The sequence below is a fragment of the Triticum urartu genome, chromosome 4A, assembly GCF_056163025.1.
Source record: "Triticum urartu cultivar PI428250 chromosome 4A, HENAU_Tu73, whole genome shotgun sequence".
In the NCBI taxonomy this organism is placed as follows: domain Eukaryota; kingdom Viridiplantae; phylum Streptophyta; class Magnoliopsida; order Poales; family Poaceae; genus Triticum; species Triticum urartu.
This window is the reverse complement of record NC_141876.1, coordinates 116978901-117050989: the sequence shown is the minus strand read 5'-3', so window position 1 is coordinate 117050989 and position 72089 is coordinate 116978901. Positions and strand designations below refer to the sequence as shown.

At 45.1% G+C, this 72089-nt stretch overlaps 2 protein-coding genes across 2 annotated transcripts; one reads left to right on the top strand and one right to left on the bottom strand.

Annotated features, from left to right (window-relative positions):
- The first annotated feature begins 61141 nt into the window (after nt 1-61141).
- Nucleotides 61142-65960, top strand: LOC125551051 (cyclin-T1-3). Its single transcript, XM_048714203.2, has 7 exons — nt 61142-61376; nt 62186-62454; nt 63095-63176; nt 63634-63768; nt 64038-64213; nt 64299-64450; nt 65076-65960. Exons 2-7 carry the CDS (start codon nt 62216-62218, stop codon nt 65711-65713), a joined length of 1422 nt encoding a protein of 473 aa, XP_048570160.1. The 5' UTR covers nt 61142-61376; nt 62186-62215; the 3' UTR covers nt 65714-65960.
- A 13-nt stretch (nt 65961-65973) lies between these two features.
- On the bottom strand, nt 65974-70545 carry LOC125551050 (Tetratricopeptide repeat (TPR)-like superfamily protein). Its single transcript, XM_048714202.2, has one exon. It carries the CDS (start codon nt 70399-70401, stop codon nt 68392-68394), a length of 2010 nt encoding a protein of 669 aa, XP_048570159.2. The 5' UTR covers nt 70402-70545; the 3' UTR covers nt 65974-68391.
- Between the last annotated feature and the right edge of the window lie 1544 nt (nt 70546-72089).

The following is a 72089-nucleotide window of genomic DNA, read 5'->3' as shown; positions in this document are numbered from 1 at the left end:
TACAAAAGCGTGAGTTTAATGTAGGTGATTATGTATTGCTATACAACTCCCGTTTAAGATTTTTTGCATGAAACTTCTCTCTAAATGGGAAGGTCCTTACGTTATCGAGGAGGTCTATCATTCCGGTGCCATAAAAATCAACAACTTCGAAGGCACAAATCCGAAGGTGGTGAACTTTCAAAGAATTAAACATTATATCTCAGGTAATCCTATAAATGTTGAAACCAATGTTATTGAAACCGTAACCCCGGAGGAATACATAATGGACACTTTCCGGAACGTTTTAGACTCCGAAAAGGAATAGGTATGTGGTACGATAAGTAAACCGACTCCAAAACAGTTTTTATGGCAATATTTGTCCGTTTTGGAATATTTAGAAAAATAGAAAAATAAGAAGCAGTCCGGGAAGGACACGAGGCCTCCACGAGGGTGGAGGGCGCGCCCTACCCTACTGGGCGTGCCCCCTACCTCGTGGGCACCTCGTGTGCTTTCTGGACTCCGTTTTCTTACACGTTACGTATTTTGGTCGGTAGAAATTCATTATATAACCTCCTGAAGTTTTTGACTCCCGTATCACGCAAATATCTCTTGTCTTTGTTTCGAGCTGTTTTCTGTCAGGGTTATCAAGGCCAGGCATTATGTCGTCTCCCTCCTCCTCCAACCATGAGGGCAACGATGCTTGGCTAATGAAGATAGAGCTGAAGAGAGAAGAACCCATGGAGATCAACAAGGATGAAGGGATCAAGAAGGCCTTGGAGGACCAAGTTCTGGCAATAGAAGACATCCTTCAACTTGATCACAATCTTCTTACCCCAACTGAGATTGAAGCTTTCAAGATGATCGAGTTAGCTCATATACAAAATAAGTATCTCACACGTGAAAATATTTTGTGGAAGGAGCATATCATCGCACTCAAAGGCATTATCCGCAAGTTAGAAGACCTCCTACGCTCGATGTGCGACTATCCATCATCACCATCAACTTCTTCACCAACAAAGGAGACATAATCACATGGGTATGGGCACTCCCTTTGGCAACTGCCAAGCTTGGGGGAGTGCCCCGGTATCGTATCACCATCACTTTTATCTTTACCGCTTTTCTTAGTTCGATCCTTTTGATAATATCTTGATCTAGTAGAATAAAAGTTTTAGTATGATCTTGTTGTGAGTTTTGCTTTATGATCCTTCTATGTAATCGAGTTCATGAGCTACATAATAAAGATTAGTGTTGAGTCAAGGGCTTGATTATTTTGCCATGATCCCGAGGGAATAAAATAAAAGAGAAAGAAATAAAAAGAATAAAAGAGATCATATCGATCTTATGGAGAGTAATGAGCTCACATATAAAAGGTATGATGAATAAAAGTTGTTGGGAGTTAACAAACATAGTTTTGGTCATCGTTGCAATTAATAGGAAGTAATAAATAAAGAGAGGTCTTCACATATAAATATACTATCTTGGACATCTTTTATGATTGTGAGCACTCATTAAAATATGACATGCTAAAGAGTTGACGTTGGAAAAGGAAGACAACGTAATGGGTTATGTTTTCTTACATCTGAGATAAATTATATTGTCTTGGATCATCCAACATGATTGAGCTTGCCTTTCACCCTCATGCTAGCCAAATTCTTTGCACCAAGTAGAGATACTACTTGTGCTTCCAAACACCCTTAAACCAGTTTTTCCATGAGAGTCCACAATACCTACCTATGGATTGAGTAAGATCCTCCAAGTAAGTTGTCATCGGTGCAAGCAATAAAAATTGCTCTCTAAATATGTATGACTTATTAGTGTGGGAGAAAATAAGCTTTATATGATCGTGTGATATGCAGGAAATAAAAGCGACGGACTACATAATAAAGGTCCATATCACAAGTGGCAATCTAAAGTGACGTTCTTTCGCATTAAGATTTTGTGCATCCAACCATAAAAGCGCATGATAACCCCTGCTTCCCTCTACGAAGGGCCTATCTTTTACCTTTATCTCCTACCTTACATAAGAGTCATGGTGATCTTCACCCTTCCTTTTTACATTTTATCTTTTGGCAAGCACAACATGTTGGAAAGATCCTGATATATATGGCTAATTGGATGTGAGTTTTCATGAACTATTATCGTTGACATTACCCTTGAGGTAAAACGTTGGGAGGCAAAACTATAAGCCCCTATCTTTCTCTATGTCTGATTAAAACTCCATACCCATAAGTATTGCGTGAGTGTTAGCAATTGTGAAAGACTATATGATAGTTGAGTATGTGGACTTGCTGAAAAGCTCTTATATTGTCTCTTTCCTATGTTATGATAAATTGCAATTGCTCCAATGACCGAGATTACAGTTTGTTAGTTTTCAATGAAGTTTATGGTTCATACTTGAAATTGTGATTGAATTATTACCCTAGCATAAGAGATCATATGACAAGAATTATATAAGTTGATGTTCTAAGAATGATCATGATGCCCTCATGTCCGTATTTTATTTTTTTATCGACACCTCTATCTCTAAACATGTGGACATATTTTTCGATTTTGGCTTTCGCTTGAGGACAAGCGAGGTCTAAGCTTGGGGGAGTTGATACGTCCATTTTGCATCATGCTTTTATATCAATATTTATTGCATTAAGGGCTATTATTACACATTATGTCACAATACTTACGCCTATTCTCTCTTATTTTACAAGGTTTACATAAAGAGGGAGAATGCCGACAGCTGGGATTCTGGGCTGGAAAAGGAGCAAATATTATAGACCTATTCTGCACAGCTCCAAAAGTCCTGAAACTTCACGGAAGTCATTTTCAGAATATATAAAAAATATTGAGCGCAAGAAGTTCACCAGGGGGGCCACACCCTGCCCACGAGGGTGGGGGCGCGCCCCCCTATCTCATGGGCCCCCTGGTGGCCCTCCGATGGCCATCTTGTGCTATATGGAGTATTTCGATGAGGAAAAATCAGAAGCCATCTTTCCAGACGAGACTCCGCCGCCACGAGGTGGAACCTTGGCGGAACCAATCTAGGGCTCTGGCGGAGCTGTTCTGCCGGGGAAACTTCCCTCCGGGAGGGGGAAATCATCGCCATCGTCATCACCAATGCTCCTCTCATCGGGAGAGGGCAATCTCCATCAACATCTTCACCAGCACCATCTCCTATCAAAACCCTAGTTCATCTCTTGTATCCAATTCTTGTCTCCAAGTCTGGGATTGGTACCTGTGGGTTGCTAGTAGTGTTAATTACTCCTTGTAGTTGATACTAGTTGGTTTATTTGGTGGAAGATCATATGTTCAGATCCTATATTCATATTAATACCCCTCTGATTATGAACATGAATATGCTTTGTGAGTAGTTACGTTTGTTCCTGAGGACATGGGAGAAGTCTTGCTATCAGTAGTCATGTGAATTTGGTATTCGTTCGATATTTTGATGAGATGTATGTTGTCTCTCCTCTAGTGGTGTTATGTGAATGTCAACTACATGACACTTCACCATTATTTGGGCCTAGAGGAAGGCATTGGGAAGTAATAAGTAGATGATAGGTTGCTAGAGTGACAGAAGCTTAAACCCTAGTTTGTGCGTTGCTTCGTAAGGGGCTGATTTGGATCCATATGTTTCATGCTATGTGTCGTGGTTTTGTCACGGCAGATGTCCTAGAGAAAGGACTTAGTCGTGGAGCCATCGCGACGGGTTAGCTTGAAGGGGTTAAAGCGGACACAAGGACGCAAGAGAGTTTATACTAGTTCGGCCCCTTCGATGAAGGTAAAAGCCTACGTCTAGTTGTGATGGAATTGATGGGGTTTCGATGACTAGGGAGCAAACAAGCTTCGCCTATGTCTCGAGTTGTTGTCTGTCCCCTGAACTGCTGCCGGGTCGTCCCCTTATATACTCGGGTGACGCCCGTCGGTTCACAGATTCCCAATACCGGCTCATAGATGTGTCCGGTTTGGTCTCTACTTATTCCTAACTTACAATACAAGTTACATACCAACGCCGGTTTACGACTACAGGCCTTAAACCGACCATGGGCCTTGAGCTCTCATCTGCCTTCTTGGGCTTTAACATAATTAACTACTGATGAAGTTAACCCGGCCTAGATAGGCCGGTTTACGCCCAGTAGTAATATCCCCAACATTAGGCCCCAGATTGATTTGAACAGGTTCATGTCAATCCTTAGCAAAAAATCTTCACCTTCAACATCTTCTTGTAATTTGTTGAACCGCCGTGATGTCATCTTCTCTGGTTGTTGTAAACCGGGGTGACATCACCTGTTGTAAAGAACCTTATCCATGATACCCCCCTTTTGTTTTTTGTTTAATAGGTCTCCGACAATTAAGGCGACAGCTTCATTTCCAAACCCACGGTCCCTTGATTTTCACGCCTGACTCCTGTCCCTTTCCTTATAAATAGGACCGAAGGGTCATTTCTTTTTCCCCTTCGTGCCCTTCCGCTTCGTCATCCTCGCGTCGTCCAGCTTCGGAGCTCCGCCGCCGTCGACGACCTCTGCTCCAACCTTGGCCGCTGCATCACCCTGACTGTACCAGAGCATCGCGACGACCTTCTGTTTCTTCCTCGGCTCCGGTGAGTTCTTCATCTTTTCCTCCATAGATCCGTTCTAGGGTTTCCAAGTTCTTCAGAGTTCATCGTCTGCTTCGTACTCATATGATAGATCCTAGATGAACCTGTGAGCCTGTGCTCTGTGTAGCGGGTGTTCTTAGCATCCGCCTTTACTCATATGCCTCAAGACCGTAGCTCTACCTGTATCTCTGCCCATTGATTCGGTACTGTTCCTTTTTGAACCTTGAATATTTTCCTTCTTTTCTGAACTTGCTTCAGATCCGTTGCTGTAGAGAAATCTTGTGAAATTTGTTTCTGTATACTTATCTATCTGCAATCTCAACTGTTTCAATGCTTAGATCCGGCGGTTTAACTTTATAGAAAAATTGCCAAACCGGTATATACCATTAGTCCCCTTGTTGAACCGCCTGCTGCTGTTGCTTCATAAAACTCCGGTTTAGATAGAGTTGTCTCCGGTTTAACATTGTACATACCAGTGCACTTTTAATCAATGTATTTTTGAACTGGGATCTTCTACCTTGTAGCTTCCATCATGGCCAAGCAAGTGTATGAGTGCAATTGGGTTCCTTCTCGCGTCATAGAGGCTGAACTGGATGATTTAGTCCTGATTGGCGCTTTAGGCAGCAAAGATACCATCCATTGGAGGGCTCCTGGCAAAGAATGCCCTCCCACACCTCGAGAAGGAGAGGTTGTTGTGTTCGTAGATCACTTAGCCCGGGGCTTTAAGCCGCCCGGTTCTAAATTTTACCGGGATGTTTTAGCCGATTTCCAGCTCCATCCACAAGATACTGGCCCCAACTCTGTTACAAATATGTGTCACTTCCAAGTGCTCTATGAAGCGTTCTTTCAAGAGGAGCCCACAGTGGAATTGTTCAAAGACCTTTTCCATCTAAACCGTCATACTGAGTTTACTGACGGCTCCAATACCGAGTTGGGTGGCGTGGCGATTCAGAAAAGGAAAGAGGTCACATACCCTCACGCCAAACTGCATAGCCACCCCAAAGAATGGAATCAGACATGGTTCTACTGCAAAGACACCTCCCCTACTAGTGAGAATCCCTTGCCTGGCTTTCGACTGGAGCGGCTCAGCAACACACACCCTTTTCCACAAAGATTGACTGCACGGGAGAGAAGTAAATATGCTCCTCAGCTGTCGAAGCTCGGAGCCTTTATGGCCAATGGTTTAACAGGGGTTGATCTTGCTCGCTGTTGGATATCATGGAGCGTACTGCCCCTTAGTCAGGGCTCTGGTTTGATGTGCGAGTATACTGACAGTGTTGATGACCCACTACGACATTCAAAACTCCAGCTCTCCGGTGAAGAAATCACAGAGGCTGTGCATAAGATACTGAATGAACCGGAACACGTCTGCGCTAGAACCGGCCTGCTTCCCTTCTGTGCCACCAACAAACCGCCAGTTGTAAGACTTTGATTTTTCTCTTTGCTGAATCTGTTATTGATATGTCTGGTCATTGTTTTTAATATCAGTGTCTGCATAATCAGGGCGATGATCCGTTTTGGAGCAAAAAACTGCCGCAAGAGAAACCAGAAAAACCAGACAAACCGGAAAGAGCAACCCGGCAAAAGACTAAAGCTGTGAAGAAGACTGCCCACAGGAAAAGAACCACTGCATCTTCTAATCCGACTCCTGATGATGAGGTGGATAATCTGGACTTTGAGGTAGAGCTTGACTCACTTGGTTTATTTTTCATGCATCTTATTGATGATGATATTTGTCAGGATGATGCCGAAGCCAGCCACGCGGATGTTGCAGAGGTAATTATTCTCTCTTCCGATTCAGAAACTTTGCCTTCACAAAAAATCCGTCAGGTAAACCGGAAAGTTAAATTTTCTCATCCTCTTGCTTATTTGGATCCTAAACTTCTTATGAAGACCCAACAACACGAAGCTCGTCGCACCACCCGGCACAGTGGCCAGGTAGTTACCTCCGCCGGTTTACCGAACAGTCCGGTTCGGAAACGCCATTCAGAGGTCTCTAATTTGCTTGTCAGTGCTTGTCCTAAAGCGGGCTTCTTTCGTCAACCTCTTAATCCGTCTGACTTCGATTACCAGGTTACTTCCCACTCATCTTCAGGCGAGTCATCGGCTACTCAGCTCCCACCGCTCAAAACGGTGCTTGGGTAAGCTATACTTATTGTGATGTTTGCAGTACATTGCCTTAGAACATATGTTGTATTTGATTTTTGTTATTCTTCTCAGGGCCAAACCTAGGCCAAGCAAGAAGGCCCGCCTGGACAAAGCGGCCGAAGAAGATGTCATTCTTGAAGCAAACAAGACACCCAATGCTGAAGCAGCTATTCCTGAGGATATTCCCAACGATCCACCGCAGCAAGATGATGATCTTATTGCTAAAGAGAGACCTACTGATACCTCAGGTCCTATCCATCAGCCCACAGGCTCCATCCGGATTGAAAGCTCCACCGGTCCAGCAAAACCTACTAACAAGCCAACAGCTCTAGTGCAAACCGGCGGTACCAAGGATGATGAGGTTGTTATTACTAGCACTGGCCATACTGAGCCAAGCAATCCTGTCGCTTTATCCAAACATTCTGCCAAGGAAGAATTTGCTGCCTTTGGCAAAGGCAAGTGGAATGCTGATCTGACGACTTACACTGCTCTGAACGCTCAAGATATCCATTCCGGCTATCTGAACCGGCTGTATACCAGCCGTGACTATGAAGCCGGTCTGGTTAATATGATGAAAGATAAATATGAGGTAACTTCCATATGCTCCTTCCTGCTTGTATGCTTCCATTCTTGCTGACTCTCCTAGCCCCCAAGGGCCGGTTTGAAATATTCTTTCAAACCGGGACTTAATAATATAAATCTTGATGCTTTGAAATTTGCTGATGTAGCCCCCAAGGGCCGGTTCAACTTAGCGTAGTTAAACCGGTACTTTAAGTAATTGAAACTGCCGCATCAGAATATATATGATCAAATAGCCATTAGCCCCCAAGTGCCAAGTTGAATACTTGTATTGATCTTGGGACTTTGTAAGCAATTGAAAGATGAAGATTGAATATGCATTAGCCCCCAAGTGCTAAGCGCATAACTTGTTATGTGGTTGGTACTTGAATCCTTCTACCGATTTGTTGAAACATATATCTGTATGCATGCAGGCGGAGCTGAAGACGAAAGAAAACCAAGTCATCGATCTTCAAGAAAATCTGAAAACCCAACAGGCTGAAACCTCCAAAGCAAAAGAGGAATTGGCCAGTGCTTTAAGCGCTATGGAACAACTTAAGGAGAACTTCAAGAAGAAACGGGCGGATTGGGCCACTGAAAAGTCCGCTTTGATCAAACGAGCGGAGGATGCCGAGGCTGCACTAAAACCAGTGACGGATGAACTGACCAGTATAAAGCGGCACATTCATGCCATGACCACTGCTATCTTTGGTAAGCCAGCTTGCCTTCTGAATTGGCTCTACCTTCTTATAGAGTCGCCGGTTTATTAACCCTTTATGGTATTTCAGGGACACGCATTGGTCACTTGGGGTCAGATGTGCGGAAGAAATTGAAAGCCGCCTATACATTGGTTGAACAATTGTATACTGGTGCCCAGCGGATCATCTGTACTGCGTCTCATAATAAACCGGCACCCACTTTGATTCAAGATACCCTGATGAAACTGTCAGTGCTTCCTGCCCGGGTTGAAGAGCTGAAGAAATCTGCTGCTCGAACCGGTGCAATCAATGCCTTAATCCAAGCAAAAGCCTGGGTGCCGGATTTTGATCCTATTGAAGCGGCTCAGGGCTATCCCAGCTTGAAGGAAGACGGGTCAGAATTTGGTGAAGTGGATCTACGAGCAATAAACAAGGAGTACGTCCACTAGCTTGTCAGTTGGCTGAGGAAGTAGACTTGTCTCATTATCAAGCGCAATATGACAGTCAGAACAAGCGAATAGCTGCACCAATCCATGAATCGGAAAATCTGATCCCTCCAATCCGTAAGCATACTTACACTCCCGATATTGACCCGTCATTGCTGATCCATGATGAAGCTGTTTTTCAAGCATTAATGGGAATCGACTGGACAACTGTGGATTTCCAGCCACTGAGTAGAGAAACGGAAGCTGAAGCGGCGCAGGATGACCCACAACCATCAGGCCAGGCTGGTGACCAAGCTTGAACCGGAAGCTGGTTTTAAAACTGCCTCTCCTTTGTGAAAAACAATTATATTATTATGGGAACCATGTTGCCTTGTAATAGGCTAGCTAATACCTTTGATGTTGATATGCCTTCGTGCATAACTTGTTCTTCCTGTGGTAATGAACTTTCCAAAACACTTTCTGAAATGAGAAATTCGTCAAGTGCCACCGCGGTTGTACCGTCAGGCGGAATATGATGTCTGTATATATGAAATCAAAACATCCAAAACAAAATTTTAAGTATATGATCAAATTTTTTAGATACATAATACCTGCCATCGTTGAGTGTGAAGTTGGCTTGGCCAATCTTGAAGTGGAGTTTTGCAAACTCACACTGTTGGAGGAGATAACAGCTCCTGTATATATATGACGCTGGTTTACCATGTAAACCGTGCCGGGTTATAATAAACACCGTGTTACTCCATAAGAGGATGTTTAACAACAAGGATCAAACCGGACAAATAGTCTCCGGATTGACGTGAACTGTGTTCCGTCGATTGATTGGTTAAAAAACTTTGTCAGTTTAAAAAAAACACAATGAAAAGCAAAAACCCCCCTTCAAAGAAAAGTGTGAAGCAAAATCCAAAAAAGGTTTATTTAAGCTGATCAAGTGGCATTACCATGGCCAAACACGACCAAGCTCCCGTTAGGTGTAACTATGGTTCTAGTCAGCCAGGTCCCCAAATGAAACCGTGGCATTTATGCCGACCAAATGGCATGGTCATGGTTCGGGTTCGACCAAGCCCCCAAGTGATTCTGTGGCCTTAGGCCGATTAAGAGGCATGACTGGTTCAGACATGACCAAGTCCCCAAGTGATCTGGTGGCTCTCGCCTATCAAGAGGCATGGTATTGGTTCGGACACGACCAATCCTCCAAGTGATATAACACGATGCTTTTAGCAAAGCGAACTCAAGGGGTAAACCGGAGGCCGCTTTAGAGCAACTCCGTGTAACCTCACATGATGTAAAAGAACAGATACCCCGCTTTAGCCGAGGTTCCGGTTTATTATATTTAATCATAATATATACATTGTCGTAATATGTACATAAGTATAGCCAATGGCTCAGGTATAGTAAGGCCGAAGATGAGCTATATTCCACGGCCTGTTAGTCTCCTCCTCTGATGTACGTGAGTCCTTATGCTCTCGAATATCGATCAGATAATACGACCCGTTGTGCAGATTCTTGCTGACCACGAAAGGCCCCTCCCAAGGTGGGGATAGCTTATGCATATCAGTCTGATCTTGGATGAGCCGAAGCACCAAATCTCCTTCCTGAAAGGTTCTGGTTCTGACCCGGCGACTGTGATAACAACGAAGATCCTGCTGGTAAATCGCTGATCGGGCGGCTGCGATGTCACGCTCTTCATCCAACCGGTCCAAAGCATCTTGCCGTGCTGTCTCGTTGTCCGCTTCAACATAAGCCGTGACACGAGGTGAATCATGACGGATATCACTGGGGAGAACCGCCTCCGCTCCATAAACCATGAAGAACGGTGTGTATCCTGTTGATCTATTGGGTGTTGTATTGATGCTCCATAACACAGATGGTAATTCTTCTACCCAACACCCCGGCGTTCTCTGCAAAGGAACCATGAGCCGGGGCTTGATGCCTCTCAAGATCTCTTGATTAGCTCTTTCTGCTTGACCATTGGACAGTGGATGTGCCACTGATGAAACGTCGAGCCGGATGTGCTCCCGTTCACAGAACTCCTTCATAGCACCTTTGGACAAGTTGGTACCATTATCTGTGATAATACTGTGCGGAAAGCCAAACCGGAAAATCACCTTTTTGATGAACTGAACCGCTGTGGCCGCATCACACTTGCTAACAGGTTCTGCCTCCACCCACTTTGTAAACTTGTCAACCACCACCAGGAGGTGGGTCTTCTTATCTTTGGACTTTTTGAAAGGCCCAACCATATCCAGCCCCCAAGTCGCAAACGGCCAAGTAATTGGAATCATTCTCAATTCTTGAGCCGGTACATGAGCACGCCTTGAAAACCTTTGGCAACCATCACATCGTCTGACCAGATCCTCCGCATCAGCATGAGCAGTTAACCAATAAAAACCATGGCGAAACGCTTTAGCCACCAGAGACTTTGAACCGGCTTGAGACCACAATATCCTTCGTGGATCTCACGAAAAATTTCACGGCCTTCTTCCGGAGACACGCAGCGTTGAAAAGCTCCTGATATACTGCAATGATGCAACTCGCTGTTTATGATGGCCATGGACTTGGATCGCCGGATTATCTGCCGGGCTAGAATCTCATCCTCTAGCAACTCACCCCGGTTCTTGTACGCCAGGTAAGGAAGTGTCCAATCTGGAATAACATGAAGAACCACCACCAATTGAGCCTCTGGATCAGGGATATCCAAATCCTCTTCACCAGGGATCTTGACCGACGGGTTGTGCAGCACATCCAGAAAAAACATTGGGTGGGACCGGTTTGCGCTGAGAGCCCAGCCGGCTTAAAGCGTCTGCCGCTTCATTTTTCCGCCGGTCCACGTGGTCCACCTGATAGCCTTTGAAATAACCTGCGACAGTATCCACCTCACGACGATATGCTGCCATGAGTGGGTCCTTGGAGTCCCAAGTGCCAGACACTTGCTGAGCCACAAGGTCCGAGTCACCGAAGCACTTAACTCGACTTAGATTCATCTCCTTAGCCATCCGGAGACCATGGAGCAAGGCTTCATACTCAGCTGCATTGTTAGTACAAGGGAACATTAAACAGAGAACATAACAAAACTTATCACCTCGTGGGGAAGTTAATACGACTCCAGCCCCCGAGCCTTCCAACTGCCTGGATCCATCAAAATGGATGGTCCAATACGTATGATCCGGCTTTTCTTCAGGTGCTTGCATTTCCGTCCAATCATTGATGAAATCAACAAGTGCTTGAGACTTAACCGCTGTCCGAGGCACATACTTCAAACCGTACGGCCCCAGCTCTATGGCCCACTTTGCAATCCGGCCAGTTGCTTCCCGGTTCTAGATGATATCTCCCAAAGGAGCAGAACTGACCACCGTAATTGAGTGCCCTTGGAAATATTGTTTAAGCTTCTGGCTTGCCATTAAAACTCCATACACCAGCTTCTGCCAATGCGGATACCTTTGCTTGGACTCAATGAGCACCTCGCTGATATAATAGACCGGACGTTGAACCGGATGCTCCTTACCTGCCTCCTTTCGCTCCACCACAATAGCTACGCTGACCGCCCGAACATTAGCAGCAACATATAGCAGTAATGGCTCCTTGTCAACGGGAGCGGCGAGCGCAGGCGGATTGGCCAATTGCCGCTTTAAGTCCTCAAATGCTTCATCAGCAGCAGAACTCCAGACAAACTGATCCGTCTTTTTCAACATCTGATACAAAGGGATTGCCTTCTCACCCAGGCGACTGATAAACCGGCTTAGCGCAGCAATCCGGCCTGCCAGGCGCTGAACATCGTTGATACACTTCGGTTTAGCTAGGGAGGTGATAGCCGTGATCTTCTCTGTATTAGCCTCAATTCCCCTGTTGGACACTTGAAAACCCAATAGCTTGCCCGCCAGTACACCAAAGACACACTTGTCCGGATTAAGCATCATCTTGTATGTTCTTAGGTTATCAAAGGTTTCCTTCAAATCATCAATCAGAGTCTCCTTCTCCCTGGATTTAACCACGATATCATCCACGTAAGCACGTACATTACGGCCAATCTGCTTGTGAAGACAATTTTGTACACACCGTTGGTAAGTTGCCTGGGCACTCTTGAGCCCGAAGGGCATAGACACATAGCAGAAGGCTCCAAAGGGAGTTATAAATGTTGTCTTCTCCTGGTCCTTAACTGCCATTTTGATCTGATGATAGCCAGAATACGCATCCAAAAAACTTAAACGCTCACAACCTGCCGTAGCATCTATAATTTGATCAATACGGGGGAGGGCAAAAGGATCTGCTGGACAAGCTTTATTAAGATCTATGTAATCCACACACATGCGCCAGGTGCCATTTTTCTTGAGGGCCAGCACCGGATTGGCAAGCCACTCGGGGTGAAAAACTTCAACAATAAAGCCAGTTGCTAAGAGCCTGGCTACCTCTTCTCCAATCGCCTTGCGTCTTTCTTCGTTAAACCGGTGGAGGAACTGTTTCACCGGTTTATATTTAGGATCCACATTAAGTGTGTGCTCATCGAGTTGCCTCGGTACACCTAGCATGTCGGAGGGCTTCCATGCAAAAATGTCCCGATTCTCACGGATGAACTCGATGAGCGCGCTTTCCTATTTCGGATCCAAGTTGGCACTGATGCTGAACTGCTTGGACGAATCGCCAGGTACGAAGTCAACAAGCTTAGTTTTTGCTGCTGATTTGAACTTCAGGGCCGGATCATGCTCCGTAGTTGGCTTTTTCAACGGAGTCATGTCCGCCGGATCAACATTGTCCTTATAATACTTCAACTCCTCGGTGGCACAAACCGACTCTGCATAAGCCGCATCTCCTTCCTCGCATTCCAAAGCGATTTTGCGGCTTCCGTGAACCGTTATTGTCCCCTTGTGACCCAGCATCTTGAGCTGCAAATACACATAACATGGCTGAGCCATAAACTTGGCGTATGCCGGTCGCCCAAACAGGGCATGATATGGACTTTGGATTTTCACCACTTCAAACGTCAATGTCTCCGACCTGGAATCATGATCATCCCCAAAGGCCACTTCCAGAGCTATCTTACCAACGGGATATGCTGATCTGCCAGGCACTACACCGTGGAATACTGTATTAGACGGTTTGAGATTCTTATCTGTTAGTCCCATACGACGGAAGGTCTCATAGTACAGGATGTTAATGCTGCTCCCTCCATCCATGAGCACCTTGGTGAACTTATAACCTCCCACCTGAGGCGCCACCACCAGAGCCAGCTGACCCGGATTATCGACCTGGGGTGGGTGATCCTCTCTGCTCCATATGATTGGTTTTTCAGACCAACGTAGATAACGGGGTATGGCCGGTTCAACAGAGTTGACTGCCCGCCTCTGAACCTTCCGGTCTCGCTTGTCCAAGCTAGTGGTAAAGACATGGTACTGCCCACTACTCAACTACTTTGGGTTGCTCTGGTAACCTGACTGTTGCTGCTATTGGTTGTAACCACCCTGGTTGTTCTGACTATTTTGACCATTATGTCCGCCCGGATTACCATTAAATCCTGAACCGGAACTTCCTCCACCGTAACCCGGCCCGGACCCTGAGCCACCGCCAGATTCGTGATCATACCGGAAATTATTAGAATTCTTGAACTCCTGCATAATAAAGCAATCCTTCCAAAGGTGGTTTGCTGGCTCCTCTTTCATCCCATGTCTTGGACAGGGCTGGCTTAGCAGATAGTTTAGGCGGTTTGGGTTAGGGTTGGGTGCTCCATTATGATTTTTCGGCCTACCCTTGCGTCGCTGGCCATTGTCCTGTGCGTTGGTATTAGCCACAAAGTCCATGTTACCATCCGCTTTACGCTTGCCTCCTCCGCCATTGCCTACCCAGTGATGCTGCTGACCTTTGGAGCTGCTGTTCTTCTTCCCTTTCCCTGTTTTGTCATCATCAGATTCGGGATCCTTGGTACTATCAGAATCAGCATATTTCACCAAAGCGGCCATGAGGGTCCCCATGTCGGTGTAATGACACTTCATCCGTCCCAATTTCAACTTCAGGGGCCCAAACCGGCAGTTGCCTTCTAGGGTTAATACTGCGGTGTCAGCGTTGATGCGGTCTGAGGAGTGCAACACTTGTGAAACCCGGCGCACCCAATGAGTCGTTGATTCTCCCTCCTCCTGGACGCATGCCGCTAAGTCTACTATCGACATAGGCTGTTTACAGGTATCCTTGAAATTGCTGATAAACCAGGCTCGTAATTGGGCCCATGAACTGATAGAATTAGCTGGCAAGCTTTTTAACCAAGTACGGGCCGTTCCTTCAAGCATCATGGTGAAGTATTTCGCACACGCCGTGTCATCCACATCAAGCATTTCCATGGCCATCTCATAGCTCTCCACCCATGTCTCTGGAGGTTGATCCGCCGTGTAATTTGGTACCTTGCGCGGGCCTTTGAAATCCTTAGGTAGGCGCACGTTGCGTAAAGCGGGGATAAGGCAAGGCACCCCCAAAGAACTAGAAGTAACACCAGGTTCGATCGAGATGGTTGGACGAACCGGCGTGAGCTGCCGAGCCTGATGTTGTGCAGCTAACTCGGCCTCCCTGCGCGCTCGGGCCCGGTTCACCACTTCCTGAGCGTCATCAGCACCACCTGTCGGGTTGTTTCCATGGGGTGCTCCATGTCGTTCATTACTCAACACTGCTGGTTCATCCATATGTATGCTATAGCTCCGGCTTGGACGGGGGGTCGAGTGGATCCGGTCGCGGCTGTACGAGTACGCTTCCTGTTGGGCCAAAGCTGTCCTTAGAAGTTCCTTGACCCGTCGCGTCTCTACTGCCTGCGGCGAATCACCTTCAATTGGAATGGCCTCCAGCCGTGCAGCAGCGGCAACAAGATTGTCCATTGGGTTGGAGTAGTGACCCGGAGGTGTTAAAGCATCCTGACGTATAACGATGTTTTGACGAGGCGGGTCCATCTGACGAGGCTGAACCGGTGCACCAGTCCCAGGGGCTTCTGCCCGGTTCCCCTCCAGTGGATTGCCGGCTCTTGGTCCTGGAGTGTTGAAAAGGTCTCTGGCCTCGAAAACCGGAGGTAAGAAGGATCGGTGCTTCCTCCTCATGACTTCATGCGACGCGCTCTGGTCCAACATAAGCCTATAGGCCTGTGCGTCTAAAGCGGCCCGCTCTGCGGCCATCCTGGTGTCCTCAGCCGCCAGATCCGCCTTGGCCTGGGTGATCTGTTCCGTTATCTTTGCAATCTCCGTGTTGTGAATCTCCTGATCTGGCGAATTAACTTCCGCCATAAGCACAGCCAACGCATCAAATAGTTCTGATAGAACCTGAGCTGGCGGGCGCACAGGGCCTCCTGCCCCGGCAGCCGTCGCCGCTGCTGAACCGGAGATCGTTGCCGCGGCTGTCAAAGAATGAAGCACTGCTTGTGTTCTGGTCATGAATATTCCAACCCGGTTGGGCAGATCAGAGGGGTCCGGAATACTGTCGCCATCGGAACAGCTCCCAATCCGGCCATCTTGTAGCTGATAAAGAGATTCGGTTTCTCCGGTCGAAGATTCGTCACCGGAACAAATGATAGTCGCCCCGCGAAATTCCGATCCGTCCTCATAACTTCCTCCATGGATGACTCCCACGAAGGCACGCTTCATGGCCGGTTTAACCCGGGCGGATTGCGCACGCTGAGCCGTCTCGACGAGGTCGGTGCAGATGTCCGGCTCAGGGCCCGGTCCACCGATCTTGCCAATGAAAACGTGAATGCTACCAAAGGGGACCCGGTACTCGACTCAATTGAGCCGGCCTCGGGGCCCCAGCCTACCTCGTCGATGTAGATCTTGCCGCGACGACTCTTAGTCATCCGGCCTACAACGTAGCCCTCGAGTCCTTCAAAGCGGCCCTCCAAGAACCGGAAACCATCGTGCGATAGCCCCACGGTGGGCGCCAACTGTTGTGGTTTTGTCACGGCAGATGTCCTAGAGAAAGGACTTAGTCGTGGAGCCATCGCGACGGGTTAGCTTGAAGGGGTTAAAGCGGACACAAGGACGCAAGAGAGTTTATACTAGTTCGGCCCCTTCGATGAAGGTAAAAGCCTACGTCTAGTTGTGATGGAATTGATGGGGTTTCGATGACTAGGGAGCAAACAAGCTTCGCCTATGTCTCGAGTTGTTGTCTGTCCCCTGAACCGCTGCCGGGTCGTCCCCTTATATACTCGGGTGACGCCCGTCGGTTCACAGATTCCCAATACCGGCTCATAGATGTGTCCGGTTTGGTCTCTACTTATTCCTAACTTACAATACAAGTTACATACCAACGCCGGTTTACGGCTACAGGCCTTAAACCGACCATGGGCCTTGAGCTCTCATCTGCCTTCTTGGGCTTTAACATAATTAACTACTAATGAAGTTAACCCGGCCCAGATAGGCCGGTTTACGCCCAGATAGGTTTACCTTAATACTTTTGTTGTAGTTGTGGATGCTTGCAATAGAGGTTAATCATAAGTGGGATGCTTGTCCAAGTAAGGACAACAACCAAGCACTGGTCCACCCACATACCAAATTATCAAAGTACCGAACGTGAATCATATGAATGTGATGAAACCTAGCTTGACGATATTCCCATGTGTCCTCGGGAGCGCTTTACATCATATAAGAGTTTTTCCAGGCTTGTCCTTTGCTACAAAAAGGATTGGGCCACCTTGCTGCACTTTATTTACTTTTGTTACTTGTTACTCGTTACAAATTATCCTATCACAAAACTATCTGTTACCTATTATTTCAGTGCTTGCAGAGAATACCTTGCTGAAAACCGCTTATCATTTCCTTCTGCTCCTCGTTGGGTTCGACACTCTTACTTATCGAAAGGACTACGATAGATCCCCTATAATTGTGGGCCATCATGCAAGCAGACTCAAACGACACACACGGACAAATTGCATCGCTGCTGTGTTGGAGTTGTTCTGAAGTACTTAGGCCAACTCCACCGCGCGACCCCAAACAAATGTCCATTTTGTCTGGATTCTGTCCGTTTGGATAGGGCGATGGGGTCGTGTCCGGGCCTGTCCTGGGATGCGGTGGCCGTGCGCCCAGCGCGCGGCTGCATCCCGGCCGCATCCTATCTGCGTACATTTTTCTTTGCAAGTCCTTAACTTCTTTTCATCATTCATTTTCGGTACATGAAAAATACATCATCACATTTTGACTAGTAAAGCAAGACCAAAAAAATAAGAACAACAGGAATACATTTTAGAAGATACCCAACTTCCATAACTGCTCCCTTGAGTTGGGTTAGGGCCTTCTCGATGCACTCATTGTTGATCTGTGGAGGAGGCTCGATCTGGCATCCTCCTTTCTTCTTCAAGCCAGAAGTCGATGTTGCTTCCTCACACCTAGTCTCGTGTCTAGCCTCTAATCTAGCAACAAGTGCACTTGTCTCATCTACAGCCTCTATGCTAGCTAAAAGTGCACAAACATGTACTAAATTTTGCTCTATCAATATATCGATGCACTCTTCTTCCCAATACCAAAACTTGCATCCATGCTACAAAATAAAATTTGTAGTTAGCACAACTAGTCAAAACTAGAGCAGAAACACAAGCTAAAAAGAGCACATACCCCATCGTTTAAGCACTTGATGAACACCCATGTGGGATGTTCCGGCGTTGTAGACACGCGGCGCACGACCATCCTTGGGCAGTGGTCGCACTTAATGAGTGGCAACGGTGCACCGGCAAGCTTTTGGGCAAGCACCGAGCCCGGCCGACCGACATTCATGTATCTGCCAGCGGACCACCGACGGTGCAGATCTGACCGGCTAGAGGAGGAGCCACTGCCTGCATGTGGCCTTGCGGCCCTGCCAGGGCCTTCCGGTGAGGTGCCCGGCCAGTCCATGGCGCGGCCCGGCCTCCCACAGCCGGGCAAGCTCAAGACCGACCGGATCCGCCCCAAATCCGGCCGGTGGGTGCGCAAACCAGGTGGCCGTGGTTGGGTAGCTCGGCGGCACCGAGGGGAAGGGGCTGGGCTAGCGTGCGTCCAAACTGCATGGCTGCAATGGCAGCGGCGGCAGCGGCAGCGAGGGGAAGAGTGGAGGGGGTGCGGCCGGAGGGAGGGAGGGGTGGGTAGAAAAAGGCCCGCCCTGTGCCCCCGATGGGCGGGCCAGGGGAGGACACGCGCAGACGGCCCGCGCGCCCGCATGGTTTCCGTTTCACCCCAAAAGCTGCGCAAACTTGGGCTGCGGATGAGTCGAAAGCGGATACAAAACGGACAAAAGTCCATTTGCTCCCGCGCGCTGGACCGCCTCGTTTGTCCGTTTTACCCCAAACGGACGGGGGCGGACAGGATAGGGTCGCGCGGTGGAGTTGGCCTTAACGCTGCAGGTGGGAGTGGGTTTAAGTGGGATTCACTATCCCATCCCACTTAAACCGCTTCAGCGGGAGGCCACTAGACAGGTAGAAAACTAAGTGGGCTAGCCCTATTAGCCCAGTGGAACCCCACCTTAGCCCGATAGGTTAGTTCTCTCACTGGACAGAGGAGGCACTACAATGCAGACGCACTCCTGCCGCTGCCGCTCGATGGCCGCCGCTGCATCACCTTCTCTTCTGCCTCGCACTCAGCACCTCTCGGCCTCCCCTCCCTCGCAACTTCTTGCTGTCACAATCAAGACTCGCTGATCCCCTCGACCATGGCCGGACGCGATGGTCAGGTCGTCGGCGGCCCCAACCCCGACCCCCAAGTCGCCGGCAGCCCCAAACCCGACCTCCAGCTCGCTGGTAGCCCCAACCCCGCTCCAGGTCGCCGGCTCCCCAACCCCGACTCCTAGCTCGCCTACTGCAGGTAGTCAAACATTCAGATCCTTATCCTTTCCATGTACCATGTAGGATTCAAATGCTGATGGATTTCTCATGGATTCTATTGAAAATTTGCAAGATTCCTGTTTCAGTTTCTGTTAAGAGTCAAGATCAAGTTATTGATGGTTTGCTCATGGATTCAGATGCTTACTTTCCTTCTAAGTTCAGAGTCAAGATCTACTGAAATTAAATCCCCCCCCTCTATTTCAAGTTGTCATTTCTAACCAAAACTTGCATCTATAGTGTTGTTATTAAATGAACTTGAATCTTACTGTATTTTGTTGGATACAAATAGTCTGAAAAAAGATAGAATGAATGTCTCTGCATTTTATACCCCATGGGAAGGCAGATGCTTACAAAATGAACTTGCACAAAAGTGAGGAGCAACTTCTACAAATAGTCTGAAACAAGTTAGGTTTAGCATTCTGGTTTGCAGAGGGCTTTGAATTCAAATGAATTGTTTGTTTCACAACTATATGTAATTTCCATTGCCATAAGTGAGGAGCAATCAGTAGTACAGCAGGTTCTTCCTTTCTTATTCTGTTGTACCTGTTAATAATGTCTGAACTTAACTCATCATATTTAACTTGGTTGTGAAAATTTTCAGATCTTGAGGAGCACAAGGTTACTAATGAGCTCTCGCGTGCCTTCAAAATTGAGAAGGCAATGGCTCGGATCTTGAAGAGCACAAGGGTGCTGCCGAGCTCCTTATGGAACCACCAAAGTGCAAGAAAAGGAAGCGAAGTAGGCAGAGTAGCGGCGAGCTTCATGGGGATCATCATGAAGTCGTCGACATCCAAGAAAAAGAGGAAGGTAAAATTATCACACTACTTTATCATGAAGCCGTCAACGTTCAAGAAATAGACATAAAGTATTTAGGTCTATTTTATTGTTTAGCAATACTTACTAATCCACCTGCACCATTGTTTGGACATTTGGCCGTTGACATGGATAAGCAGGCACCACCATTGAAGAAGAAAGGGCTTAATAAGGTGAATTTGATTGCGAATGATTATCTCTAAATCAAATTGCCCTTCTCAAGATTATTTGTCTACCCTTTTTGTTGGGGAACGTAGTAATTTCAAAAAAATTCCTACGCACACGCAAGATCATGGTGATGCATAGCAACGAGAGGGGAGAGTGTTGTCCACGCACCCTCGTAGACCGAAAGTGGAAGCGTTAGCACAACGCGGTTGATGTAGTCGTACGTCTTCACGATCCGACCGATCAAGTACCGAACGCACGGCACCTCCGAGTTCAGCACACGTTCAACCCGATGACGTCCCTCTAACTCCGATCCAGCTGAGTGTTGAGGGAGAGTTTCATCAGCACGATGGCGTGGTGACGATGATGATGTTCTACCGACGCAGGGCTTCGCCTAAGCACCGCTACAGTATTATCGAGGTGGACTATGGTGGAGGGGGGCACCGCACACGGCTAAAAGATCAAACGATCAATTGTTGTGTCTCTAGGGTGCCCCCTGCCCCCGTATATAATGGAGCAAGGGGGAGGTGAGGCCGGTCTAGAGGGGGCGCGCCAAGAGGAGTCCTACTCCTACCGGGAGTAGGACTCCCTCCCTTTTCCTTGTTGGACTAGGAGTGCAGGGGAAAGAGGTGGAGGAGAAGAAGGAAAGGGGGGCGCCGCCCCCCTCTCCTTGTCCTATTCGGAATACCGGGAGGGGCGTGCGGCCCTTGCCCTGGCCACCTCTCCTATTCTACACTAAGGCCCACTATGGCCCATTAACCCCCGGGGGGTTCCGGTAACCCCGCCGGTACTCCGGTAAAATCCCGATTTCACCCGGAACGCTTCCGATATCCAAACATAGGCTTCCAATATATCAATCTTCATGTCTCGACCATTTCGAGACTCCTAGTCATGTCTGTGGTCACATCCGGGACTCCAAACAACCTTCGGTACATCAAAACATATAAACTCATAATATAACTATCATCGAAACGTTAAGCGTGCGGACCCTACGGGTTCGAGAAATATGTAGACATGACCGAGACATGTCTCGGGTCAATAACCACTAGCAGAACCTGGATGCTCATATTGGCTCCTACATATTCTATGAAGATCTTTATCGGTCAGACCGCATAACAACATACGTTGTTCCTTTTGTCATCGGTATGTTACTTGCCCGAGATTCGATCGTCGGTATCTCAATACCTAGTTCAATCTCGTTACCGGCAAGTCTCTTTACTCATTCCGTAATACATCATCCCGCAACTAACTCATTAGTTGAAATGCTTGCAAGGCTTTAGTGATGTGCATTACCGAGAGGGCCCAGAGATACCTCTCTGACAGACGGAGTGACAAATCCTAATCTCGAAATATGCCAACCCAACAAGTACCTTCGGAGACACCTGTAGAGCACCTTTATACTCACCCAGTTATGTTGTGATGTTTGGTAGCACACAAATTATTCCTCCGGTAAACAGGAGTTGCATAATCTCATAGTCATAGGAACATGTATAAGTCATGAAGAAAGCAATAGCAACATACTAAATGATCGGGTGCTAAGCTAACGGAATGGGTCAGGTCAATCACATCATTCTCCTAATGATGTGATCCCGTTAATCAAATGACAACCCATGTCAATGGCTAGGAAACTTAACCATCTTTGATCAACGAGCTAGTCAAGTAGAGGCATACTAGTGACACTCTGATTGTCTATGTATTCACACATGTATTATGTTTCCGGTTAATATAATTCTAGCATGAATAATAAACATTTATCATGATATAAGGAAAGAAATAATAACTTTATTATTGCCTCTAGGGCATATTTCCTTCAGTCTCCCACTTGCACTAGAGTCAATAATCTAGATTACACAGTAATGATTCTAACACCCATGGAGCCTTGGTGCTGATCATCTTTTGCTCGTGGAAGAGGCTTAGTTAATGGGTCTGCAACATTCAGATCCGTATGTATCTTGAAAATTTCTATGTCTCCCACCTGGACTAAATCCCGAATGGAATTGAAGCCTCTCTTGATGTGCTTGGTTCTCTTGTGAAATCTGGATTCCTTCGCCAAGGCAATTGCACCAGTATTGTCACAAAATATTTTCATTGGACCCAATGCACTAGGTATGACACCTAGATCGGATATGAACTCCTTCATCCAGACTCCTTCATTTGCTGCTTCTGAAGCAGCTATGTACGCCGCTTCACACGTAGATCCTGCCACGACGCTTTGTTTAGAACTGCACCAACTGACAGCTCCACTGTTCAATGTAAACACGTATTCGGTTTGCGATTTAGAATCATCCGGATCAGTGCCAAAGCTTGCATCAACGTAACCATTTACGATGAGCTCTTTGTCATCTCCATAAATGAGAAACATATCCTTAGTCCTTTTCAGGTATTTCAGGATGTTCTTGACCATTGTCCAGTGATCCACTCCTGGATTACTTTGGTACCTCCCTGCTAGACTTATAGCAAGGCACACATCAGGTCTGGTACACAACATTGCATACATGATAGAGCCTATGGCTGAAGCATAGGGAACATATTTCATCTTCTCTCTATCTTTTGCAGTGGTCGGGCATTGAGTCTTACTCAACTTCACACCTTGTAACACAGGCAAGAATCCTTTCTTTGCTTGATCCATTTTGAACTTCTTCAAAACTTTGTCAAGGTATGTGCTTTGTGAAAGTCCAATTAAGCGTCTTGATCTATCTCTATAGATCTTGATGCCCAATATATATGTAGCTTCACCGAGGTCTTTCATTGAAAAACTCTTATTCAAGTATCCCTTTATGCTATCCAGAAATTCTATATCATTTCCAATCAGTAATATGTCATCCACATATAATATCAGAAATGCTACAGAGCTCCCACTCACTTTCTTGTAAATACAGACTTCTCCAAAAGTCTGTATAAAACCAAATGCTTTGATCACACTAGCAAAGCGTTTATTCCAACTCCGAGAGGCTTGCACCAGTCCATAAATGGATCGCTGGAGCTTGCACACTTTGTTAGCTCCCTTTGAATCAACAAAACCTTCTGGTTGCATCATATACAACTCTTCTTCCAGAAACCCATTCAGGAATGCAGTTTTTACATCCATTTGCCAAATTTCATAATCATAAAATGCGGCAATTGCTAACATGATTCAGAGAGACTTAAGCATCGCTACGGGTGAGAAGGTCTCATCGTAGTCAATCCCTTGAACTTGTCGAAAACCTTTCGCAACAAGTTGAGCTTTATAGACAGTAACATTACCGTCAGCGTCAGTCTTCTTCTTGAAGATCCATTTATTCTCAATGGCTTCCCGATCATCCGGCAAGTCAACCAAAGTCCACACTTTGTTCTCATACATGGATCCCATCTCAGATTTCATGGCCTCAAGACATTTTGCGGAATCTGGGCTCACCATCGCTTCTTCATAGTTCATAGGTTCGTCATGGTCTAGTACCATAACCTCCAGAATAGGATTACGGTACCACTCTGGTGCAGATCTTTCTCTGGTTGACCTACGAGGTTCAGTAACAACTTGATCTGAAGTTTCATGATCATCATCATTAACTTCCTCACTAATTGGTGTAGGTGTTGCAGAAACCGGTTTTTGTGATGAACTACTTTCCAATAAGGGAGTAGGTATAGTTACCTCATCAAGTTCTACTTTCCTCCCACTCACTTCTTTCGAGAGAAATTCCTTCTCTAGAAAAACTCTGAATTTAGCAACAAAACTCTTGCCTTCGGATCTATGATAGAAGGTGTACCCAACAGTCTCCTTTGGGTATCATATGAAGACACATTTCTCCGATTTGGGCTCGAGCTTATCAGGTTGAAGTTTTTTCACATAAGCATCACAACCCCAAACTTTAAGAAACGACAACTTTGGTTTCTTGCCAAACCATAGTTCATAAGGCATCGTCTCAACGGATTTTGATGGTGTCCCATTTAACGTGAATGCAGCCGTCTCTAAAGCATAACCCAAAAATGATAGGGGTAAATCAGTAAGAGACATCATAGATCGCACCATATCTAGTAAAGTACGATTACGACGTTCGGACACACCATTACGCTATGGTGTTCTGGGTGGCGTGAGTTGCGAAACTATTCCACATTGTTTCAAATGTAGACAAACTCATAACTCAAATATTCTCCTCCATGATCAGATTGTAGAAACTTTATTTTCTTGTTACGATGATTTTCAACTTCACTCTGAAATTCTTTGAACTTTTCAAATGTTTCAGACTTATGTTTCATTAAGTAGATATACCCATATCTGCTTAAATCATCTATAAAGGTGAGAAAATAACGATATCCTCCACGAGCCTCAACATTCATCGGACCACATACATCTGTATGTATGATTTCCAATAAATCTATTGCTCTCTCCATAATACCGGAGAACGGCGTTTTGGTCATCTTGCCCATGAGGCACGGTTCGCAAGTACCAAGTGATTCATAATCAATTGGTTCCAAAAGTCCATCAGTATGGAGTTTCTTCATGCACTTTACACCGACATGACCTAAACGGCAGTGCCACAAATAAGTTGCACTATCACTATCAACTCTGCATCTTTTGGCTTCAATATTATGAATATGTGTATCACTACTATCGAGATTCAACAAAAATAGACCACTCTTCAAGGGTGCATGACCATAAAAGATATTACTCATATAAATAGAACAACCATTATTCTCTGATTTAAATGAATAACCGTCTTGCATCAAACAAGACCCAGATATAATGTTCATGCTCAACGCTGGCACCAAATAACAATTATTTAGGTCTAATATTAATCCCGAAGGTAGATGTAGAGGTAGCGTGCCGACCACGATCACATCGACTTTGGAACCATTTCCCACGCGCATCGTCACCTCGTCCTTAGCCAATCTTCGCTTAATCCGTAGCCCCTGATTCGAGTTGCAAATATTAGCAACAGAACCAGTATCAAATACCCAGGTGCTACTGCGAGCATTAGTAAGGTACAGATGAATAACATGTATATCACATATACCTTTGTTCACTGATAACCCACAAGTATAGGGGATCGCAACAGCTTTCGAGGGTAGAGTATTCAACCCAAATTTATTGATTCGACACAAGGGGAGCCAAAGAATACAAAGGTTCCTGATTCATTCTACCAGTTCTAGTAGCCACTTTAACAGCATAATCATTCTTCTTAATATTCATCTCATTGAGCAATTCTTTTTAGCTTTAAGTACTTGTTCTACTTGAGTGGTAACCATAGAAGCATGTTTGCTAACAAGTTTAAGTTCACCTCTGATATTAGCCATATAATCACCCAAGTATTTAATCATATCAGCATCTTGTTTTAATTGTCTACCGAAATAAGCATTGAAGTCTTCTTGCTTAAACATAAAATTATCAAACTCATCCAAGCATTGGCTAGCAATTTTAGCAGGAGGGATTTCAGCTTTATCATATCTATAGAGAGAATTTACCTTTACTACCTGTGTCGGGTTATCGGGGTCTGGAGGTTCTTCGATAAATAAGGGATTAAGATCATATGTTTCTTCAATAGGCGGTAAATTAAGACCATGTATTTCTTCAATAGGAGGTAAATTCTTAACATCTTCAGCTTTAATACCTTTTTCTTTCATAGATTTCTTTGCCTCTTGCATATCTTCAGGACTGAGAAATAGAACACCTCTCTTCTTCGGAGTTGGTTTAGGAATAGGATCATTAATTGGAGCAGGAGCTGGCTCAGGAGGTGCCCAATTATTTTCATTTGTCAACATATTATTCAATAAGATTTCAGCTTCATCCGGTGTTCTTTCCCTGAACAGAGAACCAACACAACTATCCAGGTAATCTGTGGAAGCATCGGTTAGTCCATTGTAAAAGATATCAAGTATTTCATTTTTCTTAAGAGGATGATCAGGCAAAGCATTAAGTAACTTGAGAAGCCTCCCCCAAGCTTGTGGGAGACTCTCTTCTTTAATTTGCACAAAGTTGTATATTTCCTTTAAAGCAGCTAGTTTCTTATGAGAACGGAAATATTTTAAGGATATAAAAGTAGTTAGATCTCTCATCATTAGTGAACAGGGTGGCTATATCAGTTAATTTAGTAAGATGTGCCACAACAGTTTCAGATTCACAACCATGAAAAGGATCAAATTCAACCAAAGTAATTATATCAGGATCAACAGAGAATTCATAATCCTTATTAGTAACACAGATAGGTGGAGTAGCAAAAGCAGGGTCAGGTCTCATCCTAGCATTTAGAGATTGCTTATTCCATTTAGATAATAACCTTTTGAGTTCATATCTATCTTTGCAAGCTAAAATAGCTAAAGCAGCTTCTTGATCAAATAAATAACCCTCAGGAATAACAAGTGATTCTTCATCATCACTTTCATCATCATAATCAGATTCAATATTTTTAATCTCTCTAGCCCTAGCAAGTCATTCCTCGAGAAAATCACCAAGTGGCACAGTAGTATCAAGCATAGAAGTAGTTTCATCATAAGTATCATGTATAGCAGAAGTAGCATCATCAATAACATGCGACATATCAGAACGAATAGCAAAAGCAGGTTTAGGTGTCGCAAGCTTACTCATAACAGAAGGTGAATCAAGTGCAGAGCTAGATGGCAGTTCCTTACCTTCCCTCATAGTTGAGGGATAAATCTTGGTTCTTGGATCTTTCAAGTTCTTCATAATGATAAGTAGATATAAATCCCAAGTGACTCAGAGATTAGAGCTATGCTCCCCGGCAATGGTGCCAGAAATTAGTCTTGATAACCCACAAGTATAGGGGATCGCAACAGCTTTTGAGGGTAGAGTATTCAACCCAAATTTATTGATTCGACACAAGGGGAGCCAAAGAATATTCTCAAGTGTTAGCAGCTGAGTTGTCAATTCAACCACACCTGGAAACTTAGTATCTGCAGTAGAGTGTTTAGTAGCAAAGTAATACGATAGTGGTGTAACGGTAACAAAAGATTAATGAAAGCAAAGTAATATTTTTGGTATTATGTAGTGATTGTAACAATAGCAACGGGAAAGTAAATAAGCGTAAACCAGTATATGGAAAGCTCGTAGGCATCGGATCAATGATGGATAATTATGCCGGATGCGGTTCATCATGTAACAGTCATAACATAGGGTGACACAGAACTAGCTCCAATTCATCAATGTAATGTAGGCATGTATTCCGAATATAGTCATACGTGCTTATGGAAAAGAACTTGCATGACATCTTTTGTCCTACCCTCCCATGGCAGCGGGGTCCTAATGGAAACTAAGGGATATTAAGGCCTCCTTTTAATAGAGAACCGGAACAAAGCATTAGCACATAGTGAATACATGAACTCCTCAAACTACGGTCATCACCGGTAAGTATCCCGATTATTATCACTTCGGGGTTAACGGATCATAACACATAATAGGTGACTATAGACTTGCAAGATAGAATCAAGAACTCTCATATATTGATGAAAACATAATAGGTTCAGATCTGAAATCATGGCACTCGGGCCCTAGTGACAAGCATTAAGCATAGCAAAGTCATAGCAACATCAATCTCAGAACATAGTGGATACTAGGGATCAAACCCTAACAAAACTAACTCGATTACATGATAAATCTCATCCAACCCATCACCGTCCAACAAGCCTACAATGGAATTACTCACGCACGGCGGTGAGCATCAGGAAATTGGTGATGGAGGATGGTTGATGATGATGACGGCGACGAATCCCCCTCTCCGGAGCCCCCGAACGGACTCCAGATCAGCCCTCCCGAGAGGTTTTAGGGCTTGGCGGCGGCTCCGTATCGTAAAACGCGATGATTTCTTCTCTCCTATTTTTTTCTCCCTGAAAGCAGTTATATAGAGTTGGAGTTGGAGTCAGGAGATCTCCAAGGGGCCCACGAGGTAGGGGGCGCCCTAGGGGGGCGCCCCCACCCTCGTGGCAAGGGTGTGGGCCCCCTGGTCTTCATCTTTGGCGAGGATTTTTTATTATTTATTGTAAGATACTCCGTGGAGTTTCAGGTCATTCCGAGAACTTCTGTTTTCTGCACATAAAACAACATCATGGCACTGCTGAAAACAGCGTCAGTCTGAGTTAGTTCCATTCAAATCATACAAGTTAGAGTCCAAAACAAGGGCAAAAGTGTTTGGAAAAGTAGATACGACGGAGACATATCATTCACCTTGCCATCCTTCTTATCCGCCAAATACTTGGGGCAGTTCCGCTTCCAGTGACCAGTCTGCTTGCAGTAGAAGCACTCGGTCTCAGGCTTAGGTCCAGACTTGGGTTTCTTCTCCTGAGCAGCAACTTGCTTGTTGTTCTTCTTGAAGTTCCCCTTCTTCTTCCCTTTGCCCTTTTCTTGAAACTGGTGGTCTTATTGACCATCAACACTTGATGCTCCTTTTTGATTTCTACCTCCGCAGCCTTTAGCATTGCGAAGAGCTCGGGAATCGTCTTATCCATCCCTTGCATGTTATAGTTCATCACGAAGCTCTTGTAGCTTGGTGGCAGTGATTGGAGAATTCTGTCAATGGCGCTATCATCCGGAAGATTAACTCCCAGTTGAATCAAGTGATTGCAATACCCAGACATTTTGAGTATATGCTCACTGACAGAACTATTCTCTTCCATCTTGCAGCTGTAGAACTTATTGGAGACTTCATATCTCTCAATTCGGGCATTTCTTGAAATATTAACTTCAACTCCTGGAACATCTCATATGCTCCATGACATTCAAAACGTCGTTCAAGTCCCGGTTCTAAGCCGTAAAGCATGGCACGCTGAACTATCGAGTAGTCATCAACACGTGACTGCCAGGCATTCACAATGTCTGTAGTTGCTGGCGCAGGTGGTACACTATAACACCCTCGATGCGGCTATATCTCCCACGTGTCGAAGCACGACTTAGAGGCATAACCGCATTTAAAGCAATGTCGCAAGTGAGGTAATCTTCACACAACCCATGTAATACATAAGGGAAAGAGATACATAGTTGGCTTACAATCGCCACTTCACACAATACATGAATAAAGCATTACAACATCCAAATACACTCAAGGTCCGACTACGGAACCAAAATAGAAGAAGAACCCCAAATGCAACAGGGTCCCCGATCGACCCCAACTGGGCTCCACTACTGATCAACTAGAACGGAACAACACAAAAGGACAAGATCTTCATTGAGCTCCTCCTTGAGCTTGGTTGCATCATCTGCCCGGTTCAACGGCACCTGCAAGATGGTTTTGGAAGTATCTGTGAGTCACGGGGACTCAGCAATCTCACACCCTCGCGATCAAGACTATTTAAGCTTATAGGAAGGGTAAAAGGTATGAGGTGGAGCTGCAGCAAGCGACTAGCATATATGGTGGCTAACATACGCAAATGAGAGCGAGAAGAGAAGGCAAAGCACGGTCGATAAAAGTATGATCAAGAAGTGATCCTAGAACAACCTACGTCAAGCATAACTCCAACACCGTGTTCACTTCCCGGACCCCGCCGAGAAGAGACCATCACGGTAACACACGCGGTTGATGTATTTTAGTTAAGGTCAACTTCAGGTTTTCTACACCGGACATTAACAAATTCCCATCTGCCCATAACCGCGGGCACGGCTTTCCAAAGTTCAAATCCCTGCAGGGGTGTCCCAACTTAGCCCATGACAAGCTCTCACGGTCAACGAAGGAATAGACCTTCTCCCGAGACATTCCGATCAGACTCGGTATCCCGGTTCTACAAGACACTTTGACAAGTTAAAACCAATCCAGCAACACCGCCCGAATGCGCCGACAAATCCCGATAGGAGCTGCACATATCTCGTTCTCAGGGCACACTCAGATGAGACATCCTACGAGTAAAACCAAACCTCAAGTTGCCCCGAGGTGGCCCCGCAGTTTGCTCGGTTGGACCAACACTCAGAGGAGCACTGGCCCGGGGGGGTTAAAATAATGATGACCCTTGGGCGCGTGACCCCCAAGGGAAAAGAAAAGGCTAGGTGGCGAATGGTAAAACCAATGTTGGGCATTGCTGGAAGAGTTTTATTCAAGGCGAACTGTCAAGGGGTTCCCATTATTACCCAACCGCGTAAGGAACGCAAAATCCGGGAACATAACACCGATATGACGGAAACTAGGGCGGCAAGAGTGGAACAAAACACCAGGCATAAGGCCGAGCCTTCCACCCTTTACCAAGTATATAGATGCATTAATTAAATAAGATATATTGTGATATCCCAACAAGTAAACATGTTCCAACAAGGAACAACAACTCCATGTTCCAACAAGGAACAAACTTCAATCTTCACCTGCAACTAACAACGCTATAAGAGGGGCTGAGCAAAGCGGTAACATAGCCAATCAACGGTTTGCTAGGACAAGGTGGGTTAGAGGCTTGGTTCAACAATATAGGAGGCATGATAAGCAAGTGGTAGGTATCGCAGCATAGGCATAGCAAAAGAGCGAGCATCTAGCAAGCAAAGATAGAAGTGATTTCGAGGGTATGATCATCTTGCCTGAGATCCGCAAGGAAGAAGAACGAGTCCATGAAGAAGACAAACAGGCGTAGTCGAACGGGTCCTCACAAAAGCGACGTTAACGCAAACAACCCGAAGAAGCATCACCGGAAAGAAAGCACACAACATAGTAAACAACCAACACATGAACATGGTATGATATGCGGGATGCGGTATGCTATGCATATGCATGATTTGACAAGGGATGATTGAACCTGGCCTCAACTTGGAAATCCAAGTGTGCCACTGGAAAGGTGAGGTGATTTCGGTTGAAATCGATATAAAGAACACCGCAATCGGAGTTACGGTTTGGAAATGGCAAGCAAATCAAATATGGCACCGGTCTGCGATAATCAGCAAGTAGCCATATAAATGCAACAAGATGAACATGCTACAGCACCCTAACATGGCATCAAAATGCATGGCAGGGATCCATTCATGATGCTTAACAAAAGACTAGCACTGAGCTACGGCCAATTCATCCATTAACAGGTTCAAACAAGCATGGCAAAAGTGCAATTGGTAAACAGATCTCAGACTTAGTGAAATTAACACTTGTCTGGAATTTCAGATCAGGTAGCACACTTTGGAGCAATAAAACTATATGCTACAGGAACTTAACATGGCAAAGCAAGGCATGGCATGGAGCTACTCAAAGAGCTTAACAAAAGTCCCTTAGTGACCTTGAGCCAAAAGGGATCAGAAAATACATTTACAAGCATGTGAACATGGCAAAAGCATAATCAGTTCTCAAACTTAGTGAAAACTGGGACATGCAAAATCAGATATCAAGTAGGCATGTTTACGAGCTCGATGCACTCACTACAGAGAAATTCATGACAATTTAAGCATACACCCATCAAGAATACACATTATATAAGCTAGACATGGCAAGAACAACAACATAGCATGCACGGATCGACTACAACATCCTCGGCAAAATCACTAAGTAGACAATCTGCCCAGATTCACGAAATGACAAAAGTAGAGCTCGATTGACTCAAGCTAGGGTGCTCCATAATTGCAAACAAAGACATGGATGGATAGAGCACTACACGATTAACAAAACATCCTTACTTATCATCCTCAAAAGAGGCACGGATCACTAGGAAACAACATGAACATATGGCATATTGAAATAAACAGATCAAGGACTTAGTGGAAATGCTAAGTCCCTGAAATCAGCATTAACAAGTGCACCACTTTGCAAGCTTGTGCTAGTCACCACACACATCACAAAAATACATGGATGGCACCACTGGAAAGATGGCAAAACCTATAACAAACATATGTAGAGCTCATGGGCATAACATGCACACAATAATCATGGCAAAAATGACAAATATCTAAATGGAGCAGCAGATCTGACAATTATCTCATCTAGCATACTTCCAACAGCATTTCAGGCATCAAGATGAACTCAAATGAAAATGATGCAATGAGATGAAATGATGTGCTCTCTGAGACGAACATTTTGATATGCTATATGCATGAATCGGAGCTACGGATGCAAAGTTACGGAATGATGAACATGGGCATGTGAATCTGGGAATTTCGGGGACTTAGAGAAATTTACCCCGCGGGAAAAGTCAACGGGTGGACGAGGTGGTTCCGGGACGAAGCGACCCGGGGACGGGCGCGGGCGTTTGGTTAGACGACCTGGTGGATCTCGTCCAGGGGCAGATCAACGCCGGCGGCGAGCTCCTCCGGCGAGGGCGCGGATGCCGAGGAGGTCGAGGAGGAGGAGCACGGTCGCCGGGGCACGGCACCAGCGAAGGGCGACGCAGGGCCGGGCGCTCGGGTGGCGCAGCGCGCTCACAGGAGGAAGGCGGCGCAGGAAGGTGGCCATGGCGCGGCGGCGCTGGAGGGCTCCGGCGAGGGCGGAGGAAGTCCGGCGAGGCAATGGCAAGTCGAGGGAGGCCGGGATACACTCGATCCGGTGGAGGACGAGGTCGGGGATCCATCTCCGGCGATGGACGGAGCTTGGGGAGGCACGAGGGTCCTGGTGGCGAGCTCCGGCGAGGTTGACCGGCGGTGGCGCGGCGTACTCCAGCGAGAGGCGCGGGGAAGGTGCTCGGGCGGCGGCGGCCCAAACTGGCCCGGGGCGGGCCCGATCTGGGCTCCCTCGGGCCCGGCGGCGGGGAGGAGGCAGGGGGCGACGTGTCGCCTCCTGGTTGGTCGCGGAAGGCGGCAGGGTGACGTGGCGCGACGGGATTCGCCGGAGTGAGGTGGAGGCGGCGGCTGGACATGACCGGCAGGTGGAAGAAGTGTCCGGCAGCGCGAAGGGAGTGGATCTAGGGTTTCGTCTGCGCGGAAATTTCGGAGGAGAGCACATATTTATAGGTAGAGGGAGCTAGGAGAGTCCAAATGAGGTGCGGTTTTCGGCCACGCGATCGTGATCGAATGACCGAGATGATGGAAGAGGTTTAGGTGGGTTTTGGGCCAAAATGGAGGGGTGTTGGGCTGCAACCCACACGAGGCCTTTTCGGTCCCTCGGTTAACCATTGGAGTATCAAACGAAGTCCAAATGGCACGAAACTTGACAAGCGGTCTACCGGTAGTAAACCAAGGCCACTTGGCAAGTCTCAGTCCAATCCGGAAATGTTTAATCACCACACACAAAAGAAAGGTAGAAAGGGACACCGGATGACATAGGGGCGCCGGATTGCAAAACGGACAACGGGGAAAATGCTCGGATGCATGAGGCGAACATGTATGAAAATGAAATGCACATGATGACATGATATGCAATGCATGACACACAAGCAATGACGAGGCAACAACAGCGAATAACTGGACGACACCTGGCACATCGGTCTCGGGGCGTTACATACACCTAGTGGTGCTTCCAAGACGTAATTCTTCTGTGCAGCAATGAGGATAATCCTCAAGTTACGGACCCAGTCCGTGTAATTGCTACCATCATCTTTCAACTTTGCTTTCTCAGGGAACGCATTAAAATTCAACAGAACAACAGCACGGGCCATCTATCTACAACCAACATAGACAAGCGAGATACTATCAGGTACTAAGTTCATGATAAATTTAAGTTCAATTAATCATACTATTACTTAAGAACTCCCACTTAGATAGACATCCCTCTAATCTTCTAAGTGATCACGTGATCCATATCAACTAAACCATGTCTGATCATCACGTGAGATGGAGTAGTTTCAATGGTGAACATCACTATGTTGATCATATCTACTATATGATTCACGCTCGACCTTTCGGTCTCCGTGTTCCGAGGCCATATCTATTATATGCTAGTCTCGTCAAGTTTAACCTGAGTATTCCACGTGTGCAACTGTTTTGCACCCGTTGTATTTGAATGTAGAGCCTAAAATACCCGATCGTCACATGGTGTCTCAGCACGAAGAACTTTCGCAACAATGCATACTCAGGGAGAACACTTATACTTTGATAATTTAGTGAGGGATCATCTTATAATGCTACCATCAATCAAAGCAAGATAAGATGCATAAAATATAAACATCATATGCAATCAATATAAGTGTTATGATATGGCCATCATCATCTTGTGCTTGTGATCTCCATCTCCGACGCACCGTCATGATCACCTTGATCTCCATCGTAGCATCATTGTCGTCTCGCCAATCTTATGCTTCTACGACTATCGCTACCGCTTAGTGATAAAGTAAAGCATTACAGGGCGATTGCATTTCATACAATAAAGCGACAACCATATGGCTCCTGCCAGTTGCCGATAACTCGGTTACAAAACATGATCATCTCATACAATATATTTTAGCATCATGTCTTGACCATATCACATCACAACATGCCCTGCAAAAACAAGTTAGACGTCCTCTACTTTGTTGTTGCAAATTTTAAGTGGCTGCTACGGGCTTAGCAAGAACCGTTCTTACCTACGCATCAAAACCATAACGATAGTTTGTCAAGTTGGTGATGTTTTAACCTTCGCAAGGACCGGGCGTAGCCACACTCGGTTCAACTAAAGTTGGAGAAACTGACACCCGCCAGCCACCTATGTGCAAAGCACGTCGGTAGAACCAGTCTCATGTAAGCGTACGCGTAATGTCGGTCCGGGCCGCTTCATCCAACAATACCGCCGAACCAAAGTATGACATGCTGGTAAGCAGTATGACTTATATCGCCCACAACTCACTTGTGTTCTACTCGTGCATATGACATCTACGCATAAAACCTGGCTCTAATACCACTGTTGGGGAATGTAGTAATTTCAAAAAAAAATACCTACGCACACGCAAGATCATGGTGATGCATAGCAACGAGAGGGGAGAGTGTTGTCCATGTACCCTCATAGACTGAAAGCGGAAGCGTTAGCACACCGCGGTTGATGTAGTTGTACGTCTTCACGATCCGACCGATCAAGTACCGAAGGCACGACACCTCCGAGTTCAGCACACGTTCAGCCCGATGACGTCCCTCGAACTCCGATCCAGCCAAGTGTTGAGGGAGAGTTTCATCAGCACGATGGCGTGGTGACGATGATGATGTCCTACCGACGCAGGGCTTCGCCTAAGCACCGCTATAGTATTATCGAGGTGGACTATGGTGGAGAGGGGCACCGCACACGGCTAAAAGATCAAACGATCAATTGTTGTGTCTCTAGGGTGCCCCCTGCCCCCGTATATAAAGGAGCAAGGGGGAGGTGCGGCCGGCCTAGAGGGGGCGCGCCAAGAGGAGTCCTACTCCTACCAGGAGTAGGACTCCCTCCCTTTTCCTTGTTGGACTACGAGTGGACGGGAAAGAGGTGGAGGAGAAGAAGGAAAGGGGGGCGCCGCCCCCCTCTCCTTGTCCTATTCGGACTAGGGGGAGGGGCACGCGGCCCTTGCCCTGGCCGCCTCTCCTATTCTCCACTAAGGCCCACTATGGCCCATTAACCCCCGGGGGTTCCGGTAACCCCTCTGGTACTCCGGTAAAATCCCGATTTCACCCAGAACGCTTCCGATATCCAAACATAGGCTTCCAATATATCAATCTTCATGTCTCGACCATTTCGAGACTCCTCGTCATGTCCGTGATCACATCCGGGACTCCAAACAACCTTCGGTATATCAAAACATATAAACTCATAATATAACTATCATCGAAACGTTAAGCGTGCGGACCCTACGGGTTCGAGAACTATGTAGACATGATCGAGACATGTCTTGGGTCAATAACCAATAGCGGAACCTGGATGCTCATATTGGCTCCTACATATTCTACGAAGATCTTTATCGGTCAGACCGCATAATAACATACATTGTTCCTTTTGTCATCGGTATGTTACTTGCCCGAGATTCGATCATCGGTATCTCAATACCTAGTTCAATCTCGTTGCCGACAAGTCTCTTTACTCGTTCCGTAATACATCATCCCACAACTAACTCATTAGTTTCAATGCTTGCAAGGCTTAAGTGATGTGCATTACCGAGAGGGCCCAGAGATACCTCTCCGACAGTCGGAGTGACAAATCCTAATCTCGAAATACGCCAACCCAACAAGTACCTTCGGAGACACCTGTAGAGCACCTTTATAATCACCCAGTTACGTCGTGACGTTTGGTAGCACACAAAGTGTTCCTCCGGTAAACGGGAGTTGCATAATCTCATAGTCATAGGAACATGTATAAGTCATGAAGAAAGCAATAACAACATACTAAACGATCGGGTGTTAAGCTAACGGAATGGGTCAGGTCAATCACATCATTCTCCTAATGATGTGATCTCGTTAATCAAATGACAACCCATGTTAATGGCTAGGAAACTTAACCATCTTTGATCAACGAGCTAGTCAAGTAGAGGCATACTAGTGACACTATGTTTGTCTATGTATTCACACATGTATTATGTTTCTGGTTAATATAATTCTAGCATGAATAATAAACACTTATCATGATATAAGGAAATAAATAATAACATTATTATTGCCTCTAGGGCATATTTCCTTCACTTTTCTTGTTTCCTAGAGAGATATTTCAATTGCAGCAACTATCAGATTGACTCTTGATCAAGCTTATTGTGTATGCTTTTCTTGTTTCCAAAAGAGATGTTGCAACTATATACCATCATCCGGATCTTTGCCCATTGACAAGGATAGGCAGCCATCACCTGGATCTTTGCTTGTTGACAAGGATAAGCAGCCATCACCTGGATCTTTGCCCGTTGACAAGGATAAGCAGCCATTACCTGCATCTTTGCCCCTTGAAAATAATAAGTAGCCATCATCTGGATCTTTGCCCATTGACAAGAATAATCATCCATCACTATCCAAAAAAATGGTTGATACGTCTTTGTCGTATCTACTTTTCCAAACACTGTTGCCCTTGTTTTGGACTCTAACTTGCATGATTTGAATGGAACTAACCCGGACTGACGTTGTTTTCAACAGAATTACCATGGTGTTATTTATGTGCAGAAACAAACGTTCTCGGAATGACATGAAACTTCACGGAGCGACTTTTCAGAAAATATGAAAAATACCTGCAAAAGATGAAGGCCAGGGGGCCCACCACCTCTCCACGAGGGTGGGGGCGCGCCTGCCCCCCTAGGGCGTGCCCCCTACCTCATGGGCCCCCTATTGCCTCTCCGACTCCAACTCCAACTCCATATATTGTGTTTCGGGGAGAAAAAATCAGAGAGAAGAAATCATCGCGTTTTACGATACGGAGCCGCCGCCAAGCTCTAAAACCACTCGGGAGGGCTGATCTAGAGTCTGTTCGGGGCTCCGGAGAGGGGAATCCGTCGCCATCGTCATCGTCAACCATCCTCCATCACCAATTTCATGATGCTCACCACCGTGCGTGAGTAATTCCATCGTAGGCTTGCTGGACGGTGATGGGTTGGATGGGATCTATCATGTAATCGAGTTAGTTTTGTTAGGGTTTGATCCCTAGTGTCCACTATGTTCTGAGATTGATGTTGCTATGACTTTGCTATGCTTAATGCTTGTCACTAGGGCCCGAGTGCCATGATTTCAGATCTGAACCTATTATGTTTTCATCAATATATGAGTGTTCTTGATCCTATCTTGCAAGTCTATAGTCACCTATTATGTGTTATGATCCGTTAACCCCGAAGTGACAATAATCGGGATACTTACCGGTGATGATCGTAGTTTGAGGAGTTCATATATTCACTATGTGTTAATGCTTTGTTCCGGTTCTCTATTAAAAGGATGTCTTAATATCCCTTAGTTTCCGTAAGGACCCCGCTGCCACGGGAGGGTAGGACAAAAGATGTCATGCAAGTTCTTTTCCATAAGTACGTATAACTATATTCGGAATACATGCCTACATTACATTGACGAACTGGAGCTAGTTCTGTGTCACCCTAGGTTATGACTGTTACATGATGAACCGCATCCAGCATAATTCTCCATCACCGGTCAATTGCCTACGAGCTTTCCATATATTGTTCTCCGCTTATTTACTTTTCCGTTGCTATTGCTATCATCACTACAAAATACCAAAAACATTACTTTTACTACTGTTACCTTTTATTACCGTTATCACTACTATCATATTACTTTGCTACTAAACACTTTGCTGCAGATATTAAGTTTCCAGGTGTGGTTGAATTGACAACTCAGCTGCTAATACTTGAGAATATTCTTTGGCTCCCCTTGTGTCGAATCAATAAATTTGGGTTGAATACTCTACCCTCGAAAACTGTTGTGATCCCCTATACTTGTGGGTTATCATGACTATTTTCTGGCACCGTTGCCGGGAAGCATAGCTCTATTCTTTGAGTCACTTGGGATATATAACTGCTTATCATTATGAAGAACTTGAGAGATCCAAAAACCAAGATTTATCCCTCAACTACGAGGGGAGGTAAGGAACTGCCATCTAGCTCTGCACTCAATTCACCTTCTGTTTTGAGTAAGCTTGCGACACCTACACCTGCTTCTGCTATTCGTTCTGATATGTCGCATGTTCTTGATGATGCCACTTCTGCTATGCATGATACTTATGATGAAACTACCTCTATGCCTGATACTACTGTGCCACTTAGTGAATTTCTTGATGAACGACTTGCTAGGGCTAGAGAGATTGAAAATATTGAATCTGATGATACTGATAAAAGTGATGATGAAGAATCACTTGTTATTTCTAAGGGTTATGTTTTTGATCAAGAAGCTTCTTTAGCTATTTTAGCTTGCAAAGATAGAAATGAACTCAAAAGGTTATTAGCTAAATGGAGTAAGCAATCTCTAAATGCTAGAATGAAACCTGACCCTGCTTTGCTACTTCACCTATCTTTGTTACTGATAAGGATTATGAATTCTTTGTTGATCCTGATATAATTACTTTGGTTGAATCTGATCCTTTTCATGGTTACGAATCTGAAACTGTTGTAGCACATCTTACTAAATTGAATGATATACCCACCCTGTTCACTAAAGATGAGAGAACTCGTTACTTTTACGTCCTTAAAATATTTCCGTTCTCATTAAAGGGTGATGCTAAGATATGGTTTAATTCTCTTGATCCTGGTTGTGTGTGTAGTCCCCGGGATATGATTTATTACTTCTCTGCTAAATATTTCCATGGTCATAAGAAACAAGCTGCTTTAAGGGATATATATATAATTTTTTGCAAATTGAAGAAGAGAGTCTCCCACAAGCTTGGGGGAGGCTTCTCCAATTACTTAATTGTAACGCCCCGAGACCAATGTGCCAGGTGTCCTCCAGTTATTCGCTGTTGTTGCCTTGTCATTGCTTGCGTGTCATGCATTGCATATCATGTCATCATGCACATTTCATTTGCATACATGTTCGTCTCATGCTTCCGAGCATTTTCCCCGTTGTCCGTTTTGCGATCTGGTGCTCCTATGTCACCCGGTGCCCCTTTCTACCTCTTTTCGTGTGCGGGTGTTAAACGTTTTCGGATTGGACCGAGACTTGTCATGCGGCCTTGGTTTACTACCGGTAGACCGCCTGTCAAGTTTCGTGCCATTTGGACTTCGTTTGATACTCCAACGGTTAACCGAGGGATCGAAAAGGCCTCGTGTGTGTTGCAGCCCAACACCCCTCAAAAGTGGCCCAAAACCCACCTAAACCTGTTCCATCATCTAGAGCGTTCGATCACGATCGCGTGGCCACAAACCGCACCTCATTTGAAGCTTCCTAGCTCCCTCTACCTATAAATATGTGTCTCTCCAGGAATTTTCGCGCAGTCCAAACCCTAGCCATCTCCCTCCTCGCACCGCCGGACACGTCCATCCCGCACCGGACATGTCCGCCGGACGCGTCACTCCGGTGAATCAGACGCCGCCACGTCGCCTCCTCCGCCGCCCGAACCAACCAGGCGCCGCCACCTCACCCGCGTCGGCCCTCCTCTCTCTCCTCCCCACCGCCAGGCCCGCCGGGGCCCGTGGTCGGCCCGCCCCGGGCCAGATATGGATGCCGAGCCCCGCCGCGCCTGGATCCCGCAGCTCCGTCGCCGCTCCGTGTCATGCCTCCCGCCGGCGAGCTCTCGCCAGAGTCCCCACCGAACCACCACCGCGGAACTCCAAGCTCGTCGCCCCGCCTACTCTTCCTCGTCTCTGGCCAGGACTGGCCCGCCGTCGTTCGGATCTGATAGATCCCGCTCTCCACCGGACCTCCCCGACCTCCCCGCTCATCGCTGGAGTCTTCAGCCGCCGCCTCGGTGTCCCCGCCCTTGCCGGAGTCGCCGGAACACTCGCCGAAGCCAGATCCACCCCGCCTGGATGAGATCCACCGGGAGTCCAACCAAACGGCCTCCCCGCGTCCCGATCCGCTCCGTCCCGGATCCCTCCGTCCCGCGTTGACTTTCGCGGAGGTAAAAATTTCACTAAGTCCTGAGATTTCCTGATTCATATGCCTCTATTCATCATGCCATAACTCATCATCCATGGCTCTGATTCATGCGTGTAGCATATCAAAATGTTTGTCTCGACGAGTACATCATTTCATCTCATTGCATCATTTTAATTTGAGCTCATCTTGATGCCCGAAATGTCGTTGGAAGAGGGCTATGTGAGTAATTTGTCAGATTCATTTCAGCAAATGGTATTTTATCATTTTTGCCATGATTAATGTGTGCATGCTATGATCCTGAGCTCTACATGTGTTTTGTTATATTCCATGCCATCTTTACAGAGGTGCCTACCATGTATTTTTTTGATATTTGTGGTGACTAGAACAAGCTTGCAAAGTAGCGTAATAGGTAATGCTGATTTCAGGAACTTAAAATTTCACCAAGTCCTTGTTCTGTTTTTGTCGGTATGCCATATGTTCATGTTGTTTCCTAGTGATCCGTGCCTCTTTTGAGGATGATCAGTAAGGATGTTTTGTTAACATTATGGTGATATATCCATCCATGTCTTTGTTTGCATTTATGGAGCACCCTAGCTTGAGTCAATCGAGCTCTAGTTTTGCTATATCGTGAATCCTGGCAGATTGTTGACTTGTTTAGCGATTTTGCCGAGGATGTTGCTATTGATCCGTACATGCTATGTTGTTGTTCTCGCCATGTCTAGCTTCTATGCTATGTATTCTTGATGGGTGTATGCTTAGTTTGTCATTCCATGCTCTGTAGTGAGTGCATCGAGCTCGTAAACATGCCTACTCGTTAACTGATTTGCATGCTCCAGTTTTTCACTAAGTCTGAATCTGTTTATGTTTTTGCCATGTTCACATGCTTGCAATTGTATTTTCTGATCCATTTTGGCTCAAGGTCACTAAGGGACTTTTGCTAAGTGCTTTGAGTAGCTTCATGACATGCCTTGATATGCCATGTTATGTTCCTGTAGAATGTAGTTTTCATGCCCTAAAGTGTGCTTCCTGATGATAAATTCCAGGCTTGTGTTAATTTCACTAAGTCTGAATCCTATTATCATTTGCACTTTTTCCATGCTTGTTTGAGCCTGTTAATGGATGATTTAACCATAGCTCAGTGTTCATCTTTTGTCAAGCTTCTTGAGTGGATCCCTGCCATGTATTGTGTTGCCATGTTTGAGTGCTGTAGCATATTTATCTTGTTGCATTTAGTTGGTCACTTGATGATTATCGTAGACCGGTGCCATATTTGTTTTGCTTGCCATTTCTAAACCGTGCATCCGATTCCGGTGATCTTTATATCGATTTCAACCGAAATCACCTCATCTTTCCAGTGGCACTCTCGGATTTCCAAGTTGAGGCTAGGTTCAATCATTCCTTTGCAAATCATGCATATGCATCACATATCGCATCCCGCATATTATACCATGTTCATGTGTGGTTTGTTTACTATGTTGTTTGCTTATTTCCGGTGTTGCTTATTCGGGTTGGTTCCGATAATGTCGCTTTTGTGAGGAACCGTTCGACTACGTCTGTTTGTCTTCTTCATGGACTCATTCTTCTTCCTTGCGGAATTTCAGGCAAGATGACCATACCCTCGAAATCACTTCTATCTTTGCTTGCTAGTTGCTCGCTCTTTTGCTATGCCTATGCTGCGATACCTACCACTTGCTTATCATGCCCCCATATTGTTAAGCCAAGCCTCTAACCCACCTTGTCCTAGCAAACCGTTGTTTGGCTATGTTACCGCTTTGCTCAGCCCCTCTTATAGTGTTGTTAGTTGCAGGTGAAGATTGGAGCTTGTTCCATGTTTGGAACATGGATATTTTGTTGGGATATCACAATATCTCTTATTTAATTAATGCATCTATATACTTGGTAAAGGGTGGAAGGCTCGGCCTTATGCCTGGTGTTTTGTTCCACTCTTGCCGCCCTAGTTTCCGTCATATCGGTGTTATGTTCCCGGATTTTGCGTTCCTTACGCGGTTCGGTTATTATGGGAACCCCTTGACAGTTCGCCTTGAATAAAACTCCTCCAGCAAGGCCCAACCTTGGTTTTACCATTCGCCACCTAGCCTTTTTCCCTTGGGAGTCGCGCATCTTGAGGGTCATCTTTATTTTAACCCCCCCGGGCTAGAGCTTGTCTAAGTGTTGCTCCGAACTAGAGTCCTTTGCAGCGCCACCTCGGGGAAACTTGAGGGCTGGTTTTAGTTGTATAGAGCGCTCATCCGGTGTTGCCCTGAGAACAAGATATGTGCAGCTCCTATCAGGATGTCGGCGCATCGGGCGGTCTTGTTGGATTTGTTTTACCATTGTCGAGGATGTCTTGTAACCGGGATTCTGAGCCTGATCGGGTCTTCCCGCTAGAAGGAATATCCTTCGTTGACCGTGAGAGCTTGTGATGGGCTAAGTTGGGACACCCCTGCAGGGATTTGAACTTTCGAAAGTCGTGCTTGCGGTTATGGGCAGATGGGAATTTGTTAATGTCCGGTTGTAGAAAACCTGAAGTTGACCTTAATTAAAATACATCAACCGCGTGTGTAACCGTGGTGGTCTCTTTCCGGCGGAGTCCGGGAAGTGAACACGGTGTTGGAGTTATGCTTGACGTAGGTTGTTTTAGGATCACTTCTTGATCATAGTTGTTCGACCGTGCTTTGCCTTCTCTTCTCGCTCTCATTTGCGTATGTTAGCCACCATATATGCTAGTCGCTTGCTGCAGCTCCACCTCATACCTTTTACCCTTCCTATAAGCTTAAATAGTGTTGATCACGAGGGTGTGAGATTGTTGAGTCCCGTTGACTCACAGATACTTCCAAAACCAGCTTGTAGGTGCCGTTGAACCGAGCAGGTGGCGCAACCAAGCCCAAGGAGGAGCTCGATCAAGATCGTGTCCTTTGTGTTGTTTTGTTCTAGTTGATCAGTAGTGGAGCCCAGTTGGGGTCGATCGGGGATCTGTGTAGCATTTGGGGTAGTCTTCTTTTATTTTGGTTCCGTAGTCGGACCTTGTATGTATTTGGTTGATGTAATGCTTTATTCATGTAATTATGTGAAGTGGCGATTGTAAGCCAACTATGTAACTCTTTCCCTTATGTATTACATGGGTTGTGTGAAGATTACCTCACTTGCGACATTGCTTTCAATGTGGTTATGCCTCTAAGTCGTGCTTTGACACGTGGGAGATATAGCCGCATCATGGGCGTTACAAGTTGGTAATCAGAGCCTTCCCCGACTTTAGGAGCCCCCTGCTTGATCGAATCGCTGGCGTTATTGAGTCTAGAAATGTTTTGAGTCATTTAGGAATTATATATATCGGAGAGTTAGGACTTCTTTTTACTCCTCAGTCCCTTCGTCGCTCTGGCGAGGCATCCTGACATAGAGTTTTGACTCTTCTCTTCTCAAATTTCACTAAAAAAATTTAGGATCACGTGGGTATCTTGGAATCGTTCCGATGGTTTTGTGACGAGAACATTGTTCTTGGTGCCTCCTGACATTTGGGGGTTGTGGCGGTGTCCCGGGGAGTTGAGCTCCGAGGTGTTGTCGTCACAATTTTACCATTGCAGTTCTGGAATACCTGAGTTTAGTTTCGCCGACGTCGAAAATCTCTTTTATGCAGTTGTTGGTGAAATAACCTCGACGCCACCCAGTACTGGGGCGGGAGTTCGGGAGTATTGCCATAACTCGTAAAACGGATGCTTTTCGAAGGTTGAGGTAAACGATTTCCGAAGGTTTCTTGGTTATGTGTTGAAGGATGGATACAGCTGGATGTAGGATTTGTTAGTTTTGGGTGAGATATTATGCTTCCGACACCTGATTGCATAACCGGAAAATTTCGGGAGTTTATAAGTGGGAATTCAAGTAGCTCTTAGGATATCTTTCCGACAAATGTATGATATGAAATTGGGGTTCGACGTCTAGTGGTCCGCCTACTCACGGTTGGTTTTACAGTGGTCTCATTGTGTCTTAAAGAGTCCTTGGCTATGCCGACTCGGGGATGCTTCGTATGTCATGTGCACTGCCTTGTACATGATGGTGTTGTACGATCGAGCTCGTGTAGGCCCCACCACGAAAACTTCGGACGAAATCTCTATCATATGTTTGTTCCGGCTTATTCCGCAAGCCAATCCTTTGTTTTGTTTTGAGTTGTGGTATTCGAGTTGCTTCAATGTCAAGTGTTGATTCCATACCTTCCCCAAATGGTGTTCTCATACTCCGATGTGAATACCAATCCTTCATGATAATCGAGATTGTCATGTCAATCCTTTTCACCGGTGTGTTTCTCTTCTAGTGGATCCGATCACTTCAACATTCGCAACATCAATTATCAGTTCTTCTCAATGGTGTTTGCTTCATCCATTCCAAGTTGTCTTTGTTTTCCCACCCACCCACCCTTCTTCTTTGAGGACTCAGATTTCTTATTCAAGTATCCTTTTATTGATGGGAAGCTTCTCCATTCCTTTTTCGTCAATGTCTTATCCGATGATTTCTCATGAAGATTCTTACGGAGCCTCAAGTTCATCATTTTTTTCATTCTTTTTCTTCTCCGGTGGATTCAAGTCAAGATTTCAGTGTTGATCATATTCTTTTCCGTATTTCAAATGCTTTTCTTATGCCGGTGCACCTCATAATCATTCCCCGCTTGATATTCATTTGTTCCGGAGTGCTCAAGATATCTCGAAGATTCGTGTTTCCACTCTGCTTTCGTTCCATTCAACCGGTGCTTTCTCTCTTTTAAGTCGTTCTACGGTGTATCATTTGAGTGGGCCCTAACCCATAGGTCTTTTCCCAGGATCTTACCTGACTCTTCTTATTTTCCCGGAGCTATCCTAAATTCTTGTCAAAGTTTGACGTAGGTATGAATTTTCATCAGTCAAATGCCTTTCTCCAAGATCTTTCAAATTCTTTTCATCGTTGGTTCAACCTTTCTAATTTTTCATTCCGGAGTGCCTCAACAATTCATGGTGGTGTTTCTCAAAGTCATTCTCAGATTTTGAAGACCGAAGAAGAGTTTTCCCTCCATACCTTATCTGTTCTCTCAAAGATTCATGGTGCTAGCTTGTTTCCATCCTCTCATAATTGTTTTGATTGTGAGTATTCTTTTCACCTATCCCGAGCATTTCATGAGTTGTTTCCATTTCTTTACTCCAAAGGCCATTGTTCTCCAAATCTTACCGGTGCATCGTTCAAGTGATCTCTAATCAGTTCGTGATCCCTTCGTTCTCATGTATCTAGATTGTCTCAAGTATCTTCCTTCATTTCACAATTCTTACCCGGTGATTCATCTCTTTTCTTCGTTCATTTTCAATTCTTACGGTGGGTCGTACAAGAGTTCTCTTCCTATGTTCTCATATCAATTCATTCGTTGTTTCAATCCTACCGGTGGATCATCGAAGGCCTCTTCAAGTTCGTGCAATATCTATCTTAATCCTTTTTTTACGAGAATAAGTAATATGCCAAATCCGTTGATTGTCATCAATTTAAATTGGTGAAGGATAAACATAATGGAATTCTTATTCTTGTTTCATCCAAATGATTAATTCCCTATTCTGGAGGTTCATCAAAATTCTTGATCTCAATTGTTCATCTTATCTTTTTTCCCAGAGTTCCAACCTCTTTCAATTATATCGCCACGGAGATCCATCTAATCATTGCAAGGATTCACCTTGTGTTTTCAACTTCTCTTTCTTTTCGTTATCCTTTTGTTACCGGATTTCTTCATCAAGGTTCTACATGATAGTTCATCAAGGATTTAATTCCTTCTCGAAGTGTTCATCAAGATTCTTTTCAGACGAGCTCAAGCATTCTTCTTCTTGCAATCCGGAGTGCAATTCTTTCTTCTGTATCATTGGAGGTGGTATTAAGTCATTCTTGATAATTTGAGTTCATGCTTCATGATTCACATATTGTTAAGAATGAGATATTTTAAATCCATCAATCTCGTCATTTGAGTTATCTTGGGTTATATTTCACCTAAAGCTTTCCCTAAGGATTTTTCTATTAATGGTGATAATATATGATCCAAGTTCTTCATCTATCCTCCCGGTGAAATAATTTTCTCGCCTCCTTGGTCATACCAATCCAATTCTTTTCCTGTGAGTGGCAGTTTGTCACCTCATAATTTGACATGTATTCCATAAGACCATATCAAGCTTATTCTTTTCGTTGTTGGTTTTCCAACAATTCCATTTGACCCTTCTCCTAAGGATGCCTTCTCAAGCTCTTTTTGGCAGAAGTTGGCATTTTCTCCTCATTTCTCCTATTTCAATTATCTATATTCTATTCTTTCATTCCGGAGGCATTGTGATGTTGATCTTCTCAACCCGTCATCTCATTTGTCAAAGATCATGTTCTTTACATGATTGTCCATTTAACCGGAGTGTCTTGCCCTCTTTTCAAGTTCTATCACCTTACCAAGTTCTTATTCAATTCCTTTCTTTTCAATCGGAGTGCTGCCCGAAGTTATTGTTCCTTGTTCCTCTTTTCTAACGGAGTGTTTTTCAACTTCGTCATATCCGTTGTATTCTTTTCTCAAAATGGCTTAACCTTTTCAAGGTTCTTTGGTCTCACTCGTTTGTCAAAGAAGCAACTTAGTTTTACCTTTTCTCTTCCTCTTCTGTTTTCCCTCCGGTGCCATTCTAGATCTCGGGATGAGATCCTCTCGTACTGGTGGAGTGTTGTAATGCCCCGAGACCAATGTGCCAGGTGTCCTCCAGTTATTCGCTGTTGTTGCCTTGTCATTGCTTGCGTGTCATGCATTGCATATCATGTCATCATGTGCATTTCATTTGCATACATGTTCGTCTCATGCTTCCGAGCATTTTCCCCGTTGTCCGTTTTGCGATCCGGCGCTCCTATGTCACCCGGTGCCCCTTTCTACCTCTTTTCGTGTGCGGGTGTTAAACGTTTTCGGATTGGACCGAAACTTGTCATGCGGCCTTGGTTTACTACCGGTAGACCGCCTGTCAAGTTTCGTGCCATTTGAACTTCGTTTGATACTCCAACGGTTAACCGAGGGACCGAAAACGCCTCGTGTGTGTTGCAGCCCAACACCCCTCCAAAGTGGCCCAAAACCCATCTAAACCTGTTCCATCATCTAGAGCGTTCGATCACGATCGCGTGGCCGCAAACCGCACCTCATTTGGAGCTTCCTAGATCCCTCTACCTATAAATATGTGTCCCTCCCGGAATTTTCGCGCAGTCCAAACCCTAGCCATCTCCCTCCTCGCACAGCCGGACACGTCCATCCTGCACCGGACATGTCCACCGGACGCGTCACTCCGGCGAATCAGACGCCGCCACGTCGCCTCCTCCGCCGCCCGAACCAACCAGGCGCCGCCACCTCACCCGCGCCGGCCCTCCTCTCTCTCCTCCCCGCCGCCAGGCCCGCCGGGGCCCAAGGCCGGCCCACCCTGGGCCACACCCGGGCCGAACGCCGCCGCCGTCTGGGCCAGATCTATATGCCGAGCCCCGCCGCGCCTGGATCCCGCAGCTCCGTCGCCGCTCCGCGTCATGCTTCCCGCCGGCGAGCTCTCGCCGGAGTCCCCACCGAGCCGCCGCCGCGGAACTCCAAGCTCGTCGCCCCGCCGACTCTTCCTTGTCTCCGGCCAGGACCGGCCCGCCGTCGTTCGGATCCAACAGATCCCGCTGTCCACCGGACCTCCCCGCTCATCGCTGGAGTCTTCAGCCGCCGCCGCGGTGTCCCCGCCCTCGCCGGAGTCGCCGGAACACTCGCTGGAGCCAGATCCACCCCGCCTGGATGAGATCCACCGGGAGTCCAACCAAACGGCCTCCCTACGTCCCGATCCGCTCCGTACCGGATCCCTCCGTCCCGCGTTGACTTTCGCGGAGGTAAAAATTTCACTAAGTCCTGAGATTTCCTGATTCATATGCCTCTATTCATCATGCCATAACTCATCATCCGTGGCTCCGATTCATGTGTGTAGCATATCAAAATGTTCGTCTCAACCAGTACATCATTTCATCTCATTGAGTCATTTTCATTTGAGCCCACCTTGATGCCCGAAATGTCGTTGGAAGAGGGCTATGTGAGTAATTTGTCAGATTCGTTTCAGCAAATGTCATTTTATCATTTTTGCCATGATTAATGTGTGTATGCTATGATCCTGAGCTCTACATGTGTTTTGTTATATTCCATGTCATCTTTACAGAGGTGCTTACCATGTATTTTTGTGATATTTGTGGTGACTAGCACAAGCTTGCAAAGTAGCGTAATCGGTAATGCTGATTTCAGGGAGTTATAATTTCACTAAGTCCTTGTTCTGTTTTTGTCGGTATGCCATATGTTCATGTTGTTTCCTAGTGATTCGTGCCTCTTTTGAGGATGATCAGTAAGGAAGTTTTGTTAACATTGTGGTGCTATATCCATCCATGTCTTTGTTTGCATTTATGGAGCAACCTAGCTTGAGTCAATCGAGCTCTAGTTTTGCTATATCGTGAATCCTGGCAGATTGTTGACTTGTTTAGCGATTTTGCCGAGGATGTTGCTATTGATCCGTACATGCTATGTTGTTCTTGTCATGTCTAGCTTCTATGCTATGTATTCTTGATGGGTGTATGCTTAGTTTGCCATTCCATTCTCTATAGTGAGTGCATCGAGCTCGTAAACATGCCTACTCGTTAACTGATTTGCATGCTCCAATTTTTCACTAAGTCTGAATCTGTTTATGTTTTTGCCATGTTCACATGCTTGCAATTGTATTTTCTGATCCCTTTTGGCTCAAGGTCACTAAGGGACTTTTGTTAAGTGTTTGAGTAGCTTCATGTCATGCCTTGCTATGCCATGTTATGTTCCTGTAGCATGTAGTTTTCATGCCCTAAAGTGTGCTTCCTGATGATAAATTCCAGGCTTGTGTTAATTTCACTAAGTCTGAATCCTGTTATCATTTGCACTTTTGCCATGCTTGTTTGAGCATGTTAATGGATGATTTAGCCATAGCTTAGTGTTCATCTTTTGTCAAGCTTCTTGAGTGGATCCCTACCATGTATTTTGTTGCCATGTTTGAGTGCTGTAGCATATTTATCTTGTTGCATTTAGTTGGTCACTTGCTGATTATCGCAGACCGGTGCCATATTTGTTTTGCTTGCCATTTCCAAACCGTGCATCCGATTCCGGTGATCTTTATATCGATTTCAACCGAAATAACCTCATCTTTCCAGTGGAACTCTTGGATTTCCATGTTGAGGCCAGGTTCAATCATTGCTTTGCAAATCATGCATATGCATCACATACCGCATCCCGCATATCATACCATGTTCATGTGTGGTTTGTTTACTATGTTGTTTGCTTATTTCCGGTGTTGCTTCTTTGGGTTGGTTCCGATAACGTCGCGTTTGTGAGGAACCGTTCGACTACGTTCGTTTGTCTTCTTCATGGACTCGTTCTTCTTCCTTGCGGAATTTCAGGCAAGATGACCATACCCTCGAAATCACTTCTATCTTTGCTTGCTAGTTGCTCGCTCTTTTGCTATGCCTATGATGCGATACCTACCACTTGCTTATCATGCCCCCATATTGTTAAGCCAAGCCTCTAACCCACCTTGTCCTAGCAAACCGTTGTTTGGCTATGTTACCGCTTTGCTCAGCCCCTCTTATAGCGTTGTTAGTTGCAGGTGAAGATTGGAGCTTGTTCCATGTTTGGAACATGGATATTTTGTTGGGATATCACAATATCTCTTATTTAATTAATGCATCTATATACTTGGTAAAGGGTGGAAGGCTCGGCCTTATGCCTGGTGCTTTGTTCCACTCTTGTCGCCCTAGTTTCCGTCATATCGGTGTTATGTTTCCGGATTTTGCGTTCCTTACGCGGTTGGGTTATTATGGGAACCCCTTGACAGTTCGCCTTGAATAAAACTCCTCCAGCAAGGCCCAACCTTGGTTTTACCATTTTCCACCTAGCCTTTTTCCCTTGGGAGTCACGCATCCCGAGGGTCATCTTTATTTTAACCCCCTCGGGCCAGTGCTTGTCTAAGTGTTGGTCCGAACTAGAGTCCTTTGCAGCGCCACCTCGGGGAAGCTTGAGGGTTGGTTTTAGTTGTACGGAGCGCTCATCCGGTGTTGCCCTGAGAACAAGATATGTGCAGCTCCTATCAGGATGTCGACGCATCGGGCGGTCTTTCTGGACTTGTTTTACCATTGTCGAGGATGTCTTGTAACCGGGATTCCGAGCCTGATCGGGTCTTCCCGCTAGAAGGAATATCCTTCGTTGACCATGAGAGCTTGTGATGGGCTAAGTTGGGACACCCCTGCAGGGATTTGAACTTTCGAAAGCCGTGTCCGCGGTTATGGGCAGATGGGAATTTGTTAATGTCCGGTTGTAGAAAACCTGAAGTTGACCTTAATTAAAATACATCAACCGCGTGTGTAACCGTGATGGCTCTTTCCGGCGGAGTATGGGAAGTGAACACGGTGTTGGAGTTATGCTTGACGTAGGTTGTCCTAGGATCACTTCTTGATCATAGTTGTTCGACCGTGCTTTGCCTTCTCTTCTCGCTCTCATTTGCGTATGTTAGCCACCATATATGCTAGTCGCTTGCTGCAGCTCCACCTCATACCTTTTACCCTTCCTATAAGCTTAAATAGTCTTGATCGCGAGGGTGTGAGATTGCTGAGTCCCCATGACTCACAGATACTTCCAAAACCAGCTTGCAGGTGCCGTTGAACCGAGCAGGTGGCGCAACCAAGCTCAAGGAGGAGCTCGATGAAGATCGTGTCCTTTGTGTTGTTTTGTTCTAGTTGATCAGTAGTGGAGCCCAGTTGGGGTCGATCGGGGATCTATGTAGCATTTGGGGTAGTCTTCTTTTATTTTGGTTCTATAGTCGGACCTTGTATGTATTTGGTTGATGTAATGCTTTATTCATGTAATTGTGTGAAGTGGCGATTGTAGGCCAACTATGTAACTCTTTCCCTTATGTATTACATGGGTTGTGTGAAGATTACCTCACTTGCGACATTGCTTTCAATGTGGATATGCCTCTAAGTAGTGCTTCGACACGTGGGAGATATAGCCGCATCGAGGGTGTTACATTAATGCTTTGCCTGATCATCCTCTTAAGAAAAATGAAATACTTGATATCTTTTATAATGGACTAACCGATGCCTCCAGAGATTGCCTGGATAGTTGTGTTGGTTCTGTTTTCAGGGAAAGAACACCGGATGAAGCTGAAATTCTATTGAATAATATGTTCACAAATGAAAATAATTGGACACCTCCGGAGCCAATTCCTGAGCCTATTCCTAAACCAACTCCGAAGAAGAGGGGTATTCTATTTCTCAGTCCTGAAGATATGCAAGAGGCAAAGAAATCTATGAAAGAAAAAGGTATTAATCTGAAGATGTTAAGAATTTGCCTCCTATTGAAGAAATACATGGTCTTAATTTACCGCCTGTTGAAGAAACATATAATCTTAATCCATTACCTATTGAAGAAACTCATGGTCTTGATAACCCGACACAGGTAGTAAAGGTAAATTCTCTCTATAGATATGATAAAGCTGAAATCCCATTTACTAAATTTGCTAGCCCATGCTTAGATGAGTTTGATAAATTTATGGCTAAGCAAGAAGATTTTAATGCTTATTTTTGGTAGACAATTGAAATACAATTCAAATATGCTTGAACACTTGGGTGATTATATGGCTAATGTCAAAGGTGAATTTAAACTTATTAGTAAACATGCTTCTATGATTACCACTCAAGTAGAACAAGTACTTAAAGCTCAAAATGATTTGCTCAATGAATTGAATAGTAAAGATAATGATAATGATGTTAGAGTGGCTACTAGAACTGGTAAAATGACTCAGGAACCTTTGTATCCTGAAGGCCACCCTAAGAGAATTGAGCAAGATTCTCAGAGAAATAATATAGATGCACCTAGTCCTTCTAAAAGGAAGAAAAAAAAAATGATAGGACTTTGCATGCTTCTAGTGAACCTGTTATTGAAAAACCTAAGAATCCAAATGATATTTCTATTTCTTATACTGAAACACAATCTGGTAATGAACCTAAAACTAGTGATAATGTTAATAATAATGTTCATGATAATTCCCAACCTAGTAATGATAATGATATAGAAATTGAACCTGCTGTTGATCTTGATAACCCACAATCAAAGAACCAAAATTATGATAAGAAAGACTTTGTTGCTCGGAAACATGGTAAAGAAAGAGAACCTTGGGTTCAGAAACCCATGCCTTTTCCTCCCAAACCATCTAAGAAAAAGGATGATGAGGATTTTGAGCGCTTTGCTGAAATGATTAGACCTATCTTTTTGCGTATGCGATTAACTGATATGCTCAAAACCAATCCTTGTGCTAAGTACATGAAAGATATTATTACAAATAAAAGAAAGATACCGGAAGCTGAAATTTCCACCATGCTTGCTAATTATACTTTTAAGGGTGGAATACCAAAGAAACTTGGAGATCCTGGTGTACCAACTATACCATGCTCCATTAAAAGAAACTATGTTAAAACTGCTTTATGTGATCTTGGAGCCGGTGTTAGTGTTATGCCTCTCTCTTTATATCGTAGACTTGATTTGAATAAGTTGACACCTACTGAAATATCTTTGCAAATGGATGATAAATCAACTGCTATACCTGTCGGTATTTGTGAGGATGTGCCTGTTGTAGTTGCAAACATTACTATTTTAACGGACTTTGTTATTCTTGACATTCCCGAGGACGATGGTGTTAGGGAACGTAGCAGAAATTCAAAATTTTCCTACGTGTCACCAAGATCTATCTATGGAGAGACCAGCAACGAGGGGAAGGAGAGTGCATCTACATACCCTTGTAGATCGCTAAGCGTAAGCGTTCAAGTGAACGGGGTTGATGGAGTCGTACTCGTCGTGATTCAAATCACCGATGACCAAGTGCTGAACGCACGGCACCTCCGCGTTCAACACACGTACAGCCCGGTGACGTCTCCCACGCCTTGATCCAGCAAGGAGAGAGGGAGAGGTTGAGGAAGACTCCATCCAGCAGCAGCACAATGGCGTGGTGGTGGTGGAGGAGCGTGGCTATCCTGCAGGGCTTCGCCAAGCACCACAGAAGATGAGGAAGAAGAGATGCAGGGCTGCACCAACGAGAGATCGAATCACGTGTGTTATGGGCAGCCCCTTAGGCCTCATATATATAGGGGAAGGGGAGGAGGCTGCGCCCCCTCTAGGGTTCCCACCCCTAGAGGGGCGGCATCCCCAAACCCATCTAAGGGTGGCGGCCACAAGGGGGAGGAGAGGGAGGCGCAGGGTATATGGGCCTTAGGGCCCATCTGCCCTTAGGGTTTGCCCCCTCTCCCCTTCTAGGCGCATGGGCCTTAGTGGGACTGGTGCCCTTGGCCCATGTAGACCAAGGAGCATTCCCTACAGCCCATGTGGCCCCCGGGGCAAGTGGCCCCACTTGGTGGACCCCCGGGACCCTCCCGGTGGTCCCGGTACATTACCGATAAACCCCGAAACTCTTCCGGTAACCAAAACAGGACTTCCCATATATAAATCTTTACCTCCGGACCATTCCGGAACTCCTCGTGACGTCCCGGATCTCATCCGGGACTCCGAACAACATTCGGTAACCACATACAAACTTCCTTTATAACCCTAGCGTCATCGAACCTTAAGTGTGTAGACCCTACGGGTTCGGGAGACATGCAGACATGACCGAGACGATCTCCGGTCAATAACCAACAGCGGGATCTGGATACCCATGTTGGCTCCCACATGTTCCACGATGATCTCATCGGATGAACCACGATGTCAAGGACTTAATCAATCTCGTATACAATTCCCTTTGTCTATCGGTACGATACTTGCCCGAGATTCGATCGTCGGTATCCCAATACCTTGTTCAATCTCGTTACCGGCAAGTCTCTTTACTCGTTCCGTAACACATCATCCCGTGATCAACTCCTTGATCACATTGTGCACATTATGATGATGTCCTACCGAGTGGGCCCAGAGATACCTCTCCGTTTACACGGAGTGACAAATCCCAGTCTCGATTCGTGCCAACCCAACAGACACTTTCGGAGATACCTGTAGTGCACCTTTATAGTCACCCAGTTACGTTGTGACGTTTGGTACACCCAAAGCACTCCTACGGCATCCGGGAGTTGCACAATCTCATGGTCTAAGGAAATGATACTTGACATTAGAAAAGCTTTAGCATACGAACTACACGGTCTAGTGCTATGCTTAGGATTGGGTCTTTGTCCATCACATCATTCTCCTAATGATGTGATCCCGTTATCAACGACATCCAATGTCCATGGTTAGGAAACCATAACCATCTATTGATCAATGAGCTAGTCAACTAGAGGCTCACTAGGGACATGGTGTTGTCTATGTATCCACACATGTATCTGAGTTTCCTATCAATACAATTATAGCATGGATAATAAACGATTATCATGAACAAGGAAATATAATAATAATCAATTTATTATTGCCTCTAGGGCATATTTCCAACATATAGTATGTCTATTATTCTTGGAAGACCCTTTTTGAATACTGCAGGGGCTGTTATTGATTGCACTAAAGACAATGTCACTTTTCATGTTAATGGTAATGAGCATACGGTACACTTTCCGAGGAAACAACCTCAAGTTCATAGTATCAACTCTATTGGAAAAATTCCATCGATTATATTTGGAGGTTTTGAATTTCCTCTTCCTACTGTCAAGAAGAAATATGATATTCTTATTACTCGGGATGTGCATATCCCCGTTGAGGTAACATAGTGTTATTCGAAATTTCTCCGGTTCCATGTTATTCGGAATGAGTTCGTTAACAAGACTTGATCAACCTTGTTAGTGGATTCCTTTTGATGATCATGAGATGGAAGAAACTAGAAGGCACAACCTTCTGTACCCCACTTTTACTTTTTGTTATTTATATTAAATAAAATAAAAATAAATATTTTTCTGTCTGTTATCTGATTATCCGTGCAATATAAAAATACCTCGAAAATAAAAGTTCTCCAAATGCCCTGAAATTTAAATATGATTTTTTCCAGAATATTTGAGAATTTTTGGCGCTAAGAACATAGCAGGGGGGGTCAACCACCTGTCCACGAGGGTGGAGGGCGCGCCCTACCCCCCTAGGCGCGCCCCCTGCCTCGTGGGCCCACAGTGGCCCTCCTCCACTTATTCCTGCACCCACACACTTCATCTTCCTCCCACAAACACGAATATCCAGCTCAAGCACGAGTTCTAGCTCACTTTGCTGCCATTTTCGATCTCCTTGCTCAAAGCACCTCTCACAAAACTGCTTGAGGAGACTGTTCCTTGGTATGTGACTCCTCCATTGGTCCAATTAGTTTTTGTTCTGGTGCTTTATTCATTACAAATTTTTGCTGCTTAGGTGACCCTGTTCTTGAGCTTGCATGTCAAATTTATATGGTTCCAAGTAGTTTTGATGCATGATATAGGCCCTAGGCGCTTGTAGGAGTAGTTGCTATCAATATTATTGAGTTTGGTTTACTTTTATTTTGAAGTTACTAAAAAATTTCAGAATTTTTCAAAGGAAGAAAAATGCTTAGGAAAATGTTCCAAGGTGGTTCTTCAAGGAAGCAAGGACCCAGGCTTGCAATGCGTGATGCTGATGACGAGCCACCAATAGACGCTCCAGTGCGTCCTTGTGAATGGCCTTCTGAGAACTTTATGGATCCAGCGGGAATTAAGGAAGAATTCAACGCATATTTGTGTAACGTTGATCTTGTGAGCTTCGAGGAAGAGAAGTGCAGCCAGTATCACAACCTCACCAGTACCTTTGTGAGGAGGTTTGAATTTTCAACTTCACGTAATTCTCCAACAGTCCAGTTTGATCTTTATGATAAATCTTACACTATGGACTTAGAGGATTTTACCACTGCTTGTAAACTTCCACAATGGGGTAGTATAAGGGACCTCGCAAATCTGAATTTAGAGATTTTCTTGCTAGCATAACTGTGGGAGAATCTAGAGATATTACACAAGCTACCATAGAGAGCATTCACTTTCCAGCTATATATTATTTTGCTCTCTTTATAGGTAGATGCATTAATGGTAAAGATGAGGCATGTCACATGTGTGTCCCCGATCTCAGTATTCTTAGGAGTGTTGTGTTAAGAGACAAATCTTATAATTTGGGAGTCATTGTTGCACGTAGATTGCATCTTAATAGACTTAATGGAGATTTCTTTGGTGGAATTTATGCAACCCGCATAGCTAATTTTCTTAGTATAGCCATACGCGAAGATGATATTGAATTACTTCCTGCTTATCTAGATTTTAATGCTATGGTTCACCACCAGTTTGTCGAGAGGAATGAATCACCTCTCCAGTATCGATTAATTTTTGACAGATGCCGTGATGTCCGTATTACTCTCCCTGCTCCCGCCTTTTTTGATTATCAGGCAAGAGGAAGATATACTATACCAGAGAGGAGGCAGATGAGTACGAGAGGAGAGCGGAGGCCGCTCGTCGCCATGCTGCAGCTCAGCAGGCGATAGCCGCTGCATCGCAGTACGACCCTAGCTACTATTATGGATATCCGCCAGGCCAGCCGTGGCCATAGACCAACTTAGGTCAAAAGCCTAAGCTTGGGGGAGTACGTATTTCCCACCGACATTACATTTCTGCTTACACACTCATTGCTAGAGGACGGTGCTCATACTTTTTCATTGTATCATCCATGCTAGTTTATTTTCCTTTTTATACTTTCTTCTTGTGTGTTTAATAAACCTTAAGAAAAACCAAAAAAAATAGTTGTAGATTTTAATCAGTTTAATTTTCATGCTTGTAGCAGTAATTAAAAAGAAAACTCCAAAAGATTCCATGTTCTTCTTTTGCTTGTTGGGAGCTTTCTCGTGTAAATAGTTTTATTTCTTTTCTTTTCTTTGGGGATCGATAGGAGAAGACCATAATTAAATTGTTGAAGTGGCTCTTGTATGCATTATTGTTTATCTGACAAAATAGCCCATATTGCCTTGTCTTCTCATGTTTATTGAATGCTTGCAGATTCCAGCTTAGTCCAATGCACGTGCACTATTATTATTATTCACATCGTTCGGTCGTGCAAGTGAGGCAATTATGATGATATATGATGGATTGGCTGAGATGAGAAAAGCTGGTATGAACTCGACCTCTTTTGTTTTTGTAAATATGATTAGTTCATCGTTCCTGATTCAGCCTATTATGAATAAACATGTTTGCAATGACAATTAGAGATCATAGTTTCTTGTGCCATGCTTGATTAGCAATGAGTTATAATGGTTTACCTTGCGTGCCAACATGCTATTGAGATAATTATGATGTGGTATGATAGGGTGGTATCCTCCTCTGAATGATTTAAGTGACTTGACTTGGCGCATGTTCACGCATGTAGTTGAAACAAAATCAACATAGCCTTCACGATATTTATGTTCATGGTGGATTATATCCTACTCATTATTACATTCGGTGTTGATTAATTTTAATGCATGTTCATGACTATTGTCGCTCTCTAGCTGGTCGATTCCCAGTCTTTTGCTAGCCTTCACCTGCACTAAGTGGGAATACTGCTTGTGCATCCAAACTCCTTAAACCCCAAAGTTATTCCACATGAGTCCACTATACCTACCTATATACGGTATCTACCTGCCGTTCCAAGTAAATTTGTATGTGCCAAACTCTAAACCTTCAAATAAATATCCTGTTTTGTATGCTCGAATAGCTCATGTATCAACTAGGGCTGTTTGTATCTTCCATGTTAGGCGGGTTATTCTCAAGAGGAGTGGACTCCGCTCCTCACTCACGAGATAAATGGCTGGTCACCGGGATGCCCAGTCCCATGCTTTATGCAAACTAAATCAAAATAATTACAAACAAAACTCCCCATGGGACTCTTGTTAGTTGGAGGCACTCGTTGTTTCGAGCAAGCCATGGATTGATGCTTGTTGGTGGAAGGGGGAGTATAAACTTTATCATTCTGTTTGGGAACCGCCTATAATGTGTGTAGCATGGAAGATATCGTCATCTCTCGGTTGTTATGTTGACAATGAAAGTATACCGCTCAAAATATTATTAACCTCTGTTTCAAAACCGAGTTTTGGCACCTCTACAAATCCCTGCTTCCCTCTGCGAAGGGCCTAACTATTTACTTTTATGCTGAGTCATCATCCTCTTATTAAAAAGCACCAGTTGGAGAGCACCGCTGTCATTTGCATTCATTACTGTTAGTTTACATTGAGTATGACTTGACTGGATCTCTTTTACCATGAATTACAATGTCTAGTCAGTCCTTGGTCTTTAAAGGTGCTCTGCATTTATGTTTTGCGGTCTCAGAAAGGGCTAGTGAGATACCATCTTGTTATATCATATTATAATTGTTTTGAGAAAGTGTTGTCATCCGAGATTTATTATTATGGCTCGCTAGTTGATTATGCTATTTATATGAGTAAATTTGAGACCTAAGCGTTATTGTGAATGTGGTTAGTTATAATCTTTGCTGAAAACTTAAATGCTGGCTTTACATATTTACAACAACAAGAGCAAACAGAGTTTGTAAAAGTTTTTCTTTATCACTTTCAGTTTATAAAATTGCTCCTTCAGATAGTGAATGGGAGATGACCGAAGCTATTTGCCATCTTTTGGGGGCTTTTTACACAACCACAAAGAAAATCTCGGGTAGGACATATCCCACCTCTCACCTGTACTTCTATGAGGTCTGTAATGTGAAGCAGATAATGGAGAAAGAAGTCATAAGTGAAAATCCTACCATTGTTGCCATGGTGAAAGAGATAGAGGAGAAATGGATCAAATATTTTGAGGAGTTGTTCTTAACAAGTTGTCTGCTAGTGATATTTGATCCGAGGTACAAATATGAATATGTTCACTTCCGACTGACGGCAACTTTTGGTGGTGGCGCCCAAAAATATCTAACCAAGGTGAATAGTACGATGAAGATCCTATTTGCCGAATATGCATCTGAATATGAAGACACTTCTGATGAAGATGATGAGGTTGCAGAGGAGGGTGGCGAGGGCATTCTCGGTGACTGGGATAAGTATTTGAGATTGAAAAGATCCCAGAACTCAAATGAGCTACAACGATATCTTGAAGAAGATCTATTTCCTCGTCGATAGAAATTGGATATCTTAAAGTGGTGGGAGATTCACTCCCCAAAGTATCCAATGCTTGCGGCTATAGCACGGGACATATTGGCAGTGTCTGCGTCTACAGTGCCCGCAGAGGCTGCATTCAACAATGCTGGAAGGATCATCACTGCTCAAATAAGTAGTTTGATCCCGAATACTGTTGAGACGCCGATGTGCCTCGAGGATTGGTTTCGAGCAGTTGGTAATATGTTTTTAATTATTTTTCCATACTTTATTTAATACCATCCATGTTAAATGTTTCATTTTGAATGCCTTCAATATTGCAGATCGCCAAAAGGCGGAATCAACAGTTGAAGATCATGATGGTGAGCAAGATGATGCTGGAACCACCTAAGGTAATTCTGCTAGTTGTACTGTGCACTTCTGGTACATCATTATATGAAACGTACTTTCGGTACATTTTTGAAAAGAAAGGACCCATCTGAAATACATTATATGATGATATAATTCTAGCGATGCTGGAATCAAATACTCTCTTTGTATCTCAAAGACTGATGGACAGTGAGCTAGCTGTCTACTTTTAAAATGTCCTGATATCAATATATCAATATCCACTACCCACAGAAATCAAGTACAAATGACTAAATGGCTTTTACGTATGAGATCGCCCAGTGTTCTATAATAATGAGATCGCGCAGCCAAAAATGCCATTATAAAAAAGACTGATGGACAGTGAGCTAGTTGTCTGCTATTTAAATAAAGATCTCAGAATATGCAAGCTGACATTTTTTTCTCTTATATGAGTTCTACTATCTGTCTACTATTTAAATAAAGATCTCAGAATCTGCAAGCTGACATTTTTATCTATTATATGATCTCAGAAAAAGTTGTCGAAGGACATGTTCTATGAAGCTACAAAGTTCAGTGTTGTAGTATTGCAGACTAAAATTTTGTTCTATGAAGTTTGACTTGGCGGCCAACATATCCTCGTCGCATGTCTACTTGATTAGTAGTTGTGTGTTCTCGCCATCATCGAGACTCTGCAACTTTATATATACGTGGGTAGAGTTAACCAACCGATGGACACACATTTTAATTGTTGTCTTGGTTTGCACTCTCATTATCCTCTCGTAAATCGATTCACTCGTATATGTAACTGAAAGTTTAGTGGATTCGTCGATTCATCCTATATGTAACTGAAGGTTTAGTAGATCTTAAGTGTGATGTTTTCATACTATGCTGCTGCTTAGTTATTTTCATATCATACTGCAGCTCAGTTATGCATACCAGGTTTATGCAAATGTATTTATTAGATGGGGATTTCACTTATTCTCACCTAATTTATGCTAAAATTGATGAAATGTCCATCTTTCTAATATCAAATCATAGTGGGACGCGATAGATTATAGGTGGGACTCACCTGCAGCGTGAGAAGTACTCCATGAGCAGCAAGGAGTATGATTGTTCCCTTCCTTGACTCATGGCGGGGCAAATCGGGATTCGGGAGCCGGAATGTGATCCGACGGTTCAGTAGCCTCCACGCTCGACCGATCCGACGGCGCATCCAGGTGCACGCTGCACGCACAATCTCAAAACAGGCTAGCCAGGGTTCGGTCCAAGCCAGCCTCGCAGGCTCCCCAATCCCCGATACCTCCGCCACCGCCGTCGCCGTCGCCGCCGCCGCCTCGCCTCGCCATCACGCCCCCCTCTACGCCGCATCGCCGTTGCCGGCTGCGGCTCTCCGCACGCGACGACTATCCCGCCCCGTGACGCCCGCCCGGTCGGTCCCCGTGCTAGATTACGTCTTGATCTCTCAGGTTCTGATCTGATCCGATTTGTCTATCTTTCGAGATCTTCTTCTTTTTCTTGTTCAAATTGCTTCTGCGGCTCTCGGTTTGTACGATTATGCCTGCTAATTAAGAGCTCCAATGCTCGAAAGCACACTTCCTAGATTATTACTATGCTATGCGATTTGGTTCGTGGTTGCTGGAGCTAAATTTACTCGCTTTAATCGTGACGGGCTTATTAAAATGATAAAATCGTAACCTCGTGCTCAGTTTTGGGTCATTATATGTGTTTTTCGTGACTGGACGATTAGATGTAGCTAAATTTCAAGAGGAATTCATGGTGGCCACTTGTAATATCGAGTTTTAGAGTATTTCAACGATTGCTTGAAAAATGTCCAGCTTTGTTTGGTGAACTGCGTTACTCCTGTGTCAAGGTGGAGTGAGGTTTGTGTTGGTGCTGGCTAATTGTTTCATGAATGATCTGCATGTTGTTAACTCGTTATCCTTGTAAATGTAGGTGCCTGCATTGACATGTTGTATTTGAGAAAACCCTTTTATTTGTTATATTATCATCCACGTGTCACGCATTCCGTTCATCAAAGATTCAGAGCTATATGGACATTTGCCTATTTCCCTTCATCGTTATAATCTGGGACTCATCCAGAATCCTTTGCATGCCAAGTTATCTTGTCCACAGAAAAGGCTTCTTTTAGATTTATAACATTGTGAATAATGTATATGCATTTATTTATACGTGCATAGCTGCCCCCCTTACTTTTATGCATGCTTATGATATTAAGTTTGCAGAGGTGACAATATATTATATCTCACTTTGTCAGGTTCTTTAGAAGAAAAGAGGAAAATCATACATGGATATCATGCAGACAAGTGACTCTTCACATCATGGAATTGTAGAAAACAGCCCTTACAGAACTCCCTATGGTAGACATGTGGAAAGTGGCAACCTTGGTGGTTCATGGTATTTTAGTAGAAAAGAAATCGAGGAGAATTCCCTTTCAAGGAAAGATGGCATTGATCTGAAGAAGGAGTCTTATCTTCGCAAGTCATACTGCACCTTTCTTCAAGATTTTGGGATGAGACTTAAAGTGTAAGATTATATTGTCATTACTTGTTTTTCTGGGAAATAGATAGCTGTTTAATAGCATTATGGAATCCTACCTATTGTTTTCATGTTTGTGTGGACTAGTCATTTTCTGATAGCTTGATTTCTTTTAAGCAGCACTTGTTTCTTTCTCATTTGCCCGCTTGCAGTACTCGAAACCCTTCATGATTGCTTCATGCTCATTTTATTTTGCAACTCGAAGGAAAGTCTAGTGGACATCTAAAGCATAAATGATTGCATTTTGTTGATGACAGTGTTGTACTCTAGTTGTACATGACTACATTCTGTACCCTAGGTTGCACCCTCTAGAGACAAAATGTTTAAGCCTTAGCCCCAGTGTTGTATTCATTGATTCATTACTTTAGGGGCCACTCATGTTTGTCAGGCATACAACGGGGGGTGCAACCTAGGGTACATCCTTGCTTGGGTAGAACAGAAAAGATCAAACTCTAATTAGTATATATATTTAGGCTTTTGTGTCCTTCAAGTACTTGCGCCGTGAATGTTTATGAATCGCTAAACATCCCTGTATATCAGTTACTGCATAAATTATGCTCTTTGGCATGGTTGATAGTTATATATATTATTATATGTTTTCCTTATGGTGAATGGCTTTAAAATGTAGGCCTCAAGTGACAATTGCTACAGCTATAGTATTCTGTCATCGTTTTTTCCTTCGTCAATCTCATGCCAAAAATGATAGACTGGTAAGCCTTACTCAAATTTGTATGTGCTTGTACATGTTTGCTGTCGGACTATATATTTTCGACTTTACATGTGAATGATAGAATGATAGAATGGTAGGCAGTATTCTAATATGGGTTTAATCGTGAATGCTTGCCACCGATTTGTGAAAGACATAAGAAATAGTTGACTGACACTTGTAAATCATATTCCCTCCGTTCCTAAATATAAGCCTTTTTAGCGATTCCAAATATGGACTACATATGTAGCAAAATGAGTGAATCTACACTCTAAAATACGTATATATACGTCCTACTAATTTCATGATATTTTATTGGATTCCATGATATGGTGAATCTTGTTTTGCTTTGCGGAAGAGATATGCAGTCTTTTTTTTTTTTCTGTTGTGTGTATAGCCTACAACATAGATCTTGCTGCTCATTGTAAGTTCTCAATGTATGTTCTCGTTGTAACCTACAGACAATAGCCACAGTTTGCATGTTCTTGGCGGGTAAAGTTGAAGAAACTCCCAGACCCATTAAGGATGTCGTACTAATTTCTTATGAGATCATCCACAAGAAGGATCCTGCCGCAGTTGCTCGAATTAAGCAAAAGGTGACATATTTAATTGCAAGTATTGTCTTGATATTTCTTATGTAGTTGCCTGTGCTATCCTTGTTTCCCCACACTTCTACTCCCTCCTTCCCATAATATAAGAGCGTTTTGACACTACACTTAGTGTAAAAAACGCTCTTATATTATGGGACAGAGGGAAATTATTCCGCCAATCTGCCAAAAAAAATTCTTTACATTCATTATATTTTATCCCCTGATTCCTATGACAAGAATGACTGTTGAGGATATTTTTGTGCTGTTTTGTGCAGGAGGTTTATGAACAACAGAAGGAGCTTATTTTAATCGGGGAGCGTGCTGTGCTTATAACACTTGGTTTTGACCTGAATGTGCACCACCCGTACAAGCCCTTGGTTGAAGCAATAAAAAAATTCAAGGTTGCTCAAAATGCGCTTGCTCAAGTTGCGTGGAATTTTGTCAATGATGGGTATGCCGAAATTACACTTATCCTTACAAACATAGTAACCCCCAATTATGCCTATTTAATTACTGCGCCTTAAAGGGGTGTACAGGCTACGTACTTCGCTTTGTCTCCAATTTAAACCCAATCATATTACGGCCGGCGCAATCTTCCTTGCTGCGAAGTTCCTCAAAGTCAAGCTTCCATCAGATGGTGAGAAGGTCTGGTGGCAAGAGTTTGATGTAACCCCGCGGCAGTTGGAAGGTTGGTCTCTAGATTTAATTCACTAGTGCATGTTTGCACTATTGTACTATTCAATCTCCCCAGAATAGTATTTCACATCCTCGCAGGTAGCAGCAGCTGTTGACATGCTTTAACTTTCTAGGAGCCTGTGTGGATTGGATTACCAAAATTTCATCATTGGTTCAAAACTGATAAGTGTAGGTTGCCTAGGTCAAGCAAGATACATGCTGTTGCTTGATGTGCTCAAGGGAACCTTATAATTATTAGTGTTCTGGGATAAGCTAGGAATGTCATGTCAGGAGCATACCATGTGTACCCGGCCTCTCGTGTGGAACCTGAAAGAATTGGGTTTGTCTATTTTTTAGTGTATTGGTAGATCTTATCACTTTTGTTATACATACATTAGCTTAGTAGCATCGCAAAGAGATGTAAATGAAAAAAATACAATCTAACATGAGGATGACACTTCTATTTTGGTGATTTTGCAATAAGCACTACTTTCTGTTAATTATATCCATTATTACTAGAAGTGATGCTCCTTTCTCTGCCACTGTTACTTTTGATGCTCTTTGTTGTGAAGTACTCCAATAACATACACACACCAAGCACCCGTGCTTATATTAATTTTGATTATTATTCTTTTCAGAGGTCAGCAACCAAATGTTGGAGCTCTACGAGCAAAACCGTGTGGTGCCACCACCGTCCCAAGGGAATGATACCGAAGGCAGTTCTGCAAGTGTGGTTAATCCACGTGCTGTGGGGAAGGCTCCTGGAGCTGCTGACGAGCGTCATGCTCATGGAAATCATCAAGCACCTCAACAGTCGAGCATGGTAGGCCCCCCTGAGAAGCAAAACTCAAACCAGAGGATACCCAAGGTGGAAGCAAAGGACGGTATTGCCAGCAGCAACGAAGGCCCCAATATGTCATCCTCAATGGATGCAATGAAAAAGATAGACAAGGATAAAGTGAAAGCCGCGCTTGAGAAACGGAGGAAATCAAAAGGTGATGCCGGTAGAAAGGTTGACATCATGGATGATGATGACCTGATTGAGAGGGAGCTGGAGCATGGCGTGGAGATGGCTGTCAAGGATGAGAAGAAACACGACAGAAGGCAGAGCTGGCCCCAGCCCCCGCACCAGAACGCCGAGGAGGGCGAGCTCTCCATGGACAGTCAAGAGTACCTTTCCACCGTGACTGAGCTCGACGACCGGAAGAGGAAGGATGTGTATGACCACAGGAGCTATGATCACGGCGAGAGGGACCTTAAAAGGGTGAGATCATGAAATTGAGTATTCATCAACCCCCCCCCCCCCCCCCCCCCTCCCCTCTGTAGAACAATCGGCAGACTGTAATTTGATATGTTGGGGGATTTGAACTGTTATGTACTCCTACTATATAATTGAGAAAAAGAATTTCCCCAGGGTAGGCGTGCATTTTCAAGTGATGATGTTATCCAACATTGGGCAGCAGGTCCATGCTGTGAAAATTGTGTGAAATGGAGACTCTTATGCGAGTGTTTTGCAGTTTTGACGCCCTGCTGTTGATGGGTGTTTGATGAATTTTATGCATCCATGGAAGTTCGTCCATGTGTAGGGAGAGATGCTACTCCACCTTTTGTGCGATCAGATGGTGTACATTCTGTTAGACAGATCATGCTGATCGATCCGGTCAGTGGAAGACTCGAGCCATGATGGAACAAGACTACAGAAGAACTCAGCACTACAGTTCATGCACTATCCGTCCAGTCTCTGCTGTTTTTTGTTTGTTTGAACCAATTGAATCAAAATTCATTATGTGTGATCATCATTTCATATAATTTGTCTGAACCAGAACGACAAATACGTATCCCCTCCACCCACTCTGGCATTTACTAATGAAATATCCTTCACCATCTGACTAGAAATGGAACGAAATGTCTAGAGGATGTCAGGATCAGGCTCCTTGATCCCCGCAAAAAGAGAGAGAGAGAGATCAGGCTCCTTGAATGCAAAAGGGTTTTTGTGTCTCGGCCAAAGAGCTTTTGCCGGTAATATTCTCCCTACCGGAGGAGCCTTGCTTTGGTGCTGGTGGACGGAACGCAACAGAGGCAATCATGGCGAAAGAAGACTTGAGCTTGAAGCTTTTCCATACACTGACGAATGGAGGGAGTCTAGGGCCAAAACCCACTGTACCGGTCGTGCAGCGGTGTAGATGGGGGAGGCCGCCGAGTCATATGGTGAGGATCAATACCGACGAGGCGTTTTCAGAGCGGTCTAGAGCAGGTGGTTGGGGACTCATCTGTATCATGATACACTGGATATTTGGTTTGCAGCTGCTGGTGCCAAACACCCTATATCAGGCTGTGTCCTTGGCAGATCGGTTAGGAGTTGAGCGGGCAATTTCTGACACCGGCTGCCTTGTTTTGAAGCAAGCCATTTCCTCCAATGCCTACGACCTTGCGCCTCTTGGTGCCCTGTTTAGCGATATTAAGCTTAGAACCCTCTTCATTGAGGCCCAAGTGGTGTATGCACCGAGATCTTGTAATAAACCAGCGCATGAGCTGGCTGCTATGGGTGCAGGCTTGTCTGATGGTGAACTTAGAGAGTGGTTCACTGGCTACCCTGATGATGTAATCAGTGTTGTGACCGGCGATCAGGCCGTGCCGTAATGGAATACGAGTGTTCCATTTCAAAAAAAGGGAACAAAATAAGATTGGATTGTTCCTCAATTGGAAGGAGATGTTTTGAGCAATCAGAGAATCGCTTGACAAACAGTTCTTTGTTTAGGGAAGCCACTTGGTGGACTTCAGTCGATCAGGTACCAGTACACGTTTATCATTCGATAAAACATAGCTAAGGGGTTCATCGTCCCAATACACATGAGAATAAGAATTAAACATAATCACTTCCATACCTTGACCAAACAAACCGTTGCATGCTTGAATCACTTCCAGGCGGTCAGACTCGACGATGATGGTGTTACATCCCAAGTTTTCAACCAGTTCCGGGGCTCCGGGCCCTTCTGGGTAGCGGTCGCCTCCACCGTGGCCGAGTCCAACATGTGATCAAGAACCCAGCGACCGGTTCACCATGATCATTGCGGAGGACCGCAGCCACTGCCCCTGTTCCATTTTCAAAAAGTATGATGATGATGCATCCACATTCAGTTTATAATAATTCCATGAGGCTTCCCTCATCGTATCAGGACTGGTTGTGAACTGTTCAGAGCTTTGCATAGTTCGCGCCAATAGCCTGAATTGCAAACACAGTTGACTGAGCAGGTTCCACCTCTCCTCGATTAACAACCTCCCGTCGCTGCCACAGGATATACCATGCCCCTACAGCGATCGTCTCCTGTACACCATACCGACCCATAAACGCTGAATGTTTGACAGTATTCCTCAAAGTTTCCTCAAGCATCACTGACCCGTGATCGATCAATCTGCATTGCTTGTTTGATGAACACCTCAAGTCCCTGCGCTTGCCAAACCTTCCTCGCATGCCACGCCTCCCGTGAACATCAGGTGCTTTATATCCTTGGCTCCCCAGCAGCAGATGGGACATTGGGGTGAGGTCTTGATATGCCTACCTGCAAGAACAATCATCCCCGGTATCACACTGTGAAGAGCCCTCCATAGGAAACAATACCTTGCTGGGGACATGTAAGTTCCATAGGAGATCTCCCATACTGGGTTCAGCCTCGAGCTGCCTTGTCCATCCGATCGACGTCTCCTTGAACCAACTTGTTGTGCCATTCATTATAGTATGCAGATCTTACAGAAAAGGCGTAATTTTTTTATTTATGCCAAGCTATAAAATCTTCTAAGTTCCCAGTATTCAGGGCAGCAAGGCGATGTCATTAGCCTAATCGAGATGAGGTGTAACAATATGTCTTGGAAATAAATTGGCATGTACATAATACAATGGTGGTATGACGGACAACGAAGATGGTATCACGACCTCAGCCCTCTTGCACGACCCTATCACCAATAATCTCCACAAGAGCATGATCCATCCTTAAAATGATGAAAGCGCTGTAAATCTCTAACAATAATTTCTCGTTCAGCGGACTTGGAAATAAACTTGATTACTGCATGGCAATCAGTACAGACCCGAAGATTCTTTATCACATGGATTACTGAACCCGGGACAGAGTTCATCAGAGCAAAAGCAACAGCAAGCTTTTCACTGTGGATGCGCAACGCAGATTCTTTCTCCTCTTCATCCAAATCATGATGAACAGAACCCGTGTTTGGTACATAGCCTGCTTTTTGCGCTATCTCAAGCAGTTTCCCCAGATAAGAATAGATCTCCTTGTGCTGAGGATGACTCGTGTCGCCAACATAAAACACATGGGTTTTACCTTTCAATTCAACTGAGCTATACCCTGGAGGTTTTTCTATTCCTCTTGTTTTAACCAGAACTCTCATTCTCTCCACATCTGTCCACATTCCAGCTTCTGCATATATATTGGACAATAAAACATAGTACCCACTGTTGGTCGCATCTAACTCAAACAATCTTTTCGCAGAAATTTCTGCCAGCTCAACATTTTTCTGGACTCGGCATGCACTAAGAAGAGCTCCCCAGATAGCAGCATCAGGTTTAACCTTCATTTCTTTAATGAGGCCATAAGCCTCATCAAGACAACCGGCACGGCCAAGAAGATCCACCATGCATCCGTAGTGTTCCACTCCAGGTTCAATCCCAAACTTATTCCTCATGGTTTTGTACCAATAACGGCCCATATCTAAAAGACCAGCATGACTGCAAGCAGCTAAAACGGAGATAAAAGTTATGTAGTTAGGGTTTTGCCCCGATCTGCACATCTCATTGAAAACTTCAAGGGCGTCTTGTCCATGACCATGCATACCATAACCAGTAATCATGGCAGACCATGACAGGACATTCTTCTGCTTAATTTTGCCGAAAGCCTTTCTTGCCATTTCCACTCTTCCGCACTTGCTGTACATATCAACTACAGAAGTTCCAACATAGGTATTTTCCTCCAAACCCATTCTTACCACCTGATTATGAATGCGCTTTCCAGTCTGTATCGTCCCAGCATGTGCGCAAGCCAGTAACACAGCAGAGAACGTCACAGCATTGTACCTAATGCCTCCACCAACATTCAGCATCTTGCCATACAGCTCCAGGGCCTCCGCCGACAACCCATTCTGAGCATACAGCGCAATCATCGTATTCCAGGACACCACATCCTTCTCCATGGTATCAAACACCTTCCTCGCAACCGGCAGGTCACGACCACCGCCTTTGGCATAAGCGTCTAACATCGTGTTGACCACCCCAGCATCCACGTCCAAGCCAATCTTCACAATAAGCGCATGAAGGCTAGCAGTAATTCCGCGGACAGGGACACGGGCCGACGAGGAGAACGCCACAAGCACAGCCGCCTCGTCCACCGCCATGGCAGAACCAGACGCGAGCAAGTCGCGGAAGAGAGAAAGCGAGGGGTAGACTAGATTGTTTCGCAGGTAGCCAGAGCACATGGCCGTGATAATGACGGGGTTGGGGCTGGGAATTTCATCGAACGCCTTACGGGCGTCGAGCGGGCGGCAGCAGTGGTGGTACATGTGGAGAAGAGCGGAGGCGGAGAAGGGGTCAGAGGGAAAGAGGCCGGAACGGAGTGCAAGGAGGTGTAGCTGGCGGCCGGCGGCGAGGGAGGTGGCGGCGGCAGCTGCGCGGAAGGCGGGGGGAAGGGCCGGGAGGAGCGCGGCCGGGTTAGCGCGGAGAGCGGCGGCAAAGGTGGCCAGAGCGGCGACGGCGTCTCCGGAAGCAAGGAGGTCGGCGACGGCGGCGGACCAGGAGGCAGGACGGGAGGGGTCCACGGCGCGGAGGAACAGTGCGCGGACGGAAGGGGTGGAACTGTGGATGGGCGTGCTCTGTAGGCTTTGAGTGTTGGAGGCGGGGACTGCCGTGGAAGGCGACGCCGCTCGTGGGTTGAGCGGAGGCTGCACTCTTGCTGCCGCCATTCCTGAGATGCCGGTGGTGGCCACAGCGCAGCCAGGAGCGGAGGTTGATGAGCGCTTTCGTGAGAGAGGTTCCGAGGGAGAAGGAAGACGTAGGGTGTGTTTGGTTTAGAACGCAGATAACTGCCACACGGGTGGGCGTTAAGGGATCTGCTCACACGTTCTGTGTGGTGTCTAAGAGGATCAGCCTACACGCTTGTGTGTGGGCAAAACAACTAGCACCCACATGCCTCTTTTTTTCCTCCTGGTCCCTCTTACACGCGTGTGTGTGGGCGAAATAGATAATGCCCACACGCCCGGTACATCAGGCCTCGCACCTCGTGGTCCCGCACGCCCCACGTGACACTTTACCGCGCGCCTGCAGTTGCCATGGGACGGACCCTCGTCCATGTTCGTTTAAGTGCAGTTGCCATGTCGCTGAACTGCGGTTGCCATGTCGGACAACTACAGTTGCCATGTTTGCTCAACTGCAGTTGCCATCTCAGGTCAAAGTTCCAGATTGCCATTTTTTGGACAACTACAACTGTTGCCATGTGTGATCTGGTCTACTGCAGTTGCCATGATTTTAAAACTTTAGGAGTTGCCACCTACTAACACTAGACAGTTGCCATGCAGCACTATAAAAAAAGGCATGGCAAAAAAACATGTTCGGATAAAAGAGAGAGTTGCCATGTGATCACAAGCACGCTAGGACAGTTGCCATGTAAAAAGAAAGAGCTGCCATCTGCTTACGTGCACGCTAGGGCAGTTTGCCATGTACCATGCAAAACATATGGCAACTGATATGTCCGGGTAAAAAAAAAGAGAGTTGCCATCTGCTTGCAATCACACTAGGGCAGTTGCCATGTACACTGCAAAACGCATGGCAACTGGCAGCTTGAGTGTGGCAGAGGAGACGGGCGTGTGGGCGAGATGGCAAACGCCCACACACCAGCCCTTCTGCGTGACTGAAAACTGGTGTGTGGGCGAACTGCTAAACGCCCACACACCGGCCCCTCCGTGTGGTAAAACAGATATGTGGGCGACCTCTCTCACACATCACACACGTGAGTTGTCCTACGTGGCATACAAAATCTGTTAATTCGTGCCAAGATTCGTGCAGAAGTTACTAGACGGTGATGGAGGCGTGTGAGTGAGTTGGCTAACGCCCACACATGTGGGCGTTAACATTTCCGTTGGTTTATGCCAAGGTTGCCCCACCAAACTCTATGGATCACCAATTTTCCTACTGATGTAATTCGTGGAGTGGCCGGCGATCTTGCCACGTCCACAAGTTAATACTCCCTCTGTCCCAAAATATAAGAATATTATGAGACGGAGGGAGTAGAATGCAACCTGTTTCACATAAAAAAGCATTGGCTAGCCAAAATTTTGGTTGCCCATGATTTGGCTAGCATTGGCAAGAAAAATGAACTAGAATTGGCTCAAGTTCATTGGCATGCCAAAAAATTGACAACCATTTAAACAAGGACCAATCTTTCGCTCATGACCAAAATTTTGATAGGATGCACTTTGGCGATAATCCAAACACACTCGTAATAAAAGAGCATGTGTAAGCCACAATAAACAAATATTCCCCTCAAAGGTGTGTGCGGACGTAGTGCTCGTGTTATTTTTTGATTTATTTCAGACTTCTGGCGTCGGTGTACACAAACAGGGGTATTTGTTTCCCCTGACTAGTGCACAGGCTT

Bases quoted from the DNA above. Each gene is read 5' to 3' on its own strand.
- LOC125551051 (XM_048714203.2), top strand. From the start codon at position 62,216: ATGGATATCATGCAGACAAGTGACTCTTCACATCATGGAATTGTAGAA. The intron at 63,769-64,037 runs GTGACATATTTA...TGTTTTGTGCAG, and splicing joins TTGCTCGAATTAAGCAAAAG to GAGGTTTATGAACAACAGAA. The intron at 64,214-64,298 runs GTATGCCGAAAT...AGGGGTGTACAG, and splicing joins TGGAATTTTGTCAATGATGG to GCTACGTACTTCGCTTTGTC.
- LOC125551050 (XM_048714202.2), bottom strand. From the start codon at position 70,401: ATGGCGGCAGCAAGAGTGCAGCCTCCGCTCAACCCACGAGCGGCGTCG.